The 56,212-nt window shown below is 30.4% G+C and overlaps 5 protein-coding genes and 5 non-coding genes across 10 annotated transcripts; 8 read left to right on the top strand and 2 right to left on the bottom strand.

The window, feature by feature from the left end:
• The first annotated feature begins 6,670 nt into the window (after positions 1-6,670).
• Positions 6,671-6,768, top strand: LOC114170947 (small nucleolar RNA Z157/R69/R10). The gene has a single exon (XR_003601298.1). It is a non-coding gene; the product is annotated as a small nucleolar RNA Z157/R69/R10 (small nucleolar RNA).
• Positions 6,769-6,898: 130 nt separating this feature from the next.
• Positions 6,899-6,982, top strand: LOC114170952 (small nucleolar RNA R11/Z151). Its single transcript, XR_003601303.1, has one exon. It is a non-coding gene; the product is annotated as a small nucleolar RNA R11/Z151 (small nucleolar RNA).
• A 153-nt stretch (positions 6,983-7,135) lies between these two features.
• On the top strand, positions 7,136-7,240 carry LOC114170954 (small nucleolar RNA Z152/R70/R12). The gene has a single exon (XR_003601305.2). It is a non-coding gene; the product is annotated as a small nucleolar RNA Z152/R70/R12 (small nucleolar RNA).
• A 308-nt stretch (positions 7,241-7,548) lies between these two features.
• LOC114170949 (small nucleolar RNA Z157/R69/R10) lies at positions 7,549-7,646 on the top strand. The gene has a single exon (XR_003601300.1). It is a non-coding gene; the product is annotated as a small nucleolar RNA Z157/R69/R10 (small nucleolar RNA).
• A 4,856-nt stretch (positions 7,647-12,502) lies between these two features.
• Positions 12,503-15,422, top strand: LOC114168753 (F-box protein At2g27310-like). The gene is made up of 2 exons (XM_028053670.2): positions 12,503-13,804; positions 14,530-15,422. The coding sequence occupies exons 1-2, from the start codon at positions 13,337-13,339 to the stop codon at positions 15,055-15,057; spliced, it is 996 nt and encodes a 331-aa protein (XP_027909471.2). The 5' UTR covers positions 12,503-13,336; the 3' UTR covers positions 15,058-15,422.
• A 2,152-nt stretch (positions 15,423-17,574) lies between these two features.
• PSAO (photosystem I subunit O) lies at positions 17,575-19,662 on the top strand. The gene is made up of 4 exons (XM_028053378.2): positions 17,575-17,768; positions 17,861-17,939; positions 18,033-18,212; positions 19,407-19,662. Exons 1-4 carry the CDS (start codon positions 17,693-17,695, stop codon positions 19,495-19,497), a joined length of 426 nt encoding a protein of 141 aa, XP_027909179.1. The 5' UTR covers positions 17,575-17,692; the 3' UTR covers positions 19,498-19,662.
• On the bottom strand, positions 19,227-19,298 carry TRNAQ-CUG (transfer RNA glutamine (anticodon CUG)). Its single transcript has one exon. It is a non-coding gene; the product is annotated as a tRNA-Gln (tRNA).
• A 5,419-nt stretch (positions 19,663-25,081) lies between the features above and the next one.
• On the top strand, positions 25,082-28,551 carry LOC114168385 (trichohyalin-like protein). The gene is given in 4 exon segments (XM_028053175.2): positions 25,082-26,142; positions 26,227-26,349; positions 27,070-28,419; positions 28,421-28,551. Coding segments are annotated over 4 exon segments (2,094 nt in total). The 5' UTR covers positions 25,082-25,563; the 3' UTR covers positions 28,463-28,551.
• A 997-nt stretch (positions 28,552-29,548) lies between these two features.
• LOC114168387 (bifunctional nitrilase/nitrile hydratase NIT4A) lies at positions 29,549-35,224 on the bottom strand. The gene is made up of 5 exons (XM_028053176.2): positions 34,971-35,224; positions 34,639-34,818; positions 31,340-31,633; positions 30,389-30,670; positions 29,549-29,800 (listed from the first exon to the last, which is right to left on the bottom strand). Exons 1-5 carry the CDS (start codon positions 35,113-35,115, stop codon positions 29,649-29,651), a joined length of 1,053 nt encoding a protein of 350 aa, XP_027908977.1. The 5' UTR covers positions 35,116-35,224; the 3' UTR covers positions 29,549-29,648.
• Positions 35,225-50,822: 15,598 nt separating this feature from the next.
• On the top strand, positions 50,823-51,948 carry LOC114170390 (borneol dehydrogenase, mitochondrial-like). The gene is made up of 2 exons (XM_085669446.1): positions 50,823-50,938; positions 51,126-51,948. The coding sequence occupies exons 1-2, from the start codon at positions 50,901-50,903 to the stop codon at positions 51,889-51,891; spliced, it is 804 nt and encodes a 267-aa protein (XP_085525572.1). The 5' UTR covers positions 50,823-50,900; the 3' UTR covers positions 51,892-51,948.
• Positions 51,949-56,212: the final 4,264 nt, after the last annotated feature.

Genomic DNA, 56,212 nt, shown 5'->3' with positions numbered 1-56,212 from the left:
GCAAAAATATGTCTCTTTTGGAAAATTGAAATCTTATTTGACTCCATAATTGTAGGCACGACTTACAAGATTTCAAAACTTATTCAATGCAAAAAAATAAATGAAAACAATATGAATGAATGGATTATAATGAAAATTAAGTTAAGAAACATGCATGACTTATAAAACCAAAGTACAATGCTATATGTATATGTACGTTTTCTAAAGTAAAAGAAAGAGAAACATAAAAATGAATATTGATATGTAATATGTTAAATGCCAATAACATGATGACATTAACATTTTATAATTTGAAGATTTAAACAAACACATATGCTCTGACTTTGTGTCCTATTATGTACAGGGAAAACCTATTTTGGGTCTATAAACTTTTACATGATTCTTTCATGGGTAACTCTAAATAATCTCATAGATCTTTAAAGATGTAGTCAACCTCAAGACATAATCCACAACGATAAGAAACCTAACAGATGTGGCATGTCAAGAGGAAACAAACTCTAGATGAAGTCTTCACAATAGCTAGGTAGATCTCATATCTAACATGATAACTGTTGGACGTTCACTCCCTATGGTGTGAAAGGAGCAACCTAAACCTATCCAAACCCAGGCAAATATAGAAAGATATAGCAATTGTCATCTACCATATGGTGTTAGGTATTGGGCTCCCTTCCTATGTGGAGAAAAGATCCAAAACTTGAGAAGCACATGTCTCACTTAACCTAGTGGAGAGGGGGCTGCCAAATAAATAGAGAGGCAGAACAATAGAGTCAGAACACACTGAAAATCCTAGCACATATAGGGAGAGGTAGAGGAAAAAATCTGTTCACGTTTTTCACAAAGCTGCCACCGTAAAATTGACACTGCAGATTTGTTCACCATTGGATCGGAGTGAAAATTTTACAGCATGTTCGAAACACATTATTCTTCATTATGACTGGTCAGATTGTTCATATGAGGTCTGAGTTGGGAGATATTAATTTTGCATTGCAATAGTGATTTTATAGATTTTTCTTCTCTATTTGAAAGCTTTGTTGCTTTGCAATTTGGTTGGGTGTTGACACTAATTTATGTTGTTGATTGAGGCTCTTTTGTACTCTTGTTGATCATAGTATAGCTATTTCTTTGGTCTGAACGACTCGTAATTTTTACTCTTGATTTGAAGGGTTTTCCACATTAAAAATCTTGGTGCCTTTATTTATGATTGTGGTGATTTATTATTGATGCTTTTTTATTATGGCATTAGAGATCTTGGTTGAACTATATTTACTTGCTTGAATGATGGAGGCAAATGCAAAGATGGTTGCATTGAATGGTTCAAATTATCACTTGTGGAAGGGAAAAATGAAATATGTGTTGTTTGTGATGAAATTGCATCTTCTCGTATTTGCTACACAGAAGTCAAATTCTATGTCTAATGAAGAATGAGACTTTGAGCACTAATAAGTGTGTGATTTTATTTGGAAATATGTTGAAGATAATGTTTATAATCACATTGCTAATGAAACACATGTTAGAACTTTGTGGGAGAAGATTGAATATTTGTATGCTTCTAAGTCAGGCAATAATAAACTGTATTTGTTGAATTCCTTGATGAATTTGAGGTACATGGAGAATTCTTTTATTTCTGATAATTTAAATGAGTTTTAAGGGCTCCTAGATCAACTGTCAAGAATGGGTATAAACTTTGATGATGAATTCTTGGGACTATGGCTATTGAATACTCTACCAAAGTCTTGGAAGATATTTCGTGTTTCAATTACAAACTCCGCCCAAATAGCATTGTTTCTTTACATATGGCAAAAAGCGGTTTTCTTAATGAAGATATGAGAAGGAAGACACATGGTTCTTCATCTCAATCTAATATGCTTGTTACAAAAATTAGGGGGAAAGTCAAAAAAAGGAACTGAAAGGTGATAGAGAGAAAAGCAGGACCAAGTCCAAGTCAAGATACAAGTCAAGATATAAGAATATAGAAGGTCATTATTGTAATAAAACAGGGCAAATTCAGAAATATTGTTTTAAGTGGAAAAAGGACAATGCAGACAAGAAGCACAAGCAAAAAGAGAATGATTGTGGCGATGATCGTGTCACTACCACTACAGGTAGTGATCTTGTTCTTCTTCGTGACTTTGAGTTCGTTAATCTTGTATCTGATGAGAGCATGTGGATTATTGATAGTGATGCTACACTGCATGTTACACCACTCAGGTCTCATTGGTGTTTGTATCTCCCTAATGATACCCCCTCCTTAAAAACCTAACCAATGGTATCAGAGTCGACGGTTAAAACCAGCTCATACGAGTGCAATATGGTTCTTGTATTGAAAGTCTTCCTGACAAGGCTTATAGGTAGGTGTGTCCCGTTAAAAAGAACGACAATACAGAAAAGGCAGAAGAAAAAGTACTCGTGGTTGGGAATGCTTCCGCTGGAGGGGGAGTGTACCAATGTGGTTGAAGGGACTCACACTTGAGGGGGAGATTGTTAGGAATCCAAATGTGAGTCTAAGTTCCACATTGGCTAAAAATGATAAAGTAGAGCACTATATAAGGATAAAGACCCATAAACTCATTGCTTTAAGGTTTTATGTTGAGAGTGGTGTCAATGCCTTATGTGGTTGGGCTTAGGTCTCATTGGTGTTGTTTGTTCTCCCTAGTGAAACCCCCTTTGTAAACCTAACAAGTGGTATTAGAGCGGAGATTGTTAGGAATCAAAGTGTGAGTCTAAGTCTCACATTTACTAGAAATGAGAAAGTAGAACACTATATAAGGATAAAGATTGCCTTAAGGTTTTGGGTTGAAAGTGGTGTCAATGCCTTACGTGGTTGGGCTCAAGTCTCATTGGAGATTCTTAATGTTCGAAGAATTAATGGAGATTTCATATTAATTCTTTGAAACTTAACCATTAACCAATAAACATTCTTGAGAGTATCTAATGAGTAAAAAGTGAAGAGATGAAATTATAATTTTTTTAAAATGAATTATATATCAAATACAACTTATATTAAATGAGTACGTTGAGGGTTTAATCGGTCCGACCTCACTACGCGCCTGGTTGAAACCTCAGTACGTTGAGGGCTTAATAGGTTCGACCTCGCTACGCGCTTGGGTAAAATCTCAGTACGCTAGGGCTTAATCGGTCCGACTTCACTACGTACATGGTTAAAACCTTAGTACGGTGAGGGCTTAATCGGTACGACCTCGCTACGCGCTTGGTTAAAACCTTAGTATGTTGAGCGCTTAATCGGTCTAACCTCGCTACGTGCTTGGTTAAAACCTCAGTACGCTGAGGGATTAATTGGTCTGACCTCGCTACGTGTTTGGTTAAAACCTCAGTACGTTGAGGGCTTAATCGGTCTGACCTCGCTACACGCATGGGTAAAACCTCAGTACGTTGAGCACTTAATCAATCTGACCTCACTACGCGCTTGGGTAAAACCTCAGTATGTTGAGGGCTTAATAGGTCTGACCTCGCTACGCACTAGGGTAAAACCTCAGTACGCCGAGGGCTTAATCGGTTCGACCTCACTATGCGCTTGGTTAAAATCTCAGTACACTGAGGGCTTAATCGGTCTGACCTCGCTACGTGCTTAGTTAAAACCTCAGTACACTGAGGACTTAATCGGTCTGACCTCGCTACACCCTTGGTTAAAACCTCAGTATACTAAGGGCTTAATTGGTCTGACCTCGCTATGCGCTTGGTTGAAACCTCAGTACGCTGAGGGCTTCACTAGACTGAGGGTTTCATCAATTCGACCTGCTTCAGTACACTGCGAGCTTCAGCAGTCTGATCTCGTTACATGTTGGGTAAAAGCCTCAACATACTAAGGGCTTCGTCGGTCCGACCTGCCTCAGTGCATTGACTAGTCCGACCTTGTTACATGTTTGATAAAACCTCAATATTTCGAAGATCCTACCAATCTGAGATTGCTATTGTTGGTTCAAAACTCCTATCTTAAAACAAATATTAAACGCTAATTCAATCGGATCGACGTCTAGGAAGGATAAGTTTATGCGTGATATTCGAAAAGAACAACGTCAACTCATAGGTTTGCACCTTTTGAGTTAACTCATCAACTCCCATTTTAAGAGTTGTCAACTCAGACTCTTTATCCTTTAGAGCCTTTTTAGTCTTAGAAAGCTTGGCCAGGTTAGATTAGAGCCTGTCAACCTCTTATTTAGCAACATCCAAATCTGTCGTAAACTTTAATTCCCTCTGCTTTGAGGCCCTCAGGCGATCAATCAAGAAAAGAGAAGAGGTTTCAGCTTGATGTAGAGATCGTAGCAACCCTTCGTGAATAGAGGTCGAATCATGTTTAGAGATAATCACATCATCCGCTAAGGATCAATTGTTTACTCGCCCATGCGCCACATGTTTAAATTCATCATCCCAAAAACTCATTCTCTAGCCAGAAGCATCACCCCCATCTACTTTGACAATCTCAATAGGTCGATCGTTGGAATCCAAAGCCTCAAGGGCGTCCTGTGTAACCTAACAAGTTGTATCAGAGCGGAGATTATTAGGAATCAAAGTGTGAGTCTAATTCCCACATTGACTATAAATGATAAAGTAGAGCACTATATAAGGATAAAGATTGCCTTAAGGTTTTGGATTGAAAGTGGTGTCAATGCCTTATGTGGTTGGGCTCAGGTCTCATTGGTGTTTGTTCTCCCCAGTGAAACCCCCTCTATAAACCTAACAAGATTAGATGAATCATTTCTTAATATTCGAAGAATTAGTGGAGATTTCATATTAATTCTTTGAAACTTAATCATTAACTAGTAAACATTCTTGAGAGTATCTAATGAGTAAAAAGTGAAAGAGATGAAATTATAATTTTTTTTAAATGGATTATATATCAAATACAACTTAAAACTATCATTTTTAAGGAGAAATTCAATACTCAATTATATATATTTTTGTTAAATTAATAACAATAATTAAATACATAAATTTTAAGTGTATTATTTTGACCCGTTCAAATTTGTTTGATGAATATCCGCTACCGGATAAAACACATGTAAACCAATCTTTAATCAATACTATACTCGTAGGTATAAATGTGCATTCAACCATAAAGATCCATGAAAAAGATAGTACCCACTCTCTTTTGGCCCTTCATGGCTTCTCTCATAGGGATGACAAAAATACTCATGTCCGTGGGTATCCGCGAATAAAATATGTGTCAGATAGTTGGTACACGCATGTATTTGTTACCTGTAGGTAGCAGGTATTTTAATACCCACTTATAAACAGGTCGGGTGCGGATATCATACTATCCGTACTCGCGAGTACCCGTTACTTGAAAAAAATAAAAATAAAATAAAATTTATGTTTTATTAAGTTAAATTTTAAAATTAAATTTTAATTTATATTTTATTACATTGGATTAAATTAAATTATATTTATATTTAGTTTAATTTATATTTTATTTGAATTTTTTTTGTAATTTTATTTAAATTTAATTTTAAATATTTATAAAATATTTTAAAAAATATTTGTAAGTATTCACGAGTACCCACAAATTTTAAAATATCAACAAATATTTTTAAAATGGATACTCGCGTGGATAGCAAGACAGGTAGTTGATAATTTTTGTGTTGCAGGTCGGGTTATTTATATGCACTATCCATGCTCAACCCGTTAGAATGAATTAATGAATTAATGATGTTAAATGCAAATTTTTCTAGGATCCATTTTAGAATTATTATACAGTATTTCGTTATCTTACCTTCTATTATTTTGTTTATTAGCTAGGACTATGATATTACAAAGAGTTTGTACTATAAATCCAACCTTTATAATTACATTTTATTTTAATTTACCTTTATTAAAGTTTTCATTAACATATTTCTATTTTTTTATTTTTAAAATGTAATTTTAGTTTTTCTAACAATATTTTAATGAATGAGCTGAATATTCATCACTAACGAAATTGTTAAAAATAAATTCAAATTTTATTAAAAGTATACTTTTAGTTAATATTTTTGTATTGATTCATTATAATTTAAAATAAAATTTATCCAATTTGTCACCGTAATTAAAAAAAACCTTTAATCACAGGTATAAATTGCTTATCATTATCTAAAATGTAATTTATATGTTTAAAAATACTAAAATATAATATATATTTTAAAATTTATTTATCAAACAATGCTAGTTATTTAAAATAAATATCTATTGTGGATATTGTATATCCTAAAATATAGCTAAAATATGTATGAAAAATTATAGTAAAAAAATAAATATTAGTGGAGTTTTTGAATAAAAATCTACGCGATTAATTATTAAGCTCGTTTGCTTAAATTTAAAATTAAAGTTACTTATTACAAAAACCTATAATATTTTTATCATAAATTAGGGGTTTATAATTGTATATTTGGGCTTTAAGTTCCAGCCCAGTCCAGATTTCTCGCATCCGTGTTCGGCTCAAGATCCGTAAACCCTAATTTAGTCTTTGACACTCTCACTCTTCACTGCCTATTTGATCGAACCTATTGTCTCATCTGTTTCCATCTTCATCTTCGTCACTCGTTTAGGGTTATTCGTCTTCTATGATTTCGAGTCTGAATGTTTCTGAAAGTTCAGCCTTTATGAAATTGAGTTTCGGTATTTTATGATTTTTAACGTCTCTGCATATTCTTGCTTTCTAAGATGAAATTCTAGGTTATGTTTGTGTGCAGTGACGAGGCAATTTTGTGGACTAGAGTTTCTGATCTGGGTAGTTACCCAGAAGTTGATTATCAAACCCTTGGCTGTCTGAGCACATCATAGTTTCAGAATTTAATTATTTTATGAACATTTTTCATTTTCCAAAATAATTGTGTTGGAACTCACCCTTTTTCAGATGTGATTGATCTTTTGTAATGTAAGTAAGCTGAATTGGCTTGAGAAAACAATCTGGCTTATGATGATAATTCATTTATCTTAGCGGATTTCAGTGAGATTTTTATCAATGATCTGATTGTTACACACACTGAAGCCATTGATCGATTGTTTTTAATATTTTGTTTCAAAATTTGTACACTTGACCTTTGTGTTCGTAGTTCTAATTTGATGAACTTGTTCTTAATTCGCTATTTCTATCACCTGAATTGATGGGTTTTGTTACATGGTGAGTACTAATGTTTATGTTAATGGTACTATGATGAGATAAAACACCTTTGTGTTATGGGCAGTGGACGTAACCATAAGTTTCGCCGTGAGCCTTAAATTTGAACGACTTCTCCTTCCACTGAGTACCATAGTCAGAGATTTTTTTTTTTGCATTAAATCATTGTAAAGATAATTTGAATGAATGCCTAAGGGTTAGGCAATTTAGGAGCAGTTGTGGTCATCCTGATTGATGGTTTCATCACCATACACTGTTATTTCACATGAACATGAACACTCACGTGAGGAGGAATGTTTATTGAATTATGGTTGCATATACTAAATATACTGGGTTGTTTCATATTCTTTAGCTATATGATTATGGATGCACTTTTTATTAAAATCATAAGTATGAAAATTAAGCATTTGTGAAATTAACATTGGACTTTATAATTTGATTTTTGTGCTATGAAGAGGCAATTTCGTGGACTAGAGTTTCTGATCTGGGAATATACTCAGAAGTTGATTATGAAACCCTTGGCTGTCTGAGCATACCAAATCTTGGATTACCCTAAAATTACATGCTTGACTAACAGTTTTTTATTCCATAACTTTCGTTTGGATTTGATTTTTTTATAAAATTTTTGTAGTTTATGATGATAATTTGAATATCTTAAATCTTTACCAACTTTTGAAGTTGTTGTTCGATTGATAGACCGTTTTAGAATTTGATGAAAATATATTAGCAATCTCTCAAAATATTGAGAATAGCTGGTTCAACTGAATTACGGTTTGAAGATGGAAAGGCGAGTAGAATTACACCGTGATTTACATTGAAATGTCAGTGAGGAAAAACAAGTTGCTCAATTGTAAAGAAATGAGAAGAGGAGAAAAACCATAAAACTGTCATTTACCAATTTGTCCATGAAGATTGAGTGATGGTATGTCTCAAGAAGCGTGTCAATCCAAATGGTGGTAAGGCAAGTGATGGTGGCGGGAGGGAGGGAGAGTTTTGCTAAATCAAGAATCAATTGTGTTTCTTATAAAATAATAATAACTTTATTATTATTATCATTATAATAATTATTTTTATTATAATAATAATAATAATATATAAATTATTATATTAAGTAAATGTTATTCTCAATTTAGTATTTTTTAAACTTTAAATAACAATTCACATTTTATTTTAAGATAATTTTCATTAAATATATTTAAATTTATTCTTTGGGTAAAATGGAAATAATCTAGTTTTATTCAGTAAAACATTTTTTATATCTTTCATTTGATTATATCAGAGACAAATTTTTATTTCTCAAAATCAAATCATTTTTTCCTTACTTGAAATGATTTCATCTTCTCTTCCAAATTCACTATATCAATCCATCTTCAGTTCAAACACAACAATTCTCACTTGAGATACCAATAAACTAGGAATAATGTTAACTCAATATTCAAGAAAGAAATAATGTTAACTAATTCAAAAAATATTCACATAAAAGAGGTCATGAGATAAACAAGAAAAAAATATTAAGTAATTCATTTAAAGGAAGATTTTGTATCCCTTGAAATGGAATCCTCCTAAAATTGACTTATTCATTTTGATCTTAATTAACGCCTATGAAAGGAAAGGATATAACAAAATAGTAATAGTAATCATATGTGAGAGCAAAAATAGACCCTATTTGTTTCCAATGACAAAATTTGAGACAAATTTACATAATTTTAATATGAAAGATTATATAAAAATAGATTTTAGAGATAAGCTTGAAGAATGCTATGTTACATAGGGGTCGTGGATTCTAGTCACTATAACAACATATTTACTTTTCTTTCCTCTTCTAAGAAGAGTATTCATCGGTGATTGATAAAATCTTGGTATGCATTGGTGGCTGATAAAGACTTGATATGCATGGGTGATTGATAAAAAGTTGTTGTACTGACATTCAAAATCTGCACCATTACTTTACTCCAGTCACATATCCAGAACACATCCTAAAACGCGATATTTTAGTATTGTCTAAATAGTACCCGTTTTTAACTTTGCATCTATTTAGTACCCAAATTAGTTAATTTGCATCAATGTGGTCCATCCCGTTAAATTTTCAGAAATGCCGTTAACGGAACAGTGATCTGGCATTGTAGAACAAATACATGTCAATGAAAATAATTGTACAGTGACAATTGGTGGGTAACGTGTCATGCCCTATTTCAATTGATTTTTCACACTGAAAAAACCCTAATTTCTCATTCCCATGTTCATCTTCTTCTTCGTTGTTCGATTGGTGCAGTGACCGTGAAGCTTATTTGCTGCAGTGGTCAAGTCGCTGGCGAATAGGGAAATGTCGCGTGGTTTTAGTTATCCATGGTCATCTTGTTCGTGTGGGTCACATAATCACAGTGTTTCTTCTCCTGGTACTGTATCTGGGTCAGTGAGTGGAACACCACATTGCCATTGCGGGGAGATTGCAGTGTTAAGAGTTGCAAGAACAACGAAGAATTGTGGGAAACAATTTTGGGGGTGCCCTCACTACAAGGTTTGATATGTGAAACAACACCGCATAAAACAATTAAATTAATCAAACCCGACCACTTTGATGTCAATTACAGCTTCAATTTCCTCCACAACGCTCGAAATCGCCAATTTGAATTGAACCCTAACTTCACGACAACGCCTCTCACTTGAACACCAACTTCTAATTCGTTCCCAAATCGCGCCCCCTTTTAATTTTCAATTTCATTTTTCAAAACACTATTCCACATCACACACCTGATAATGCCACGTAATATTTTTTTTCCTACTTAAGTAGTCAACATGGTCAGACGTTAAGTCATTTAACGGAGTCAACTAAAAGGGACCAAATTGATGCAAATTAACTAATTTGGGTACTAAATAGATGCAAAGTTAAAAGTGAGTATCATTTAGACACATTGGAACGAAACTTGATACGTTGCAAATAATTATACCAAGATAAAGCACCACCATCGTAATTTATGCACATTGTACTTTTTTTTAATTTAATTGTGATTTTGTGTGAAATTCCTATAAAAATGAATGTATTAAATCTGTATAGATTATAAATATCTCTTCTCATTCATGGACACTCACAGTAAATATCTCTCACCAAGTAACCCAACCTTTAACATCAATAATACTCCTAACCTCAATGACACTTAACAAATCCGCCATCAATGCCCAATTTCTCATTACTGTGCACATTACCAATCCTAACTTTGATTGGATAAGAATGAGAAAGTGTCACCAGAGAATTTTGTGTTCCTTCAAATCAAATCATTTTAAAATTGACTCAGTCATTCTAATCTTAATTAACGCTCATGAGAGGATATAACAAAATAGTAACAGTAATCAAATTTGTCCTAACAGTATTGTGATGGATTAAAAGACACTGAAATTCACTATTCACATGTGAGAGCAAAAATAGGCTCTATTTGTTTCCAACGCCAAAATTTGAGACAAATTTACATAATTAATTGCATTTTTAATATAATAGATTATATAAAAGTAGATTCTATTTAATAAATCCAACGAAATATTTATTTAGTAATTATAATATAATAAATACACAATTTGCATTTTAATCTATAACAATATATAATATATAAAGAGAATTTACCTTTTTATGTTCACATTTCAAAATTCTAATTTTATCCTTTAAAATATAATTATTTATTAAATTTTTAAAAATTGATCATTACTTTTACAAACTTTTTATAAAATTGTCTATCTTTATTTTTTCTCTTTTCTTCTATTTATCAACAATTTTTTTCTTATCTTTTCTGATATATTTCATTTTATTTTTAATAAATATAATTTTATTTTATATATTTACTTAAAAACAATATCATCACCTACTAATTACTTATATTTAAAAAGTGTATACGTCTAGAGTGTGTTTATGCTAGTATTTAATAAAATAAATTAATTTAATATTTTAAATAAATAATATTTTATTTTATTTTTACTTTTATTTGAATTAAAAAAAAAGTGAAATGGATCATAGTTCTTGCACACGCCATCTGTATTTTCTTTTGGCAGACTCTATCCTTTTCTTATTTGGACATCAGTTAATAGTTAGTATGAAAAAAAAAAAATGTGTCTGTTTGGAGTGATTGAAAAGGAGAAAAGTGATCCAATTGCAGAAAAAAAAAATGGCAAGAAGAAACCGTCATTTCTCCTTCACAGGTTTACACGTTGGAGGCATAAGGGGTGGTTCGGTATTAATCCTTTAGACAACTCATCACCAATCTCACAGAATTACACAAAACAAAAACCTCTTTTAAAATCACGGACAGTTTTTGAGCGTGGGGAAAATAAAGCCAAAATCAGAGAAGAAAAGTAGAGGGTATTCAGCACATACATCACGAAAATTTGTTACAGATTCCAAATATACATCGAGCAGAAGAAGTGGAAGCAGGAGAAAAGGAACCCATCAGAGCCAAAAAGGAAACCAATCCGGGACCAATAACACAAGGAGGCTACAAGAGGTAAGCCCCATTCGATAATTGAAGGCTCGGATGAATATGATATTATCTTGTGCTTGAATGAAAATGACGTTGGTTTGTGCCGGATTTCTTATGTTTTTAAATTTATATTATACAAGTGTTAATATATTTTTTGTCCAGTAAAAATTAGAATTAGTCTCTCTTCAAAATTTTGATCTAATTTAGTTTTTTAATGTTATAACTGTATAAATTTAGTTTTCATAATCAAATTTTGTTAAATTTATTTCATGTTTCAAATTCTTTTCATGATAATATTTGAGTTGTTTATACTGTTTCACATTTACTTCAATGTGAGCTAATAACGTGTCAAACAATACAACATAAACAACTCAAATGTTATCATGAATTACATTTGAAACGTTAAATAAATTTATCAAAATTTAGTGAAAATGACTAAATTCATGCTATTATAAAGTTAGGAGACTAAATTGGACCAAAAACATATTTATCATTTACTAAAAATGAGGGAAAAGAAAATGTATTAAATTTATAATTCTGTTCACCCTTCAACGTGTAGAAGAGTCATAATAATATTTATCATTTTTAAAATAAATTACTCCACTGTAGTTGCTGAACTTTCTATTCGTTTTTCTATACTATCTTGGAATGTTAGATGAGAAAGAAATAGAATGCAAAACAACATTAGAAAGGTCTGCAGCTTATCTCATCAATTTTTGAACACTGGTCTGTCTTTGAAAAGAAAAAGAAGTGCTTTTAAGCATAAAGACAGTGCAAAGGTAATCCAGAACATTCAAATTTTAATTTAGGATGAAACAATAACTTTGAAGATTATATATTATATTAAATCATTCTTTGACTATTAATATAGTATTTCATTCTTTTATTATTAAAAAAAATTATATTGTATACATCTAGGGTTGAGTGAAAAATATGCAACCTTACAGTTGCTATATATTTAATTTGATTTTTGTTGAACTTGTTAATTTGTTAAGACTGTAGAATTATAAAATAAAAGTAATTGCGGGTTCAACAATTATGAAATATAAAATTAATTTTAAGAAAAAGGAAAAAAAAAAGGTAAACCATTAACAAAATATTAACTGCTAACAATTTTTATAAAAGAAAAAAATTGTTAAGATTGTGAATTCATTTAAACAGTGATGGCTAAGTAAGCAAAATTAAAAATTGAAATTAGGTAGTTGATTACTTGCTCTTTAGCCGCCAAAATGGAATATAGACTAAGTTTTATGACGTATGAGCCACTGAACCCTACCATTACCCCATCTCATCATTGATTTTAATTCTTCGAATTTTATATTGCATGCAACTTTCAATATATAATGCTATATAATATTAGTTTAAATTCTTAAACAAAATAATAAAGAGTCGACCAATGATGTAGCCACGTGTTAATCATGAATAAAAGCTTATCTCATCTTCATCGGAAACTGTAATGTTCTTATTGTGTGTTTTTTTTTTTTAATATATATATTTTTTAGACTTTTATTTTTAAGAGGTTTATTTTAACATTTTTATTTCTTATAACTAACGAGATCTTCCATGAGAAGTGCCGAAAGCTGAATTGGACTATTGGACTTTCACAGCCACCATTGACTTGACTCGTGTTTTTCATTCATTCATTTCCAATATTTTCCTTTCATACTTTCCGTTCGGATTCCCTCAACACATCTTCACTCTCTTAAGTCTATTGCACGTGCTTTCTTCCCACGCGAAGAAACTGAGAATCTGGAACGCAACAACCATGCCTGATACTACCTCGCCACCGTCGGAAACAACCCAAAACACTTCAATCTTCGCCGCGCTCCACCCTGACATCATCCACGCGCACATCCTCACGCGCCTCGACGCCGCCACGCTGGCATCTGCTGCATCCGTATCCTCGCTCATGCACCGCCTCTGCACACAAGAGGATCTCTGGCGCCAAATCTGCACCGCCACGTGGCCCTCCTTGCGCGACCCCATCGCCCGCCGCGTCATCTCCACCATTCCCGGTGGCCACCGCTCCATCTACTCCGACGCCTTCCCTTCCCTCCATCATTTCTCTCTGCATCCCCGCCGCACGCCGCCGCCCCCGCCAGAGGAGCTTATCTCCGCCGTGGACATATACTTCCAGGGAAGGCCCGTGTTCTCGCGCGTGAAACGCATCGAAACGCAGAAAGACTGGTTCCTTTCCTCGCCGCTGTGGGTGGACGCTCTCGAGCCCAACGAGGTAGTTAAACATACTTTTAATACCAGCTCGATCTCTAAACACAACATTTGAACTAACTAATAGCTATTAAGAAAGTTTATTAATTAATTATGATTGTTGTCTTAGGAAATACTAATAAAGAATCATTTATAAATAGATTAATGGAAATAGTAATTTTATGTTATTAATATCAAGTCTTAATTAATGTGCATGTATTTTAAGGCGTGCATGAAAAATAATAATTAGGAATGGACTAAAAAGTTAAGACAACTATTTAAATTCTTTACATGACAACTATAATAGGGCAAATAAAGTTGTTACAACTATAATTGTGAATACAAAAATGAGAGAGGAACAAAATTGTAATTATTATTTTTATTTTTAAGCTAGACTCAATTTTTCATTGGTAAAAGAATAATTCGTAACATTTATAATTTACGAATTCAACTAATTAATATTGTTTTAATGAAAAATAATTAACATAAAAGACAATTAAATAATAGTCGGATAAAAAAAAAAAGAAAATTGCAAAAGAACACGTAAAGAGTACGGAAGTAATTTTTTTTTACGTAACTAGAATTTATTAAACGTTATAATCTTTTATTTATTGCCATCGCTCCTCTTGTAATTTTATTTGTAATTTTATTCGAAGTCCAAACAAAAGAATAACGATAGATAAAATATTTTTTTATCAGTAATTGGTGACACAGTTAGGGAAGAGAATTGATGGTTGATTTTTGTTGCAGATGATTCCCACGACGGTGAAGTTCACGAGGAAGGAAGAGAAGTGGTTGAAGCAGTTGGAGGAGAGTCTGAGCGTGAGCTGGATTGTGGTGGATCCAACAGGGAAGCGTGCGACGAACATTTCGAGCCGGAGGGCGGTGTTGGCGCGGCGGCACTGGCTGACACGGGAGGTGGAGGTGTTGTACGCGGCGGAGATGGTGAGGGAAAGGGTGCAGTGCGTGGTGAAGGTCACGTGCGGTGGAAAGGTGGGAGGGGAAGTGCACGTGAGGGAGGTGAATCTGGTTATGGAGGACACGGAGGGGCGGCAACTGAGTGGGAAGGAGGGTGTGGAGATTCTGCAGAGAGGCATGGAGAGTGGAGTGAGGAAGAAAGTGGATGCGGTGAGGGAGAAGGAGAGGTTTGACAAGTTCACGTGCTTGATGAAGGAGAGAAGAGAAAGAAAGTTTAGAAGAGAGAAAGCACGTGATCTTCTTTCAACACTCTTCGCTTTGCTTCTTTCTCTCTTCTTTTGCTTCCTCCTTGGATTCTAACCTTTTAACTCTTCATCGTATACCTTCGTTGTACAGTCATTGGAGAGGAAAACACCGTTTGTTTGAGGGATTGTTCACCATGCCCAACACTTTCTCTATGTCATCGTCCGGTTGACGGTTGAGGAAAGAGTGCACTAAGTAAAACGGTTCGCTATTGGGCTTACTGACCCAGGTTCAAATCAGAGAAGCCCAATAATCGCCCAAATTAGAACCCAATTATTTTATCCAACCTATACTTAAAAAAGTTCACAATGTACATTTTTGTAGTATCTTCGTTACCAAATAAATTGAGCCACGCTTAGTACTATAAATTGATCTACACAATAAAGTTATGTAGTATAAACTACAAATTATTTATCGTTTAATGTGTTGACCATTATTCTTTCCTTACTTTTTTAAGCATTAGGAGATAGAATTATAAAGCTATTGTTTTGAAAGTTATAGAGACTTAGAGTAGTTGAATTAGGAAATTTGATGGTTAGAAATAATGACTGTTTTTTAGTTGAATTATGATATTCTTACTCCGTTGTCAAACAATAAACACAAAGCAAATAGAAAAAAAAAATTCTAGTTTCAAATATTTTAAATTTTAAGTTGTGAATCTTTTCGAACTTAGTAACTAATTGTTTCGATCAAGAGTTTAAAGCTCTGATATGAAAAGCAAAAGATAGGGAAAGGATAAAAAATTTGATTCAAAGTTAAAATTGTTTGAAGCTAGAAAAAATCTAACTCCTTTAGGCCTTTGGTTTTACTTTTCTATTTATAAGTATTTCAGTTACAAAACCATATATCTTCTAAAATAGAAAGATAATAAAATATAAATTGAAGTTATATTTAAAAAAAAAAATCTAAATTACAAAATCTAATAATTAAATCAAAACATCTAAGATTAGATTTGGGTCCTCATACTAGGTCATCCTGCGTCATCTTCCTGCAATTATTATTCATTGATATTTTTCTTCATGCAAATCTTGAGATTTTAATACTTATAACTAATCCCCGTAGTGGTCATATACATATAACCTATGATGATACTATAATTTTAAACATCTTGGATCTTTACTATGATGATCTTCTGTCGTGTAGGGTATAATGTTTAGATGTCCTAGGTCAGAACGACCTTCTGCCATGCATGGTATAATGTTTAGACATCAAGGGTCTTCGCGAGGACAATCTCCTATCGTGTAAGATATAATGTTAGAAGTCTTGGGTCTTATACCCTCCTGTTGTGTTGGGTATAATGTTTAGATGTCCTAGATTTTTGCCAGGGTAATCTCCTATTGTGCATGATATAATGTTTAGACATCTTGGGTCTTATGATTTCTTATCATGTAAGGTATAATATTTTGATGTCCTAAGTTTTTGCCAGCACAACCTTCTTTTGTGCATGGTATAATGTTTATACATCTTAGGTTTTCGTTAGGATGGTCTTTTGCTATTAAAGGTATAATGTTTAGATATTTTAGATCTTCGCACATAATGGTCTTTTGTTGTCCAAGGTATAATGTTTAGACGTCTTGGGTCTTTGCTAAGACAACCTCTTGTTGTGTAGAGTATAATATTTATATGTCTTTGTCCTCACTATGTTTCTTATCATGCAAGTTATAATATTCAACTATCTCGAGTTTTCGCCAAGTCAACTTCCAAACGTATTGGAATCAATATTTAGCTAAGATAATTCAAAATTTTCTTATCATTCTTCCTTGAAGTATGTTGTAACTTTAAAATTTGACCGCTACAAAAATATTTTTAAAATAATAATTTGATTGTTCTAGAAAATTGAGTGAACGATCGTGTTGTCAAATAAAATTAAACTCTATACCCTAAAGAAAAAAATTAAAAATCTACCGTACATATAACTACATATTAGTAACTAAAAATGGTAAAGTGATACTCCACATAAATAGCCACATTTGAGTTCTTAAACGTAAGATAATTCAATTCATAGTTTTATAATAGTTTTATCTACCTTATTGTACTTTTGCAACTTCAAAGTAAAAAAGATAAAGAATAGCCTCATATTCAATATATAAATATTTTACTATTATAAGTGTAATAATATTATTAAAATAATTAATATTAAAATCTGAAAACTTAAAAAAAAAGCAAAAGTTGAAGAAAAGATAGAATCTTAAATAGGTTTGTCTACTTAAAGATTCAGAATGATATATTTTGTAATAAAATTTACCTAAAAGATTCTATTAAAGATTATTTATTTGATAAAATTAATAAAAACAGACAAAATTTAATTTCGACCTTCGTACATTTTAATCATACATGATTTTTATTGATTTTTTAAACAGAATTGTGTCTGTCTTTTCTTGTTTTATTCCTTATAATTTACATGAATATCATTTTGAAGATCGAATGTGATTGAATGCATGCCACAAGTTCTTCCACGTGGACAATGATTTTCTTTCTCAGTGGACGAGAGAGATTAATGTAGACCCCACTTTATCTCATAAACTCCACGTGGCGCAATGTGATTGAGTAACGTTGGCATCCATGAAAACGCAATCCAAACCCAATCTAACTCAAAGGATATGAAGAATAGAAAAGAATATGAAGAATAAGAACCCTAAAACTAGCACAGCCCCTACTTCCTCACAGCGGTGATTCAGAGAGCAGAGCGAAAATGACAACCTCCTTGGCGACCGTCGCAGGATTGGGTGGCGCAGCCCTGGGCTCCACCGCGTCTCGCCTCACCTCCGGTACGCATGAACGAAGTTATTAAAATTGATTTTGATTGAGTTGAGAAGAGCATGATGCGAGAGATACTGTGTTTTTGTGAATTGTGTTGCAGGGTTCGTGAGAGCCCCTGTGAGTGCTAGGAACCCCTTGAGGCAAGGTGTGGCAATGGGAAAGGGTGGAAGGGTTACATGGTAATTTCAGTTAGAGATTAATTTTGTCTAATTTTGAAATTAAAAGAAAGGGAAAATAGAATGAATGATGACATTTTTGAACGGTGATTGAAGCTTCGAGAGGAATTGGCTGCGGACAGATTACAGTGTGATCGGGTTCGGATTGATCGGATGGCTAGCACCTTCCAGCATACCGGCAATCGACGGTAAAAGTCTGACTGGTCTCTTCTTCGAGAGCATTGGAGCTGAGCTTGCTCACTTCCCTACTCCACCTGCTCTTACTTCCCAGTTCTGGTTAGTCACTTCATACTTTTCTTTTTTTTCTTTTTCCTTCGCTATATAATATAAATTTTGTAGGAGAAAATTTCAAAGAATTACGCCTTAATTATTAATTATTACTTTTGATTTAATGATAAATAATCGATCAAATTTTAGTTAAACAAGATTACATAGTGTTAAGAATAAAAATAATTTTTAATATCACCACTTGCATATTCACATCTCCAATTTTATCACTGAAACGATATAAAACTCTTAAAAGTGAAATAAAACCCTATTGGAGTTTCTTTTTAATACTCTTAATTAACTACTGCAACAAAAATCACACCCAAGAACGAAGAGAAAGGTGAATAGTGGGAATCATAATTGGTCAATATGATATTAAATAAGTATTTGAAATTTTTTAACATTAATTTTTTTACTTAAAATTAATTATGAATATATATTTAGATAAGAAATTCAAACTAAATTTTGATACTAATTTGTTCTTGAAATGAAAATATTTAAACATGGTTTATTTTACTTCAAAAATCAATTTTAAGATAAACTTTTCTAATTGAAGAACCTGTCCTTTTCTAAATTAATTTAATCTTGTAAGTGTTCAACTAAATAAACACTTAGCGGTATTCCTTCTTTTAAATACTTTTTTCTTCATTCACAAAACTATACATCGACGTCGTATTTACTGTGTTTATTTAAGAGAAACAGATTTTTTTTTTCAAAACCACAAAAGTAATTTTTAAAAGTAATTTTTTTTTCAACAATAGCTCCAACCAACCTCCTGCTAACTAATATTTTAACATATAATTATTCATTTCACTTATATTATCAATGAGATTGAGTGATAGTTAATTTTTTTTTATTTTGGCTGGTTAAGATTTATAATAGTTTTGTCTACTTTTAAGGAAAAAAAAATATGAAAATAGTGGACTTGGGCTCAGAGTAAAGCCCATTTTGTTCAGTGGCAATGGACCAAAATAACATTTAAAAATATAATTATATAACTAAAATAAAAAGTTGAAAAACAAAAGGTCCCACCGAGATTTGAACTCGGGTTACTGGATTCAGAGTCCAATGTCCTAACCACTAGACCATGGGACCATTGATGAACTATAATGCAATTTATAAATATATGCTTGTAAAACTGTCAAAAAAATTTAGAGCAACATAAGACATAATAATTATTTGTGAGACAAATGTTATTCCCAGGTTATGGCTGGTTACATGGCATCTTGGTTTGTTCCTGTGTCTCACTTTTGGGCAAATTGGTTTCAAGGGAAGGACTGAAGACTACTTTTGAATTCCAAACCTATGCTCTGTTTTCACTTTCTTTTTGTTTCTCCTTTTGTGCCTTGCAATTGCAATCTATGCTGTATAACTCTATATGCTACCTTTTACCTTAGAAATCTGTGTAATATTCATAATGTTGTATATTATTATTGCTCATGTACTTTCTCCTTCCTCATCAATGTCCCACCTTTCACTCCTACCATTTTTTTCAAAGGCTACTCTTTAGTTTCACTAATTTATCATTGTCTACTTATTGATCAAGAAAAATAAAACCATCTCAATTATGCCACTATTCTAGAAATCTAAGAGTTGGGAATTGCATTAGTTACTTCAATGAATGTCTAGTACCCACAATACAACAAATATAACAAATAAGATATATTAAAAGAAAAGAATATGTTTATTAGTTAAAATTATTTTAAAGTCATTTCTTGTACTTTTAGCAATTTTTCTATGTTTCAAAACTAGTTAGAAGATGTCACATTATGTTGTAAGAAAAAATTGTCAAAATTTAGTTGTCAAAATATCACTCTTCATGATGAAACATCAACAATTTTTTTTTTCTTAAAAAACAATGAGGTGGTCAAAGTTGCACTTAACAATTATGAAACACACAACCCTGAGTGACAATTTTTTACAACATCATTCTTTCTTTCATAAAGCATTGTCCCACATACACAATCTTTGAGTTACTCAAAGAAGATGAACAATTTTTGAAATTAATATGTACTTATGAGTATGCCATTTATGGATAGAGAAATTTGTGTGAATAGAAGAGACGTCTTAAGTCAAAAAGGGAATGGTGAATCAGAAGGAAGATATGCGACTTTAAGAGATCTAAGAATATTTCTTGTGAAATATTATTATTTATCACTTTTATGTAACTTTTGATTCAGCAATTCGAGTTTGTAAGATATATTATAGAATTATGGGGTGGGAATAAATTTATACATTAAATTTTTAATATTTATATAGATAATACTTTTATTGGAACATTTCGTAAACATGGAAAAGTGGTATAAAATGATATTGCATTCTATATTTTTTTTAATGACGTACTTTGAGTATTGTTTTCATCTTAATATTATATCATTTCTCTTGGAGTGAATGGTATAAAGTAGTAGAAATAACTATTTATAATTTATCATTGTCTTATATATGTTTTTAGTTTGCGTACAATTAGTGAATTTTGATTTTGGTTATGAAAATTTTTGTTTTGTTTTAGGTATTTCTAAAATATAATAAAAAATCACCATTTTTAATCTTTAACATTTATAATAGTAGTTAACTTCTTATATATGTTAATAAAATGTTAAAGAATAATTTCAAAAGATAAATAGTAACGTTGTGATATAATGTTTCCTAAAAGAATTCTAAAGATCAGTAAATTAAATATTTTTTTCATATTGTTAGTGGTTAAAATAAAAATTTATATGCTTTATAAGTATTAAAAATAGTAATTTCAAATATCCTAAAGATAATAAACATAATCAAAACCAATTATTTTATGGTATCTACAAATATATTTAAGTCTTTATTAATTTATTTATAATCAAATTATAAATACATTTCATACAACGTGATAATAAATAAACCCGTTAGAGTAAATTTGAAGAAAATTATTTCCTTTAACAACTTTATAGTTTTAGTGTAACCATTAAACTAAAAATTTTCCTTGAATAAATTAAGTTTACAAAATTGTACTGTTATTTGATACTTCATAAAATAGTTTCAGGTTCACATATATTATATTTTTAAGAAGTATAAGCAAATATTAAGTTATGTATATTTTGATCAGAATGATTATGAGATTGATATAACAAATTCAACAGCTAAATTAATATATTTACCTATATACAAAATAAAAATTATTAAAGGGTGTAGGAGAAGTTACACAGTGTTTACATTTTCAATATATAACTCTTCTTTCAACATATTCTGTCTATTTACAACTTATTTGTTGATTTTTTTTTCTTTCAAAAATTGGATGAAAAAACAAATATTAAAATAGTGCAGTTTGCATTAACTTCATTTTTTTTTTAAATTACGATTATGATTAAGTCATTCAAGGAAATTATATTTTGAAATGAAAAAGGCCAACAATTTTTATTTAAAAAGTAAATTTTTGTTTATTTTATCTTGACAGGACTTCAAATGATTTTTTTTAAATATATATGGATTAAATATGAAGATTGAAATTAGTTTTCTCTCAAAACTTTTGGTGTAATTTGCACCAATTTTTATCGATATTTTTTTAAAATTGATTTGATGTTTTAAATAAATTTCATTATAACATGTGAGCCGTTAACATTAGATATATTTATGGTTGGTTCAATATTAATTAAAAAACGTGTTTGAACCGCACAATTTAGGTAGAAAGACTTTAAATTCACGTAGTTATAAAGTTCAGAGACTTAATTGAGCCAAAATTTCAATAGGAGACTAATTTCAATTTTCACAAAAAATTAAAGGATAAAAACATATTTATCCTATATATCTTTACTCTAATATTCATATATAGTTTAAACATAAAGATCAAGATACTTATTCCTCCGTTCAAAGTGTTTTTTAAAAGAAAAATTATAATAAAACACATATTTTAAAATGAATAATATATCAAATAAAAGATGATTGATGTTATTTGACGAAATTGAAATGAGAATGTTAACCCATGTATTAAGAAATCATTAGTTAGAAATAATTAATGTTATTTATTTTATCATTTTTATATTAAAAATTAAAATAATTAATTATTAATTAAAATAACATAAATGGATATTATATATATATAATATTAGGTATTTTTTTAGAAATAAAAATGGACGAGAAAGGTGTGGCAGAAATTGTTCAGTAGCTAATGAGAGTTGGGAGTTGAATGGTGGTAGCGTTTGGCAGTTGCATGGAGGAAAAGTACGTTGAATATTTTTTTTTCTCCGTCTGCGGTGAGTGGTGTCTTGTAGGAACAGACAGAGAGAAAGAGTTCATTGATTTTGCAATTGAAGAAGCGATTGGACCAATTTCTTGATTCATCAATCGCTTCATCTAACTACCGTCTCTTGTCGGCAATCTTCACATTAAGATGCTACCCAATCACTTTCTTCAACCATTAATAATGTCTTCACCAACTCCAAACACCCATTTCAAATTTCTTCATAACTGTTTCTACTACTGACTGAGACTTTGGACTCTGAACCGAGTTAATGAGTATTCCGTGAAAATGTCGAAATGAAAGCACAGTGTATGTTATGTTAGAAGAAGAGAGGATAGAGTGTTGTTTTGTGAAAGGGAAGTTGGAGTTGAAGCGTTTGTTTGTTGGAGCCCACATCGAAAAAGAATGCGTTAGCCGGTGACATGTTGAGATGATTGATTGAGTTTTAAGATGCAGAAGGTGGCAGTGGTGTGGGATTAGACACCTACTTCAATTATTACTCCGTACTTCTTTTTTTCTTTTCGCCTAATTCTGCTTCTTCCTAATTTCTTTACCGATAAATTTTCATTCTTCGATTTTTATTTCTTAATTAATTGCAACAACATATTCAATTTTTGTTGTTGTTTAATATCGTTGCGATTATTAATTGTAGAAGGATACGTAATATGAATGTCACGTTTTTTCGTTTAAGTGGATATATATTGAATGAATTTTGTAACCATTTATTGATATAGAAAATACATTTTGTATAGAAAATTAAAGATGTAAGTGATCTCTATAAACAATGTTTTTGTATAAGTAGGTGATTATATTTTTTATTTTATAATATTAAAAGTTTAAGTGTGAATAAAAATAAAAATGTTAAACATTGTAAGTTTTTATCCAGAGTGATGTTAAAGTATTTATGTAGGTTAAGTTTAAATCTCATTATCACTGTGTTTTCTCATAAAAACCTCAGCTTTTTGTTTGAGAATTATACCAATGTAAATGGAAAGAGATTATTATAATTTAAATATAAATTCACATTAAATAAAAATGAAAAAATTAATCACATTATAAAAAAAACACTTTTAAGTTTAAGTGATCTCAATTCTTTTACATACATTGGGTTTAATCCTTTGATATAAATCCATCCATAACAAATGAGTACAATCTCAAAACTCTTAATCCTAGGAAATAAAAAGAAAAGAAAATAAAAAATGAAATGAGGATACATGACACATTCTTATTTACTATTGTACTAATATTTAATCTGTACTATACCTAATTTTAGTACTTTTATTAATTCGTAAAATAAAAACAACCTTTTATATATATATATATATATATATATATATAACTAAAATTATTTAAGATAAAAACAAATAAAGATGTATTATAGTTGTAAGAGTTAAGAACTAAGAGTGTGTCAGATTAAAAACACACAAAACTTATGAAGGGAAAAATTAAGAATGTGCATGAAAGTATGACTCATATAAACTAGATTAGTTAAATAAAGTCCTGGATAACATTTTACATATATAAGGATGAATGCATCTTTTTTTTATTTTTAATTGTGCATATATCTCAACCTTTTTTTTCATCCTAATTTGTCTTAATCTGGTTGTAATGTTAGGGTTATCTCCATTTGTTGATTAATTTTTCCATTCCTCAAATTAAGAAAACAATAAATCAGTGGTATGACTGCTAATGATTTAGCATTCAATGCATCAATATACTACTAGACTCTCCACATGCTGAGATGTGACAATAATTAAACTTTATCTTACCATTAATCATCTCTCAATCATATCAAGAAAATTATTGGGATTGGTCCAATTACAATAAGTTTATAACTCCAAGGACTGATGCACAGGAAGGAAGAGAAAAAAATATTCTTGGACAGCATATTCTTTTTATTCAACAAAATATATATTCAATCAATCATAAGATAAGATATATTCCACATGATAAATGGAAAAGAAAAAATGTTTAAAATACACTAATCCATCACATTAAATTTTTTTAAAATATATAATCTTATCACATTAATTCTTAAAAATATTATTTTTTAAATAAAGATCTAAACTTTCTTAAAATCTTAAATTCTTCACAAAAATGTAATACTAGGACTATAATTTGTTAAACAAAGATTTAAACTTTCTAAAAACTAAAAACCCAACAGTGATATTATATTATCATTGAAACTAATTTCTTTTAAATTTGATAAAAGAGTGTAGCTTTAAACTAGAATTTTAAAATTAAAATAATAATATAATTAAAGAAAAGGATGGATGATACCGTGAAAAGTGTGCAATGATGGACAGATTTAAGGAACATTCCAAGTGTGATCAGGGTTTAAGTGCTAAATGCAGAGTGTATAATATTATAGAATTACAGAATAAGAAGGTGAGGAAATGAATGAAAGCAGTGCAGAGAATGAAGCCATAAATCAGGACAATGAATTGAAATATTAAATGATAACAATAATCATATAATAAAATATATATATATATATATATATATATATATATATATATATATATATATATATATATATATATATTATAGGAGATAGTGTTGGAGGCATGGAGGTTTCCTTGAACCTAGAAGTTTTATGTAACACAAACACAACACATGCACGTTCCTGATTGAAAGCACATGCAGGTCACGTGTGTGCCACGTTGTCTCTTCTTTTTAAGTGGGTTTTCCAATGACCAATAGACTGTGTGCGCCCTTCCCTCTCACAGGATTTCCCTCACCTTTTTCTTTCCCTCTCACACACTCAATTTCTCTCTCACCAAACTCAACTTAAAGCTTCTTCTTCGGTTTGTTTAGTTTCTTTTCCATCAAAAAACCGTATCTTTCCATTTTTTGACATGTTCCTACTTTCCCTGCTCATCAACCTCCTTTAGCCGTTCAAAATAATAGGAGTGGAAGAAGAAGGTGAATAAGCATAAGCACAAGCACAAGGAGAAAGAAAGAAGATCTTTGATGACCCACTTTGCTAAATTCAAGGCCGAATAGTCTCATGTCTATTTTAGCATTGAAAAAAGAGAGAAGATGATGATGCTGACCACAACTGGCACCTAGCTTCAAGGAAGGGACTTTGTGCACTCAGCACACACATACATACACACACACTCTCTCTCACTCTTCACATACTGCATGCCATGCCCTTATCCCGTGTCCGAATCCTCATGTGAATCTGGCACACCCGGGATTATCGGGTACCTCAAACTCCTTCACACAATTCTCATCACCATGCCCTCGTGTCATAACACCAACAACAACCTCAACCTCAGAGAAGGTGTCACACAGAACCACAGCAAGACTAGGAAACGAGGTTGTTCTTCCTCCTCTTCCTCATCTCTTGTCAGAAGATACCGTTTCAAGAGGGCCATTTTGGTTGGGAAGAAAGGAGGGTCCAGCACCCCAGTTCCCATGTGGAAGACTAAAACAACTTCTCCTTCTCTTCCTACACACCACACCAAGCCTTTGCATTCTTCTGCCTCCATGTTACCCTCCTCCAAGGACAGAGAGCTTTCTGTGTCAGCCAGGAAACTCGCTGCTACACTCTGGGAGATCAATGATTTGCCTCCTTCCAGGGTCAAGAAGGAGTTCGAGGTTGATCAAATCAGAGGCTGCAAGGAGAAGGGTAGAGGCAGAGAGAAAAGTTCCGGGTTGTCCAGATCGGGCTTTTTGCGGTCACAGATGTCAGATCCATCGCACAGTCCTGCCTCTGAGGTAAATTCGTGTTAAAGTTCTGTTTTTTCGTTATGTTGATTCATTGGGTGTGGCGTGATTTTTGGGTTGTCTTTGTTCGTGCAGAGGATGAAGGGTCTTGAAGGGGATAGCTGCAGAAGAAGAGTGTCGGGGTTTTCTCATCAGCTTCTGTCGGGTGATTACTATTTGGATGCTCTGGATGCTCATAGCAATGCTAATTTAATTGAGGTAAAGAGTGAATTTATCTGACTAATTGGAAATTTGGTAAGCATAAGTGGTTGGTCATCGTTTTCAAGAAGTTCTTCCGGTTGTTTTTATTTATTATTTTAATTGGGGGGGTTTATCTAATGGACCACATAGGTAGATTATGTTAGGATTCAATTGCAAGACAAGACATGAGACTAGAGTCCTATATTGGAAGTGTGGGATTTTAGTGTGGGGTTTATTAGGCTTTGGGCTCTCCTAGACGTGGGACTTTTTGTTGTGTAGTTCATTCTTATCAATTGGTATGTGGGGATGTGGTGAGGTGTGGGGTTCATAAGGACTTGGATTTTCTCACTAGCTTTTGGTGTGATTCTCCCAAGCCTCTTATCAATACAAGTTGTGCCCATGATGTCTTTTAATTTGTTTACAAGGACTCTGTCTTAAATTTAGTGAATTGTCGGAACTTTCAAGTTACAACGATGAATTTACTGCTCCTAATTTGGAAATCACTGGTTTAAAGATTAGACTGTTATTATTCACTTTGAACCTTTACATGGTTTCCTGTATCTAGATTAGAGATTTCATATTTGCATTTCAATTGAAACAGTAACGACAAGAAACTTTAGATATAGATCTGGGTACTTCAATGATTTATAATTTTGTTGCACATAATGGTGTTTTGTTCTTTTGCTTCTGTTCGGTGGGAAGGATGAAACTGAACTATGTTGAAAAGTTGAAACGCAGGAGGTGGAAAATCAGTTAAGAAGCGAGAAGAATCGTGGCAAATGCAGCGGTGGTGTTAAGAACCGTCTGAAGGAAGCTAGAAGTGGATTATCTACATCGAAGAAGCTTCTGAAAGTGTTAAATCAAATGTGCCTTAGAGAGCAGCAAGCATCAAGCATGCCTCTTGTATTGGCTCTGGGGAGTGAGCTTGATCGAGTGTGCCACCAAGTTGATCAACTGATCCAAGAACAGCGTTCAAACCAGAACGATATGGAGTATGTCATGAAGCATTTCGGAGAAGAAAAGGCTGTCTGGAAAAGAAGAGAACGAGAAAGGGTTCATGATGCCATAAAACATGTGGCAGAAGAGCTTGCGGTGGAGAAGAAGTTGAGAAGGCAAACTGAACGGTTGAACAAGAAGATTGCCAAAGAGATGGCCAGTGTAAAAGCTTCCCATTTGAAAACATCGAAAGAGCTTGAAAGGGAGAAGCGTGCAAAGGAGATTCTGGAGCAAATTTGTGATGAACTAGCTAGAGGCATTGGGGAAGATAGAGCACAGGTGGAGGAACTGAAAAGAGAATCGGCTAAAGTTCGCGAGGAGGTGGAGAAGGAAAGGGAAATGCTTCAGTTAGCTGATCTCTTACGCGAAGAGAGAGTCCAGATGAAGCTTTCAGAGGCTAAGTATCAGTTTGAGGAGAAGAATGCTTTCTTGGAAAAGCTGAGGAATGAGCTTGAGGACTATGTGAGGACTAAAGATGGACAAAACGAGGATGTTTCTCCAGAATGTAAAAATATCAAGGATCTTGAGTCTTATTTCAACAATGTCTGTAGGGGATTCCAGAATGCAGAGAAAGAGGATGATTCAGATGTTGAAAACGATGTAGGACAAGGAAGAGATGATGACTCTGATGACAGTGATCTCCATTCAATTGAGTTGAACATGGATGATATCAGCAAAGGCTACAAGTGGAGTTTTGCGAGTGAAAATGATGGTCAAGAAAAGAGATTTTCAATGGATAAAGAAAGTATAGGGAGAAAGTCTTTCTCTGAGAAAATTCAGTGGGGAAGTATTTGCTTCAACAAGGGAACTTCAAGTGGTAGGAAGAGAGATTTTTCCATAAATATTAAGGAAGTTTCTGATCATTTTGATCCTGATAGGTCGATTGAATTTCTCTCACAAGCTCGGATACAAGATGATACTGATGAAACTCAAAGCAAAAGGTCAATTAAGGGGCTCCAAGACTCTATCTCATGTGCTAATTCTGATAAGATAAATGGTAGACTATTAACTTTGCAGTGTGCTGGTGGAGAAGCTGGGGAAAAAGCTCTTGCCCTGGAGGATGACAATTTGAAGCAAGAAACTGCAGGAGAAAAAAAGTCTTGATGTTGAGAATTTTGATAGTGGTAGTGAGTAACTTATTATCACAGATAGCTTCTACTATATCTGTTCTAAACTGTAAATGCTGTCTTTGATGAGTTAAACATGTTCAAGGCTCTTATATCATTGTTATGTGTGGTAATTGTTAAAGCCAGAGCAAGAAAAAAATGTACATACTGAATAGAGTCGCATACTGCAGTTTTGTGCTAGTTATTACTAGCTTTACTGGCATTTGATGTGCAAGTAAATATTCCTATTTGAATATTCAGCCGACATATCTATAAAAGAAAAGAAAGAATCTAATTTGAACAAGTTGTTAATAATCCACCAGGACGAAAATTGCTGGCAAACAATGTCATTGTCACAGATGGAATTTAATTTTCCTCATAGTTCCAAAAGGAAATAATGGAGGCTTTTCGGCTTGACATTAAAACAAATGAGATAAGAACAAAGAGTCTGCTGCTAAAAACTATTCTGGGGACACAATTATACGTTAGAGAGATGCATAGCTGTGATTTAAATGAAACAGTACTGGCCGTGACAGCGTGACGGATAACATTATCATTGGATACTTCCAACTCCAACAATTCAAATATTTGAATTCTGTACCCTGTGTTGCCTCTGTTTGGAACTTTGAATCAACCATCGTGTGGTGGGCCATGAAGGATATTATTTGACAACAACGGCTTTAACTTTTCCAAAACAAACGTTTCCAATATTAATGGGTTCCTAGCACCTTCTGCTGTTCATATTAATTGAGCTACTATTTCTTGAAAGTATACATGTTGATTTATCACCACATGGTAAACTTTATGTGGATCAAAGAATCGTAGGCACTCAAGGGAATCTGTTAAGTAACATGCTTCTGTTCTGCCAAATTAATAGAGAAAGAACTCATTAAATATCAAGTATAAAACTAATTTGGACCAAACTATTTTTATAAAAACTTTTTGGTTCGAGCAAAGGTTCTGTTTGAACACAATTGTTTAAAATTCAGTTCAGTTTTTCCTTTAAAAAGCTGAATTATGAAAACCCTTATTTTGGTGTCTGAATTTATGTAAAAATAGCAAATGAGTTCCTTTTGATGAGGTCATATAAACCCAATCAAAATGCAAGAGCTTACTGTACAAGAAAAAGCCCAAACAAATTCCATATATATGAAACACAAATGTTAAAATACAAAGGGGTCAGGTTCAGAAGTTGCTGAACATGAAAGAAAGACACTACTTGGTGTTGTCCTCAATTTTTTTTGATGCTGATGTAAAAGTGACTGGGTTCGTTGGATGGTCCTTTACAGTCAAGCTAAGCACTTCTGGTCTTGAATAGTGTCCAACCACATCAAAATCAAACTTAGCTCTCGCTATTTCTCCAAGATCTGTGCAAAATTTTCAAGAATCACAGTGTTAATATCTTTCAATAACCAAAGACAAAGAAAGTGATCAAACAAAGACTATCTTAACCAATCAAAAACAACCTCAGCAAGTTCCAGAATGAAGAGTTTGAGGGAAAAAAGTGAAATACTATGGAAGATTGAAGAAGTTATTCAAAGTAATAACTGTTCCAAGGGAGAGTCCCTTATCAGTTAGTTACAAATCAATCTCACTGCCCACCTAATACCTCAAACCCTTTACTTATACTAGGGGAAAGAGACATTCTGTTAGATTTATAGTAGTTGAAAGAGGTAAAATAAGTAAACAAAATAGGGTATCCGTTTGCAATTGTTATAGACTTATAGACATTGTTATTTATATATTGCCTAACTACCATCTTTTCTAATTATCTTACCCTTTCTAACTATCTATCTATAGACATTGTTATAGAGTTATAGGGTATCCCTTTGCTGATTTCTTTTGGTACATACCTTTAAAAAACCCTTGGTCCCCAACAAAAACATCATCAAAGAAAGTAACACTCTTCTGAGCATTGTAAGACAATGGAAGCAGCAAGAGTAAACATAACATACCAAGGTCTGCTGAGATTAGTGCCTCCCCATCATAATTTGGTCCAGCCAGAACAGCCCCTGATGGTGAAATAATGACACTACCACCAGCACATACAACAGAATCCGGTGTCAGGTCCTCTTCTGTGCCAGCAAAAACATACTCTGGAGGAGGAGGGTAGTCCCTTCTCCTACAGAACTGGTTTGCTGATAAAACAAAACATCCACCTTCAAGTGCAATGTGGGTCATTGATGCTTGCCACACATCCCTGGCATCAGCTGTTGGAGCACAGTATATCTCTACACCTATTGCATGAAGATTCTAATTAGAATGTCTTGATAGTATACAAATGACATCTAATCATGAATTGTCGTGATTAAAATTATTCACTGTTGCAAAAGATACTCTAAAAGTCATACTTTTTAAAGCTTAATTTCTATGCAATCATAGTGTTAAAACTTTGACTATGTTAGCCAATAAAAAATCTCTGTATGTTTTTAAGCTAATTAGTGTAATAGTCAGCAAACTTATCATACATAATTTGTTATTGGATGACAGAGTAAAGATTCTTTACACTATCAGTGGATCGATTATTTTCTCTACTTTTAATCGGTTGACAGTCATCTTTACATTGACAAATCCTCATAGACTTGGCAAAAGGATAAGAACAAAAAATACATATGCTTACAGTGTAAAAGTCTTTCACTGTATCATCTGATAACAAATCGTCAATGTAATTTGTTAATTTTCATAGTAACTATGTTAAATATGCTAGCAAAAATAATTTCTGCTTAGATAATAGCGTAAAAAACTTTTACACTGATTGTCTGTGTGAAACTCAAAAACATGATAGCACATTATACTTGTAAAAAATCAGCCCCAATACACGAAAAAGCACCTTTAAATGCTCTTCTCTAATGCTTCAAGACTAAGTGTAACAAGAAGATAAAAAAACTAAAATAAAGAACTCTAACCTTTGGCATACATTGCTGTCCTTAATAGTGGCATTCTGTTTTCCCAACAAATGGCAGCACCTATCTTTCCAATGGGAGTTTCAAACACTGGAATGGTTGATCCATCCCCAAATCCCCAGATAATCCGCTCCAATGCGGTTGGCATGATTTTCCTGTGCTTTCCCAGGTAATGACCTTGAGAATCAAAGAATAGAACGCTGCAATAAAGTGTGTAGCCATCCCTCTCTATCACACCCATCACTAAATGGACTTTATACTTCCCTGCCATTGTTGCTAATCTATCAACTTCAGGACCTGCAACAATACAACATTTGTTAATGGAAAGACTAACTCGGATGTTTAAAAATCAATGAGTAATATTCCAGGGACTTGATTTTTTGAAATATTATCATTTAAAATTGTTGTAGGTAACATCAATTGTCCCGTGATAGAGGTCAAGTGGGTCGGGTCACAATCGAATTGTGACGCTTGTAAACGCTCAGTCCTAACAAAAATCAATGAGTAATAATTTCAGGACCTACAACAATACAACATTTGCTAATAACTTCAGGGACTTGGGTATGTTGAAGAATGTTACTACTTATAATTTTTGTTAAGACTTTTATGACTAAGATTTTGTAGTATGAATTTTAATGGAGTTGTATATATCAATTTAAAAGATTTGAAAGGACATGGTTTTATAATATTTGAAATTATTGGTAATCCAAGGGGAGAAGCAAAACGAGATCTTCACTAAAGGACCATTAGCCAGCCATACAAATGTGATTGGCACCAACTTAACCCAAAATCTTGTATGTTTTTCAATTAACAATTTTCCCTTTTTAAGTATCCTCCATTAATTTAATACCATTTATTGGGAATCTAATGGGAAAAACAACGAGAAATCTTCACCGATGTACTATGAACCAACCATACAAGTGTGTTTGACACCATACTCAATAAAAGATCCCTGAGGCATTAAGTTTGAGAATTTTCTTCACTTATATGTTTCTCAACTGACAATCTGCCGTTCAATATGTCCTTCATTGTACTTATATGAGCTTATTAGAAATTCAAGTGGAAGAAAGAGGTTTCACTCACGAATCATGATGAGAACCTTCGGAGGTTGCTCCAAGATGTGGACCAGCTATCCTAGTAGGCCAGGGAAAACTCCTAGTAGATCAAAAATAAAATCCTCTTTTCATTAGTATTTCTTTTTTAGGTTAAATATGTTTTTAGTCCCTTAAATTTCAGTAAAAATTGGAATTAGTCCATTTTCAAAACTTTAACCCAATTTAATTCCCCAACGTTAGAACTACATAGATTTAATCCTTTTAATAAACTTTTATTAAGTTTATTTAACGTTTCAAATGTATTTTATTTAAAACATCAAATCAACTTAACAACATTTGATTAAAAGGACTGAATTCACGAAGTTTTAGAGTTAATGGACTAAATTAGGCCAAAGTTTTGAGGAGAGACTAATTCCAATTTTAACTTATAGTTATGAGACCAAAAACATATTTAATCCTTTTTTTTTTTTTTTCAGTTCTTAGGTTTAAACAACCGTTTAAAAAATTATGGTCCTCTTATGTCAGTAATATTGAAGATAATAATTCATCAATTAGTTAATTGGAAATTCATCATAACAATCTTGAGAAGAAAGTTATCAAATAATGCATAAGTGTTTATATAATTTAATGACAGAAACAAAAATCTAATAACCGACAAAGAAAGAGAATACAGTAAAAGCAATACCAGCAAATTTCATTGTAAGGAACAATACGTGTAAATGACAATTCTAAATATCATTAATATGCATAACAAACACAAATACTAAATGATAATTCCAATAACATCCAAATAAAATTTAAATAATCTCAAAAAACAATCCAAAATATTTATCTTAAAATCAAAAACTCAAATAGGCAAATAGATCTTAAATTTAAAAGAGCATGCTAATTGGGAGATTTTGATTTTGAGAGAAAAAAAGTGAAGGAGAAGGAGAGCTCGAGACTATCGGGACAGTGAGAGTGTATATTTCGTCACCCCATTGTTTTTAATTGTATTGGGCTAGGTTAGGGTGTTTTTAGTAACTTAATAAGATTTTTGTCCCTATATTTGACGATTCAATGTTTTTCTTTTGTCAATTTTTCATTCAACTTGGTTCCTATATTTTAAAAAGACTTGACGTCGTTTGATAGCTTCATTTAGAAAATGATTACAATCACCATTATTTTTCAAGTGTTTTGTTCAATCCAAGTTTATTGTTCAATCCCAAGGGCGAAATAAGACGAATCATATTATCATAGAAGGATCACATTGAGTTTTTTTAAAGAAAATATAGGAACCACCACATCAACTAAATAAATAAATAAATAAAGAGAAAAATTTAAATTATTGTTACAAATATAGGAACCAAAAATGCTATCAAATCGTTTTTTTAGCTCTTTTTTTATTATCATGGGTTGGTGAGTTAGTTTAACTCACTATGGGTTCAACTTGATTGAACCGGATTCGATTTGGGTTCATACCAAAAATTGTAATTTTTCTAGTATAATTTAACTCAAATCCGTTAGCAGGGTTGAATAAATGACTTTAGCACACCTTGACGACTCTATGTTCGGTAGAAGATAAATAAAGATTAAAAAAAAAATTCCTTACATTAGCGCAATCAATTGTTACCTTTAAAAGTTTAATACGGAACTAAGATCTTACCTTCAATACAAAATTATATTAAAACTTTGCATATATACATACAAAAGAAAAATAACAAAAGCAGAAAATTAGACTCTAAAATAACAAATAAATCCTAAATCCTAATTCACTTATTCATGTTTCACTTGTTGAACCTATTATATTTGCACTAAGAATAGTAAATTAGTAATTAATTTCGGCTGAAGTTTATGATCCATGCCCCCATGTACATTAGAAAGAGATTAAAAAAACTAAGCATTTTACTAGTTTCATTTTCTCTGCCGTGAGAAAGAAAAGATACAAACAAGAAGGCCTAAATCTAACAGTAATCAGATGTGAGTTACAGACACAGCAACATCAAACGATCAGATAAATACAATTTGAACATAAATATGCTAATCATTGGATTTTTATTTATTTTTTCTCTCAGGATCAATTCTTAAACCTGGAAACAAAATGTGATTATTTATCTAAAGTATCATGTCTTGGAGCTTCAACTTGATTCAGGTGTCCAAAGTGAATGCAAATAATTTTTTTTTTGCCTATCTGTTTTATGGTAATTAGTTTCAACATAAACAAAGTAAGCAACTGAACTGCAATGAGTGTTTGATCTTAGGCCTTACCAGGCACATCAATGGCTGCAGAATGATACTTGCGAAACTCTTCTCTTCCCTTGGCCGTGCGATTTCCAATAGAAACACCAAAATCGGAACCACGAGGGTACCCTCCAACAAACGCCTCTGGAAACACCACAAGCTGGGACCCATGCCCTGCGGCTTCACCCAACAACCTCTCTGCCTTATCTGCACACAGAAATCACTAATCAATTTAATTGTCCAACAAACTAGATAATGGAGGACCCAGATGGCGCTTTAAACACAGAAACACGAAAAGAAGGGAAATTTGAGAAGAAAGGAAAAAAGGGTAATCGATGAAAAGGGAAGAGTAGAAGGACCTAGAGTAGCTGGAGTGTCGTAGAAGATGGTGGAAGCTTGAATAACGGTGGCTCGAACAGTGAGGGCGTTGAAATCCGAAGCCATGTCAACCTCGGCGAACAGAGGCCCCTCGTTTATGGTTGGCTCTGTTGTTACGAGTGCCATCTCTTCCACAGCTTCACACTCTCTTCTGATCCTCTCTACTTCTTCTTTCAATTTCAACCATCACGATCCTTCTTTTCTTATGGAACTCCAATTATTTCAAGAAAGCTTTTTCTTTTTGGTTAAATAAAAGTTTAAAAATTTTCTTTCTAGCCTCATTTATTAATTTAGAGAAAATTTTTTATCGCAAAAGCCCAACATTAAATGGTAGAACAGGATAATCTATATTAATAATATATAATGTTATAACACTTATATTTTTTCATATTTTAAAAATTGATTTGTAAATTTTAAAATTTAAGATAATATTAATAATTTTATAAAAATCCTATACAATGTGATATAATAAGCGAAAAATTAAATAAAATTATTAAACTTTATTTTATTAAAAGAATAAATTGATTAATTACAACAAAGAAAAAAAAGAATATCCTTGACATAAGCTAAATAACCTTTACCTTAAGGGGGAGAGCTATAAGGCCATTCAATCACAGTACCCTCCTTAACAAAACAGTCCATCATCTCACTATTTTTATTGAGAATATAAAATTGTTAGGAATTGAAATATAAATTGAAAGTTCTATTTTAAATATTAAATAAAAATAAAAATAAAAAGGTCAGCTAGTATATAAAATATTACTTTTTCCATATGATTTTTAATAAAAAAATATATTTTTTATTCTTTAATCAATGTTATTTTTATCTCTTTTCATTAAATACCTCTATACTATTTTCTTTATTTTGCTGTTATATCGTTGATCCAAATAAATGATGATAAAATATTTTTACAATTAATTTTTTTCATTATATTTTCATAGTTGTGTTGTATAGTAGAAGATCCATTTATTTCTAATTGAGGCTTATATTTCTTGCACTCCCACAATTTCTTCATGCACTCCCTTCTATTTTATAAAATGACCCTTTTATCCTTTGAAAAAGTGATATCCAAGTTAGAAATTTTCTAAAACAAACTTTTTGCTGAAATTTTCAGAGTAATATTTCCATAATGAAATTTTTGAAATAGTTTTTAGAAAAAAAATTCAAAATACGATTTTTGAAATAGAATTTTCAGAATGCATGAAATATATTATGGAATAAATATTTTAGAATGGGATTTTTGAAATAAACGTTCTGGAATGTTTTCGAAAACCCTATATAATAGAAGTTCAAAAAAGTTTTTCAGAATAATTTTTTTTTCGCATTTTCTTTCTTCTTTTTTTTTCCTCCTGCAGCATTCTTCCTCTCCTCTTCCTCTTCAAGACGACCACGATTGCAAATATCGAAAATCATGGTGTGGTACTAATAAATTGGATCTTTTCCTCTTATTGTATAGGTTCCCTTAATAACTATGGAGGTGTAGGAAGCAAAAGCCTTAAATTTAAATAATATGTTTTCTTAGTAAACATTAGAATTTGGGCTTGCCAGATACCGTAAAATCCACAACCCCCATCCTAAGTGGACCTTAAAATTTGATGTACATCTGAATTTCAGATTACTTTTAATCTAATTCTTAAACCAAAAGTTTTATTTGTAGAACTATGCAAACAAAAACTTTTATATTTAATATAAAAAATAAGGGGCTTAAGTAATATATATATATATATATATATATATATATATATATATATATATATATGTAGATATTATTTTTTATTTTTGTATGTGGCAGAGTTTATAAGGAATTAGGATAACCCCAGTTTCCTAACTTTATGTTAGATTTACTATTTGTGAAACTTTTTATTTGAAAGTAAAGTAAGAGTTTGTTGGTGATTAAAGAGGATGTTACTACTCCATATCATTTATTTATTAATGTAAAATTATACATCAAGAGAAACTCAACTGTACTACCTTTCTATCGGTAAAAAAATGAATTAACTTTACAAAAATTAAACGTCAGAATTACATTTAATAGCAGTTCAATGGAAATACAAATACTTTCATTTAATATAAAACTATAGATTAAGTAAATCCTATGAATTTTATTTTTTGGTGGCTTAATATGAGTAACAAATATTTTGAAGTACACAATTTGTAGTTGAATTTTTAAAAAGTTTAAGATGTATCAAATTTTACATTAAAAAAATATTATTTGATATTTTCTTTACCAAATGTTGGTCGGCGGTTAAACCGTGCATGCCAGATAACTTCACAAGTCACGAGTTTTTCAAATTATAAACACTTGATTTCAAGTATGAGTTTAAATCTTACATAAGATAAAAATAATAAAGTTAGACATTATATAAGATATAAGATTTTAAAGTCATCGTTTTAAGAGTTTTGAATTAGAGGTGTTATCAATTCCTTATGTGAGATTGATTGAAGTCTTATTGTTGTTATGCCTCTCAAATGAACTTTCTCCTCTTGAGAGATCCATCAGTGACATTAAAGATTCTGTTAAGATGAACGGCAGTACAACAAGACGTACTCATGGTTGAGAATGTTTCTGCTCGAAGGAAGTTTTCGATTATAAGTGGTGACAATTCCTTATGTGAGGGACAATACAAAAGAGGTACTCGTGGTTGGGAATGAATTTTGCTCGATGGAGGTTTTAGGTTAGAAGTGTGTTAATCCTTTATGAGAGTTGGACTCAGGTCTCATTGTTGTTTTGTTCCCCTAATGAAATTTCCTCTCTCGATAGACCCATTAATGGTATTATAGCTCTTGTTAAGATGAACAACGATATGAAAAGGGGTATTCGTGGTTGGGAATGCTTCTGCTCGAGAGAAGTTTTAGGTTAGAAGTATCCCTTATGTGAGTTGGACTAAAGTCTCATTGTTCATTGTCTCTCCCCCAATGAATTCTCTCCTCTCGATAGACCCACCAGTGGTATAAGAAATCTTGTTAATATGGATGGCGATATGAAAATAGGTACTTGTTATTGTGAGTGCTCCGCTCGAAAAAGGTTTTGGGTTAAAAGTAGTGTCAATCCCTTATGTGAATTGAACTCAAGTCTTATTGTTGTTGTGTCTTCCAAATGGATTCTCCCTTCTTGATAAATCCGTTAATGGTATTAGAGCTCCTAAGCTCCTGTTAAGATGAATGGTTGTACAAAAAGTGATACTTGTGATTATGAATACTTTTGCTTGATGGAGGTTTTGGATTAAAAGTAGTGTCAATTCCTTGTGAGAGTTGGACTCATGACTCATTGTTGTTGTGTCTCCCTAATGAATTCTCCCCTTTTAATAGATCCATTAGTGATATTAGAGTATTAGAGCTTCTAATGAACAATGATAAGTACTCATGATTAGATATACTTTCGTTCCAGGGAGATTTTGAGTTAGATGGTGGTGTTAATCTTTTATGTGAATTCGGTTCTAGTCTCATTGTTATTCTGTTTTTCCCAATAAACTCTCTCCTCTCTTCAGAGATCCATCACATGTATATCTTGAATAAGGTTTAAAATTTAATTTCAAGATTTAAAACAATTGAATATGGTTTGTAATTTTTTTCCTTTCTCCTTTAAAGCCTGTGAAACAACTCATAAAACAATTAATCTCCACCAAAAGATTAAAAACCAATGGTTAAATTGTAGTTTAAATCTTCAAATTTTGCGTACATTTATTCGTTTATTTATTTAAATTTAAATTAACTAATATCTAGTACTTTCTTTGATATAAAATATAATTAAAAATAAAACTAATTCACACTATTAAGAAAGTTAGTAGGTATATTTTCCGATCTTGAATATAAATAGAAAAAATAAATAAACAGATAAAAAAACGTTAGCTAACATTGTTTACATGTACAAATATCAATTAAAAATAAAATGTTTCATTCACGAATTCTTATTGGAACTTGATACAAAATATAGTTATTTAAAATTAAATCTATAGTAAACGAAAGGTATGTTATAAATGATATTGTTTTACAATATTTGAGATTTTTTATGTTTAAAATAGTTTATACTATATATATATATATATATATATATATATTATATATATATATATATATATATATATATATATATATATATATATATATATTACTTTGTCAAAGATTGATTTAGTAAAAATCTAATTAGTTATCTTTAGATGTCTTTTTTCCATGACATTTTTTTTCTATCTTGAACTCGAGGTTTGAAGAAGTAAAGATAGTCTTATTAGACTTATTTTTATACTAATACTCCAAACACTATTTCTTATATATGAGATACAATTATTTATCTTTTAGGTTTTAACTTTTGTGTAGATTAGAAAATAACTTATAGATTTTACACACGACAAACAAGATAATTGGGGAGAGGATTTCATGTGAAAAATGTTGCATAATATAATATTTTTATAATTTTGTTTAATATAGACATATGAAATAAAAGACAAAATGAGTGAGATAACTAACGAGAAAAAAAGAAATCAATTTTATAAAAAATGTTAATTAATTACATGTTATAAGTTCACCACCAACATGGAGATCGTGCTCTGCATGGAAATCGTGCATGTGTCATATTCCTGTTTTTAATTGGTGTGATCACACCACTCAATAAAAAAATTATTTACATTGCATTTCTTTCAATAAACAAAGCATTATCCGACAAAAATAAAAAAGTCCATATTGAGAGACAGATCATACCTATATATAATATCTATATCTATACTATATAAAAGATTTTGATATTTGACCTTCCTATAAAAGATGCTCTAAAAAAAGTATGTATAAACAATATCAAAGATATTTTATCTAGCTAATTAATTAATTATAAATGATAACTAAATAAGGGCTAAATATTTGTAATAAAAACATCAAAGATTATATAATATTTTTTACAATTAAAAATATTAATATTATAGTTATATTAAAAAAAAGACAATTATTTATTATAATATCACTAGTATAAACAAGAGTTTTAGCATTAGATAAAATATGGTTTCGGTAACAATTTTTAGCTATTATTGATAACGTTTTGTTATTGAAAAGGAGATTCAAATAAAATTTTAACTTGTATATTTGTGCATATATTTACATCAAGTTGATGTTGTATGTGTTAGCAGGAGTGGTAATAAGGGTTTGGTCTGGTAGACCGACCCACAGACCAGTGGCGAAAATTTGACAAAAAATTTAGGGACACCAAATTAAATTTGTTACATATATATATTTTTTAATTAGAAAAAAAAAATTATTTTTTCTTTTCATTTCCTCTGCTTAAAACAAGCACACATTATAATATAATTCAAAAACATATCACTATCCTTCGTGACTATATCATGATACCAAATCATGAATACCATTTTGATAAGCCATTCGTACCTCATCAATTTGATTTGTCGGGTATTGTCAAATTTAAGGACGTTTTTCCTGGATCACGTTCTAATAAATTTTTAAATTCATTATATGTAACTCTATGAACTTTAGAAATTTGTTTTTCATTGTCTTGAATTTTTTATGCTCATGAAATTTCTTAAGTTTAGTTATTCTCGATGCATTTTTTTTCATCTTTATCACAAACCTTTCTCTCTCGAAAAAAGAATCAATTCTTTTACTCTTTATCATAATCTTTCTAATATAAATTTATCACCTTCCACCTATTTAGAAAAAAAGATAAAATTTATATTCACAAATCACAATTATCATAATGCAAAACATAACAAAACCCATACAAATTTGATTAAATAAGAAACACTGTATAAATTCAAAACTTTTAAAAAATTTACCATAGGCAGCAGAAAACATAAAATCCCTAAATTTCATAATCAAGGGTTATAATAATTTTGGGAAAAATTATAATTAAGGTTCATACAAATTTCATAAAAAAATTCCTAAAATCATAATTAGGATTTATACTAATTTGGGATAAACTTAATTTGGAATAAACATTCTAAAAAAATAATAAATTTAACATATATAAATCATAATAAGATACTAACCTTGATATGTGAGAGATCATCTGAGAATGTATATTTCAATCTCAATCTATGTATTCCCCAACCTCTGTTTATCTCTTTGTATTTATTTCTCCGCACACACTTTCATGATAATTTACGTGATGAAAAGATCTTATAGCCAGAAAAAAAACTCTAATATCTTTTATAAATCAATATCTCCATTAAACTTTTTATTTTATCTTTTATTATAATTTTTCATAACATAAATTTAATATAAATAATATATAAATATAATTTTAATAAATAAATAAATATATATAAAAAAAATTCAAAAATTTTGGGAGAGTCGTGGCTCTCCTATGTCCCTAAATAGTTTCGCCAATGCCACAAACCCGCCTAAAATGCACGGGACGGGTCGAAAATTTGAACTCGTAGGTTCACCAAAGCTCGACCCGCAAAATCCATGGCCCGTAGAGGTTGGCCTGCAGCCCGCGTAAGCTTACCCTAAGTTAGTAAGTCACATTGGTCACATAAGCTTGAAGTGGACACTGTAGAGAGAGAGATAATCCTACTCACTTTCACGCTCACGCTGCTGCCCCCACCGATTCACCTCGCTAACATTGTTGCCCCACCCATTCACAACCACCACACCACAGTCGCAAGAGCGCATCTACTCCACCCCTTTCACGATTCACGACCACCACAACGTAGAAACACCTCTCCTCCACCCCTTTCACGATTCCTGCCCTTTCATCAACCACCCATTACGATTCTGGCCAACTTTTTGCAACGAAGTCGAATGCGCCTAAATCATCGTTTTTGTTGTGTGTATTGTTGCAACAATCATATGTGTGTGTATTGTTGTTGTTTATTAGGTTTGCTATTGAAATTGGTTTCATTTTTGTTGTGTGTATTCTTGCAACAGTCATGTGTGTGTACTATTGCTCCTGATTTGGTTTGCTGTATGAATTGGTTTCGTTTTTGTTGTGTGTATTGTTGCAACAGTCATGTGTGTTTAAGAATCTCCCAATTATACAGGTCAGCCTGTGGACCCACGGACCAAGTGAAGTGAGAGGCGAAATAATGATTCCAACACGCGTATTTTAGACAAGTTGGTCAACCTGGCTTGTAATATGCGGGCCTAATGCGCTACAACAATATTTATAATAAAAACTCATGATTTTTTTAATGTTGTTCTACTTTATGATTATCTTTAAATTTGTATTAAATTATATATTGAACCATTAAATTCACATGCACAATTGATTAAGTTTTATTATATCTCATATGATATTATATTACACATAATTATACATAAATGGTCCGATACTATTTAAATAATACATTACTAAAGGCATAATTAAAGTATGACATGATGATCAATTAATATATAGTTTATTAAACATAATTAAAAGTGGTATAAAGGTTAAGTATATTATAACTATATTCTCTCTTTTTTTCACTTTTAGGCAAATTTGCCTTGTTAATTACGTAAATGGACACATTTTTAAAAAATTTCAAAAATGGACAAATCGTGCAGCTCCTATCATTTTCAAAAGAAGAAATCGTCGCTCCAAACACATTTTTCGTTGGTCAATTTGTCAACTTTGAAGTCATGAGGGCCCAACACGACTTTGAGCAGTTGTAATCGATTATGAAGTATATGTAATAGATTACAAACATCAAATGTGGGGTTCTGGGTTTCTGTAATGGATTACCACGAAGTTGTTGTATGAAATAGTATATAACATTGTAATTTAGATTGGTCACTCCAAAGTGAATGGTTTTAGTTAGACGAAATTTAAATTTGGCCGCAAGTAAATTCATGAGATCTGCGACCTTCACGCTTTTTTTGGTACCCGATTTCACAATCTAGATGCTCAGGTTGGTTGACTTGAGGAAGACATGGGTCATGTGCGCCACCACTTTCTCCCATCTTAAATCTTACAACTTTCATTATTTGTAAAACATTAATCACATTTCCTACCATTTTTTCGATCAGATTGACAGTGTAATCAATAATAAAATGTAAAAAATCTCTTGTAATCGATTACATTAAGTGTGTAATTGATTACAAAAACCAAGCACAACAACTTTGCCTTTGGTAATCAATTACATCCTTTCGTAATCTATTACAACACCAAAGACGTTTGCCCCCACACAATTTCTAGGTGAAAATCATCTAGTCCCGCCCACCCCCCACCGTCACACACACACACGATTTGTAGATTTTATTGGTTGACCCACCAAAATCAAAGAAAATGTTATGGAGGTGCATGATTTCTTGAGGATGAAATTGTGCAGAGGTTGCACAATTTGCCCATTTTTGAAATTTTTTTAAAATTTTTCTACTTCTTAAATTAACTTGGATGATTTTCCTAGAAGTGAGAAAAAAAATATACTCACTACAAGAACATATTAATAAAGTCCCACTAATATCCACCCAAAACGAAAAAATGATCGCGAAAGTGTCCCTTGCGCGTCCATTCTTGACACATGCGCTATACAAGGAAGCTTTCAACTTTCACGTGCGTTGTAACTCTGGAAGCAAAATAGAGACGGTGTGGTCCATTTGAAAGGGACACTTTTATTTTAATTTTTTGCATCAAAAATAATGTGGGCACAACTATCTCTACGTTTTTATTTTAAATAATATAATGTGTACATCGTCTAACAACAACTACCCATCACAGTTTATGAGTTCATTCAATGCATTTCTACAAAATTTTGGTTGAGTTCATATTTTGTGGCACGGTTGAACCTGCCATGTGACACGATGGTAACCTGTCATGTGACAATTGTAACTTGACACGTGACAGTCTATATATTTTTAAAAAATAAAAAAAAAAAGTTAAGAAAAATTTGAAAATTTCATGACTTGACACGTGACATGTACTGATACAATGTTAATTTCAACTTAATGAAAATGACCAAATTGAACATTTTTAAATAATTGAAGAACTAAATTGAACCAACAAATAATAAGGGGACCAAAATAAACGAAACTAAAAAATTAAAAAAATAAATTAGTAATTATACCTATATTTGAAAAGTATAAAATTTTATTGTATTCCATCTCCATTGGGTAATCTTATACATGTAGCTATTTTATTATTGTTTTAATATTAATTAATTATTTTTTATAAAAAAGTTAAAAATTAAGGTGAAGAAAATATGATATTTTCAAATAGTCAATATTAAATTGATGAAATATTATTTGATGTCAAATATTTAAAAATAAATGACCATTGTATAAATTTAAAATCGATTATTAAATAACAAATAGATAAAAATGGAAAAATTATACCAAATATTATATAATTATACATAAATAAAATTACATGACAATCAGAATATTTATTAATTTTATAAATATTAATAAAAAAAGTTAATAAAAGTAATTTTTTTTAATTATAAAAAGAAAACAAGCATTCGAGTTTACAAATATTTAAAATGTTTCTCTAGTTTATTTTTCTAAATTTGAATGAAAAATATTTTTTATACATTAATAAATATTAAAATATGCTACTTAAATAAAATTGCATAGAGAAAAAAACTAAAAAAATAATATACATAATTTGAACTTCATGACAATCACATCAAGTTATTATATACAATGAATGAACTGTCTTTATACAATTGTGGGGGTAAAATTAGACTTACTAGAATGAGTTAAAAAAAATTATATAATAATTTATTAAAACAATAATTTACATGGCATAAATAAACATAAAGTAAAAAAATATATATATTAAAAAGAAGTCAAAATAATCATATGTGTGTCTTGGAAAATGATTTGATACACCAATAAATGAAATTGTACAAAAAAAAGTATGATTAAAGGTGTGATAAGATAAAAAGTACTTTAGAAATATGTAAAAACTTTTCGAATATTAAACTAATCTAATCGTTGAGAGATAATGCAAATTATTATAGCAAAACTAAAAATTTTTCAAATGAAACAAAAATTAAGTATAAAAAAAAAAAATAAGATAAATTTTTTATTACCTAATAAATGAATAAATAATTTATATAATTGAACACTTGGAATTTACACTATTGATCTTTGATCAATTTAAAAACTAATTCATTTGTGATATTTTTAGACCTAATAAAGTGATTAGATATTATTTTGTTAAATCATATACGTGTGGTTATTCGTTTTCTTCGAATAAGAATGAAAGGTGAGATATTTTTCAATAAAACAACTTAGAGAGATTTTTGTGTGGTTAGATATCAACACATGAATACTTATTATATGATACATTAGATTATTAATTTTTAAAATTATTATATAATACAATTAGATTACTTTTTCAAATATGATAAAATTATTAATACAATTATTATTATCTTTTAAAATAATTTTAAATAAAATTTATAAAAAATAATTCATAAATAATTTTTGGTTTTTTAAAATTTTTTAAAAATAATTTAAACAACTTTTAACGATTTTAAATCTTAATAACTGTTAAATAATAATAAAATAGAATAAATTAAGTATAAAAGAGAATTAATAAAATAAGTTTTTTTTCAAATATTATCTGATAAATGAATAATTTATATGATTTAATACTTAGAATTTACACAATTGATCAATGACTAATTTGGAGATCAATTTATTTATAATATTTTTAAACCTAGTAGTGTGATCCGATATTATTTTGTTAAATCATGTATTTGTGATCGTGCGTTTTCTTCAAATGAAAATGAAAGTTGGATTTTTTTTTTGGTAAAACAACTTACCTTAGAGGAATTTTTGTGGGGTTAAAGATATTGACACATGAATATTTATTATATGATACATTAGATTATTATTTTTTTAATTTATTATATAATATAATTAGATTATTAATTTTTTGAATATGATAAAATTATTAATACAATTATTATTATCTTTTAAAATAGTTTTAAATAAAATTAATAATAATTATAAAAATTATAAAAATAATTCATAAATACTTTTTAGAATTTTAAATCGTTTTAAAAATAATTTAAAGAAATTTTAGCGATTTTAAATCTTCAATTTCTCTTAAATAGTAATAAAATATTTTGTGGTGGTTTTTAATTATTAAAATATGATTACTTTTTATAAATAATAGTAAATTTTATATCGGTGGTTAAATATTTTTTTCATAAACTATTTTTAACGTATGTAATTCTGATAATTTGTTAAACCGTTAGAAATGTCACTCTTAACAGTTTTTAACCACTAAAATTTATAATTTTAACATTCAAAAATGTCAACTTTTTTTTGTAGTGTGTTACCTAGAAATTATTTGATATACCACTAAATGAAATTGTTCAAAGGAAAAAAAATATATGATTAAAAGTGTGATAAAATCAAATTAGTCTAACCTTTGAGAGATAATACAAATTGTTACTGTAAAACATTTTTTTTAAATGAAACAAAAATTAGTTATAAATGGGAATAAATAAGATAAGTTTTTTTTTTATATTACCTAGTAAATGAATAATTTATAGGATTGAATATTTGGAATTTACACAATTAGTATTTGACTAATTTATTTGGTAGTCAATTTTAATGACTCATATAGAGATCAATTCACAAATCAATTATAATTTTTTATTTATAATAAGACTATTTTAGTTATCAATAATTTTTAATTTATAAATTAATATCTAAATTGATCACTAATTATTTTTGTTATTAAAATTGATTATTATTCAAAGATTTTCATTTAGTATTTATACTTTTGTAAGATTTTTTCATTTTTATAAAAATTTATTAAAAATGAGTTATCTGTAACTTTTTTCCGTAAGTTTTGTAAAATCCTTTAAACAATTTTTTCGTAAAAGAAATCTCATAAAATATAAAAGATCATTTATGTAATAAGAATCTCTGCGTACGTTACATTTGCAGGAAACGCAGCTAGGGGAGCAAGTTTCAAATCTAATTTAATCAATATTTATCATATTTTAAAGAAATAACACACAAATAAGAGTGAGTGTTGTCACAATTCTTCTTGAGTCTTTGAACAACATGGTAACAAAAATATTGTTAACTTTGTTTTCAATTATTAATATATGAATTGAAGCAGGCAAATCAAATTATAAAGAAAATTAATATAGGTAAACTCAAGAAAAAAAATTAATACTAAATCTTTCAAAACAAAAATTTATAAAAATTAAAGGTATTTTATGGAACATAAGAGGATTGACTAGTATATGAAATTCAACGTATAAAATAATTTTTGTGAAGAAAATTATGACTTTGTTTTGAATAATAGATTGTTTTGTATGTGATATAGTTTTATCATGATGTAATATTTTGTTTTTCTTCTTTTTTTCATTTTTAATAGAATTGTAATGACAACAATACCGGACATAAACTTATTTAGAAGTAGACGAATCAATAATGTGAAAAAAAAAATACTAAAGATAGTATAATAAAATTCAAAATTGATGATTTAAAAAATTTATCTAATAATAATATTAATAAGAATAACAATAATAAAAAAATATGTTGAGCGAAATTAAATGAAAAGAGTAAAATATTTTAATTATTTAATTAAAATCAAAATTAAAAAAAATTGAAAGAAAGTGAAATACGAGATTATTTAGATAATTAATTCATAAAATTAAAAATAGAAGTACAAATTAAAATTTTCTAAATTCAATATATATAATTAATTAACAAATTTGTGTTATTTTTTATATATGTTTAGATGTATTTTTTCTTAATAAAATCGATAAATTCTAAACGTTGTTGATAATAAGTAAGTGGTGTGACAACAAAGATGTTGAGAGTACAATGATTTACTTCTTTTGAAATAGTAGTCCCCTCTAATGTGACAATATTGAGCAGTGAGATATTTGTTCAAAAAGATTCAATAAAGTGAACTATTTCCAACCATTCATTGGGTTATTTGAAAAGGATGTATTATTTAAAACAATAAGAATTTTATGTTATTTATCATATTTTTAATGAAAATAATAAAAAAATATATTGTATTATTTTATATTAATCATTACATTATTTTATATTAGTTAAAAAAATAATTTATATAATTTTTTTTTCTATCATCTTCACTCATATCAATAAAATTATTTTCTTTCTTTCTATACTCGATCATAAGATAAACTTTTTTTTTTAAATATAAATTTTGAAAATAAGTTAAATTATGAGTATTGAAATCTTTTTGATGATCATCTTCTAATAATTTTCTAGGTGCATTTGATATGGACTCATGTTAAATAAGTTCTACATACATCATCAATTTGATTTGGTGGTTATTACCAAATTTGAGGACGTTTTCCACATAAGGTTATAAAACATTTTCACATTCATTACATGTAACTCTAAAAACGTTAGAAAGTTATTTTTTATTTTCTTCAATTTTTGGATTCTCAAGAAGTTTCTCAAGTTTAGATGATGTTGATGTATTTTTTTTTTCACTTTCATCACAAGTCTTCTTCCTGAAAAAAAAATCGATTATTTTACTCTTTATTATCATTTTTTTAATATAAATTTATCACCTTTCACCTATTTAGGAAATGATAAAATTATGAATATCCCAAATTAAATATCAAAACAAAGACTCAATATTTTGAGAAAATTAACAACTTTTAAATGATTAGCTTCTCTTACCTTAAAGTAGATTCCTAATAGCCTTACACAATTTCAAAGCCTAAAATAGTTTTATCTATCCAAAGAAGAGTTTGATCAACAATTAGAGCATGATTTTATGATCTCTAAAAGATAGATATATGATTAGAGCGTGAAAAAGCCATATACAAGAGAAAAACATATTGGTTCGAAAAGAAAAAGGGATAAAAAAAGAACTTACTCAAAAGAACAAATCATTCGATCCAAAATGTTCTTTAACTCCTCAATTTTGTCATGGCACAATTTGATTTTGAAAATAATGAGAGATTGAGTATGAAAATTGAGATAAAAAGATAAGGAGAGGAAGAGGCGAAGATACAGAAGAAAAAAGAAACCAAATAAAGAAATAAAAGAAATTACAGGAGAGATGGTAAATGTGGTTTTTAAATTTTTTTTTAAACTAAATTAATATAAATATATTTTTAAAATATATATAGAAAATAAATAAATAAACGTTGGGGGATTTCATGTCAAAGCTAAGATCCGCCCTATAGGTACGATAATCATAATTAGTTATGTAGTATGTTTTATTTTTATTTGTGACTTAACTTTCACAAAAGGGGAATATGTTATTTAAATGTAAAATATGGGATCCAATTGTGGGTGTAATTCAGAAACTCTGTAAACATGCGAACAGAAATGACAAATCCAATAAAATATAACAATTTTGGATCACCATGTTCGTGAATTACTTGTATTAGTTTATCTTTTATCTCACTAATTTAGTTTTATTGATACTTCACTTTTATCTTCATCTCATTCTTCTTTCTCCATTTTATCTTTATATTCTCTACCTATTATTTTATATTTAAATAAAAAAACACAAAAATATGATCGTTGAAAAAAAATACATGAATTCTTAATTATAATACACGTTAAAAGAGAATTCAGAAAATTGAATATGCTTGTAAATTAATTCATAGTATTGAAGAGTTATATATTCATTTGGACTTGAAGAGTTATATATTCATTTGGATTTGGTCCTAATTGTGAAATCTTAGATATCAAAACACTTTAATTATATTGAAAAAGAATAGTTTGCTAATCTAATTGAAAAAAAATCCACATCGAGTCAACTTAGTTTATCCAAAATACACTAGACACGAATCAAACCAAAATCCTGGAGAAATAATTATGTACATTTTTGAGAGAATAAAAATAATAGATTTATAAGTTATGTCATAAATTAAAAAAAATATGTAAACAAAAAATAAATAAGTAATATATATAAATAAAATTAAAATGTCCATGAATATTTTTTTTATCTCTTTTCTGTTTCGAAAATGTTGTGTCCAATCACAAAAAATAAATCTCCATTTTACAAATACATATAAATGAGAGAGAAAAAGTACTAATTTATTACAATATTTAGAGATGATTTCCTCTTTTGTGTTCATATTTCAAAATATCAATTTTATTCTTTAACATATAATTATTTATTACATTTTTGAAAATTGACCGTTATTTTTACAAGTTTTTTTAAAAAATTGTCTATCTTTGCTTTTTCTTTTTTTCTCTATTTATCAACATTTATTCTTTCATCTTTTCTAATATATTTCACTTTATTTTTAATAAATATAATTTTATTTTATATATTAACTTAAAAACATTACATTATCATCACCTACTAATATAATATCATGTATATTTAAAAAATGCGTACAACACTTGTGTGTATGTTGGTTGTTTTAAATGAAATTGAAGTATTTATTTGAATGTATGCAAAACATTTAAAATACTTCATTGGTAATCGTGGTTTTAATTAAAATTTTTTATATTTCAGATAATGTCAATTTTTGTTTACATCTTATGTTTTATTTAATATTTATTTACTTTATTTAAATTGTATTTTTAAAATTTAAGATAATATTAATTGTTTTGATACTTATGACCTTATTTTATTTAATATTAAACTATTTTACATATATTCATTCACTATAATTTAAAAAATGGAAAGAGAACAATAACAAATTTATAAATATTTTATTAAATTTAAAAATTGAATTCTATTTTTTTCTCAAAAATTCTTGAAGAACACTTAAAAACGAATAAAAAGAATAATATTTAATAATAATAATAATAATAAAAAAGTCAATATTTCATGAAAAGTAAACTTCATTCAATGATAGAATAAAAATTATAATTTTTTCTGTAAGTTCGTAAAATCCTGGAAACAAAAATATTCGTAAGGGAAATCTCATAAAATATAAAAAACTATAAAAATTCCTTGCAGGGAACGCAATTATATAAAGAGGCGAGCCAGTTCATCTTAGTATTGCTACATATAAACACATACATATACTCATCTTTCTTCTGCAGTTCAGAAAAGCTCATCCATGGCAAGTTTGAACTCAGCTGCTGCCACTGTCAGAAGGTAAAGTTATTAGTTGCTTAGTTTATTAGGTGTATTCGTTAGCCCTTAATCACCCCTCTGATCTCATACTCATTCCTGAATCTTTTATCAATGAATTATTACAATGTAACTTTTCTACATAAAAGAAGTTATTTTTCTTTGATTTCTAACCAAGCTAACATATATATTAAAACTAATGATTTTTCAGGCTTGAGGGGAAAGTGGCGATTATCACCGGTAGTGCCAGCGGCATAGGTGAGGCCACCGCAAGACTCTTCTCTAAGCATGGAGCTCATGTGGTGATAGCTGATATTCAAGACGATGTGGGACTTTCGGTCTGCAATGAGTTGAAATCCGCTATATATGTTCATTGTGATGTGACAAAAGAAGAAGACGTTGAAAACTGCGTGAACATAGCAGTTTCCAAGTACGGGAAACTCGACATCATGGTTAATAACGCTGGTGAATGCGATGAGTTCAAACGAAGCATAGTGGAGAACACAAAGTCTGAGTTTGAGAGAGTGATAAATGTGAACCTGGTTGGTCCATTTCTGGGAACAAAGCACGCTGCAAGAGTGATGATTCCTGGTAGAAGAGGGTGCATAATTAACACAGCGAGTGTTGCAGGATGCATAGGTGGAGGAGCTACACATGCCTACACCAGTTCAAAGCATGCCCTAGTGGGACTAACCAAAAACACTGCGGTGGAGCTTGGACAATTCGGTATTCGCGTGAACTGTGTGTCCCCTTATTTGGTTGCCACACCGTTGTTAAAAAAATATTTCAATCTTGATGAAGAAGGAGTTCGTGAGGCTTATTCCAACCTAAAAGGTTCTTATCTTGTGCCCAACGATGTGGCCGAAGCTGCTCTTTATTTGGCAGGTGATGAGTCTAAGTATGTTAGTGGTCACAATCTTGTGTTGGATGGGGGATTCATCATCACAAATGCAGGATTTTCTCCTTGGCAATCTTAGTAAAAGTATTGTCTTTGAATATGTGAAGAGAGAAGAAGGCAATAATAAGGGTTAATTATAGAAAAATTATACTTCGATTTTATTTTTTAATTCTTATTTTTTATTATTTTTTAATTTTTAATTTTTATTTTCTGACATAATTTAATATAAGTTATTAAAATTTCTAAAAAAAAATAAATAATAATATATTAATCAATGATATTAAATAACATAATGGAATCAAAGATGTAAGTCAAAAGATGCATACATCGAAAAATTATAACCCTCATATCTAAATGTTTCCAGTTTCGTATTTATATGCAAAATAATAAAGATATGTTTGAATGTTGTTTTCATATATTTTTCATCACACACCATGTAGAACTTTAGGAATTCTTCTTTGCACGGTTACTCGTAGGGGTGATCATGGATTGGATTTTTAATGATCTAATCCACATATATTTTGGATCCAAATAATTGGATTAGATTTTCGATCCAAATCCATTTTTTCAAAAAAAGTAGATTGAATTTTTTAAAAATTCAGATCCAAATATTTAGATCAAGTTTAAATCCAAATCTAAATATTTGGATCAAGTTCAAAATCAAAAATCCATTTTTCATAAAATAAATTCAAATTAATTTTTTTAAAACTTGTGTCCATAGGGCTGACACCACAAAATTTGACAGATTGTTTGTCGGGGCCAACGAGGCTAAATTTCAGCATGGGATGAACTTGGATGACTTTCGAACGAATTTCGGTCGGGGACGACGTGACCAAATTTGGGCCAAGGTCGACTTGACGAAATTTCAGTCGAGATCGACTTGAATGGACTCGACTGAATTTCAGCCAGGGCCGATTTTGCCTAATACGACCAAATTTTGGCCATAGCCAACTTGGCCAAATATGGCCACATTTGGGCCAGGGCCTGATCAGTCAAATTTTGGTCAGAGTTGACTCCACTAAATTCATCGGCCGGGACCGACTTGACTGAACATGGTCAATTTTCGATCACAACCGACTAAGTTGAATATAGTCAAATTTCATTCAGGACTTACTCGACTGAATACGGCTAAATTTGGGCTAGTGCCGACTCGACCAAATTTTGGTCATGACCAACTCGACTGAATTTGGCCAAATTTAGGCAAGACCGACTCGCCTAAATATGACCAAATTTCGATCACGATCGACTCTGCCGAATACGATCATATTCAGGCTAGGACCAACTTAATCAAATTTTGGTCGAGGCCAACACAACCGAATGACCGGAGCTGACTCGACTAAATTCGACCGAATTTCGGTCGTGGCCGACTCAGTTGAATACGACCAAATTTTGATCGTGACCGACTTATTTGAATAGGGCCAAATTTCACCCTAGGTCGTCTCAGCCAAATACGACCAAATTTGGGTCAGGGCCGACTTGGCCAAATCTCAATCGGGACCAACTCGATTGAATTTGACCAAATTTTGACTGGAGCCAACTAGGCTGAATACAGCCAAATTTTGGTCGCGATTGTCTCGGTTGAATATGGTCAAATTTTGTCTAGGTCGACTCAACCCAATGCAGTCAAATTTGGGTCAGAGTGAACTCAACCGAATACTTCCAAATTTTGTCCAGGACCAGTTTTCCTTTTATATTTTGTACAAAATATTTTTAAATTTTATCAACTAGGTTTCATTAATGTTTGTAATTTAATAAATGTGTTGGTTCTCATGAAATTTTATTTGGTATTATAATCTAAAATGTAAACAATTATAATTTATTTTAAACTTTTATTATGATTATTATTTGTTCTTTGTATCATTTTGATCAGATGATGTATTATAACTTTTATTAGTGTATAAAAAAGAGATTTATTATGATTGAAGTAAACAAACATTTAAAATTTATTTTAATTTGAATATTTGTTTTTCTTTTATGTTTTTTAAAAAATATTTTTAAATTTTATCAACTATGTTTCATTAATATTTACAATTTTTTTAATAATTGTTTTGATTTTCATGAAATTTTATTTGGTATTATAATTTAAAATGTAAACAATTATTATTTATTTTAAAGTATTTGATATCGATGAACCAACCATCCTTCTAATATTGAATATTTAATAATATTATATTTCCTTTATCATAATTTTTTATTATTTTATAAAAATTAATTAAAATTAATATTGAAGTAGTAAGAAAATGGGTATGGGTATGGGTACGAGATTATACCCGTTACCTGCTGGGGATGGAAATGAGACAAAAGTTAGATACCCGTTAGGTTTATTATGAGGATGAAGATGAATTTTTTTTTACGGAGATGGGTATGGAATAGCAAACCCGTGCCCGCCCCGCCCCGTTGCCATCCCTAGGGAGGAGGGTAATTGTAAGACATGGATGAGAATCAAGTCAAAAATAATTTGTCATTGAGAATGATTGATCTCTAATCTAATTTTGTGTTTGGATGAAACATTTCAGCACGTCTAATTTATGGTGCACGGACCGAGGCCCACAAACCACGACATTCAACGACGCATCACCACGTGTTCAAAAATGCATGCTTCCAGCAGGCCAAAATTCCAGCAACATATCCAACCATGGCCTTTGCATCCAACAACCCTCGTCCTAGAAAATGGGGTTTCTCCTTAGGTTTTTCCCTCTCTTCACGCATTCCACCCTTAGCTAGGGTTTTGGTTCACGTTTCCCTTTCCTTTGTACATGACAAATTTGCTTATTAGTTTCCTTGCCTCTTTCATCAGGGTTTAGAGCAGCCTTTCTTCTTCTTATAAAAGGCAAGCCAGTGATTGTATTTGATAACATTGATGAAGTATACGAGTGATTCGCGTTTTAGTGTTTTCCCTCACCTAAGAGTTCACCTTCGACTAGGGTTTCACCTAAGGTCAAGATTTGTGAGAGTTTTGAGTTCTATTGACGAAATTAGGACCACGTACTCCATCTGTCGCTGCCAGCGCTGGATCTGCTTCTTTTGTCGCGTAGATCGACATTCATATATTTGATTCACACTCTCTTATTTAAATACAATAATAAAAGAAATATATATAAAGATGGATAAAAAAAGTAACAAACAAAATAATAATCCCATGTTTTATGATTTCAAATTTTTAAAAATTCATATCAAAAATTTAACTTAAATGTATTCTCTATCCAGTATTTATTTTCATTACGATATTTAGACATGTTATAAATTAGAAAAATTACACTGTAAGTCCCCTCATATTTACTCTTTTACTAGAGTATGCTAGTTAAGCAAATTTAATATTTAAAGGATTTTAAAAATAAAGTCTTAAAATATAGATTATATTTATAATTATATTAAAATCTATCTATTTCATGAGTTTTAAAAAAAAATCTAAATCATTAGAAAAAAATTAAATTAAATTTAACAGCTAGATAAAAATAATTTAATTTAAATTAATTAATTATATAAGAAAATAAAATATAAGATATTTGTTCATAAATTTTCTCTACAAATAGTAAAATATAAACAAACTAAAACATCCAACTTAGAAAATAATGAAAATAAAATAATGAGATAAAAAAAATCTGAATTTTAAAATTCAACAACATAAAATATAAAAAAATAATAAATAAAACAAAAGTAATTCACGTGAGATCGGTCTTTAAAACCTGTGGTGCAAGCATTTGTATGGACAATGACAAAGATGCATTGTTTTTACTTTCAAAGCCAAAGCATTCGTATTGGTCGTGGTAACGATGTATTATTTTTTTTTTCTTTCAAAGTCCCAAATTGAGAGAGTATGCTTCCTTCCTTTTCTTCACTTCTTCAGAGATTGGGTTTCGTTCCTTTAAGATACACAAAAAGAAATTTCTAACCTAGCTAAAAAGGAGAAGAAAAGCATAAACAATAGTTTGCATCGCATGTTCTCCTTGGTAACTTATCTTATTAATTAGTTCTTGCATAATATGTTTCACTTTTCTTTTTCTCTTGTTTCTTCATTTTTCTTTTTCTCCTCCTTTTCCTTGGAGAAAATGTGAGAAAGCACAATGACAAGTGGAAGAAAGTTTGACAAAAAAAATAATTTTGGTCTAATTAGGGATGGCAACGGGGCGGGGCGGGGACGGGTTTCGCTATCCCATACCCATCCCCGCATAAAAAATTCATCCCCATCCCCATACTTAAACCCAACGGGTATCAAACTTTTTTCCCATCCCCATCCCCACCGGGTAACGGGTATAATCTCGTACCCATACCCGTACACGTGTTCTAACTACTTCAATATTAATTTTTATAAAAGAAAAAAAATTACGGTAAAGAAAACATAATATTATGAAATATTCAATATTAGGAGAATTTTCTTCGATGCCAAATACCTTAAAATA

The sequence above is a fragment of the Vigna unguiculata genome, chromosome 11, assembly GCF_037176805.1.
Source record: "Vigna unguiculata cultivar grain cowpea cultivar isolate G323 ecotype 2 chromosome 11, ASM3717680v1, whole genome shotgun sequence".
NCBI classification, from domain to species: domain Eukaryota; kingdom Viridiplantae; phylum Streptophyta; class Magnoliopsida; order Fabales; family Fabaceae; genus Vigna; species Vigna unguiculata.
Note: the sequence above shows the minus strand (reverse complement) of the source record. Positions and strands in the feature narration are given on the sequence as shown.

Bases quoted from the DNA above. Each gene is read 5' to 3' on its own strand.
- PSAO (XM_028053378.2), top strand. From the start codon at position 17,693: ATGACAACCTCCTTGGCGACCGTCGCAGGATTGGGTGGCGCAGCCCTG. The intron at 17,769-17,860 runs GTACGCATGAAC...ATTGTGTTGCAG, and splicing joins CGCGTCTCGCCTCACCTCCG to GGTTCGTGAGAGCCCCTGTG. The intron at 17,940-18,032 runs GTAATTTCAGTT...CGGTGATTGAAG, and splicing joins AAGGGTGGAAGGGTTACATG to CTTCGAGAGGAATTGGCTGC.
- LOC114168753 (XM_028053670.2), top strand. From the start codon at position 13,337: ATGCCTGATACTACCTCGCCACCGTCGGAAACAACCCAAAACACTTCA. The intron at 13,805-14,529 runs GTAGTTAAACAT...TTTTTGTTGCAG, and splicing joins ACGCTCTCGAGCCCAACGAG to ATGATTCCCACGACGGTGAA.
- LOC114170390 (XM_085669446.1), top strand. From the start codon at position 50,901: ATGGCAAGTTTGAACTCAGCTGCTGCCACTGTCAGAAG. The intron at 50,939-51,125 runs GTAAAGTTATTA...ATGATTTTTCAG, and splicing joins GCTGCTGCCACTGTCAGAAG to GCTTGAGGGGAAAGTGGCGA.
- LOC114168387 (XM_028053176.2), bottom strand. From the start codon at position 35,115: ATGGCACTCGTAACAACAGAGCCAACCATAAACGAGGGGCCTCTGTTC. The intron at 31,634-34,638 runs GTAAGGCCTAAG...GTATTGTTGCAG, and splicing joins TGCAGCCATTGATGTGCCTG to GTCCTGAAGTTGATAGATTA. The intron at 29,801-30,388 runs GTATGTTATGTT...AATTTTGCACAG, and splicing joins ACTAATCTCAGCAGACCTTG to ATCTTGGAGAAATAGCGAGA.